The sequence below is a fragment of the Lonchura striata genome, chromosome 25 (assembly GCF_046129695.1).
Source record: "Lonchura striata isolate bLonStr1 chromosome 25, bLonStr1.mat, whole genome shotgun sequence".
Taxonomy (NCBI): Eukaryota; Metazoa; Chordata; class Aves; order Passeriformes; family Estrildidae; genus Lonchura; species Lonchura striata.
Genome location: NC_134627.1, coordinates 3344554 through 3399380, shown reverse-complemented (window position 1 = coordinate 3399380; position 54827 = coordinate 3344554). Strand labels below are relative to the sequence as shown.

The window sequence follows — 54827 nt, the reverse complement described above, 5'->3', positions numbered from 1 at the left end:
GGGGAGGAAGTTCTAAGAGGAGGGGAAGTTCTAAGAGACCATGTGGCCCCTTGAAGCCCCCTATTCAAGGGGCTTCAAGGTGGGCAGGAACAAGGCTCGGGCCAATGGGGTTAAAGGCACTTGATGTTTTAGGGGATGGATAGAGGTGCAGGGTGAACCTTACATTTTAGGGGGTGAGATGGAACAGTCCAATTGACCCCTGGGCCCATCCGTAGGCAAGGGCATTGCCTGGCTAGCAGAGAGGACTGTTCTCATCCTGGCTATATTATTTATGAATAATTCTATTTATCTATCCTTCCCAACAGTTCTCCAGCACCTTGGTCATCTCTGACACATGCAGAGGGGTTGCAGTGGCTGCTGCATTGGGATTTGACACATTCCTCAGACAGTCCTGGCTCACTGTTCAACTGGCACAAAGATGCATCTTTAGATAAAACAATGCCTTTCTGAAGAAGCAAAAGAAGGGTGTGGGAATGGCCCTCTTGGTCACGCTGTGCAGTGAACATTTCTCACTCCACGTGGAACTGTAGCCAGGCTCTTCAGTACCCACTGGAGGAGAGGTGCTCTGAGCTGCCAGGGAAGCCCAGTGTCCCAAATCCAACTCCAGCACCCCATGGTGGCCCCTGAGGCTCTGGGCATGGAGTAGGAAGCACTGTCCAACATTACTTGACCTGCTCTGTCTATGATATTGTTGTCTTTGGACATCACTCACAGTGCAGCAATGCATAAATGGAATGGATCAGAGTGTGTATTTCTGCGTGTGCATTGATGTCACTCCACTTACTTCCCCAAGGAAAGATTTCTGCAGCAACAAAGCAAGAAAGTTACTCAGAGTACCTGGCACAGCATGAATACAGTAGTCATGACAGATGATGGAACAGAAGAAGCAGGATTGGAAGTATGCCAAGGAGAAACACACAATTTTACCATTCACATTTGAATTTTCAAATTAAACGCCTGTGTCTCCATATTCCAACCGATTTGCCAAGTGATCTCACAAGTCTCCTACTTTTCTCTCATGATACAGAAGCCTCTTTTACACAAAATTCTGGGTTACACTTAGATTGAGGACAGAATCAAAATCACCCTCCCACCTTGCTGGAAGCGGCCACTGTTTGCCCTTCTCGGTGGCGTGTACAAGCGACTTCCATTTTCTGGCCACCACCTCCAAGAAAGGGTCAAACAGTTTCTGCAGGTGCCTCACTCTCTTTGACAGCATCATTTTCCATATTGCGTGGTTCAGGAAAAAGCCCACTGTGGCCACGGGATTCCCCATCCCCACAGAGCCACCAGAACACCGTCACCTCCAAGCCTCCACATGAGGCAGGAACAAGAACAGTGGGAAACAGCTGAGTGCCCCAAGGCTGCCTGGAGGTGCCATCAAAGGGATGGCCTGGGTTTGGGATTGTCCTGGAGAGATGTGGGTGCCATGGCCATCTCCAGGTTCCTGCAGAGAAGGAACTGGGCCCTGAGTGTGTGTGAGGGGCTGGCACTGCTGGGCAGGGAAGGCCCTACGGGGCGTGCAATGGCTGGGCTGAGAGCTCAGCTCAGGCCCAGCTCTGGACACACACACAGGGGCACTGACACACTGCCAGCCTGCCCAGCTGTGCTCAGAGACGAGCCCAGAGGCACAGAGCCCAGCACACGGGCACAGGCACAGGGCAGGGGGATTGCACACAAGCGCCCTGCCCTGTGTTCAACTGTCCCTGTGCCGGCCAGAGGCTCTCAGGTGTGTTCCCACCAGGGCACAAGCACAGCGATGTGCAGACACTGGCACACACCGGGGCACAGCCACGCTCCCACTCACATTATTGTGGGGGAGGACATGGGGCAGAGGCCTGAGGAAGGGATGTGCCTGAGGAGGTGCTGGGAAGCTTCCAGTCAGAGCAGATTCTGGGAACACCAAGGAGGAGAGATGCTCAGGCAGCAGTGCTACAGGAGTCTCGAGCGCTGTGAAGGCTGAGGAAGAACACAAAGATGTTTCATTCAAAGGCCAAATCACATAGAGGAGCCATTAGGTGGTGAGAAAAAGACTGGAGGGCTGAGAGCAGAGGAGGCCCTGACAGCCAGCAGGAATATAAAATATCCAAAAGAATGCCTCAGTCTGGAATCACCTGCCTCCTTGAGATCCCTTCTGCACCTAGGTCATGTCTCTTACACACACTGACACATCCTTGGCCCCAGGAAATATGGGATCTCACATACCAGCATTCTAAAAAGGGTACATGAAGGAATGGGAACGATGTGAGCCAGGAAATGCAAAGTCATTAGAGAGGGAAAAACCAACTCATGCCATATCATTCCCAGAAATCTTTCCATTCATTTAGGATCATGCAGGAATATCGTCACTTGTGCAGCACAATCTTTGGGCCCTGAGGCCCTGTGGGTCCAGGATAAAAGGCAGCTGAACTGGTGGCTCTCTCAACCACTTCTGTCACCTCCTCCTCCTTGCGAACCAGGTGAGTTGGAAGCCCCTTTCTTGTCCACCCTTGCCACGACTGCATTGATCTTTCTGTTCCTTGTTCCTGCTCCTTGTGCTTCTGGGGGTGTTCTGCAGTGGTTGTGGTGCGGGCAGAGGGAGACCGTGTGTTCTGGGCAGGGGATGAGGCTGGGCTGAGGTGCTGATTTCCATCCTGGTTAGGCAGGAGCACAGCTGGGCCTGGCTGAGCTCGGAAGGACCGTGCTGGGCTCAGGCAAAGGATGCCCAGGCTGAGCCTGCACAGGCTGGAGCTGCGCAGGCAGCAGGGGCCTTGTCCTGCTGGGGCTGCCTTCGGGGCTGTGTCTCAGGTGTGCGTGTGCTCTGCTTCCTCCCTGCCCTCTGTGCCAGGTGCAGCGCCAGCTCCAGACATGTCCTGCTCTGAGAAGTGCCAGCAGTGCCAGCCCTGCAACCCTTGCTGCCAGCCCTGCGGCCCCTGCCCACTGGGCAGCAGCTGCACTGAGTGCTGTGTCAGGCAGTGCCAGAGCTCCCACGTTGTCATTCAGCCGCCTGCTGTGCTGGTGACCCTGCCCGGCCCCATCCTCAGCTCCTACCCACAGAACACCGCTGTGGGATCCTCCACCTCTGCTGCTGTTGGCAGCATCCTCAGCTCCGAGGGAGTGCCCATCAGCTCTGGGGGCTTTGACATCTCCTGCATCACCAACTGCTATGGTGGCAGCAGATGCTGTCGTCCCTGCTAAACATGCTGATGCCAACATCCTCCTGCAAGAACCTCCAAGACCTCAGGACATGCTTCTGGAATGAAGTCAGAACTAAGACATTTATTTAGAGCTTCATACTCTTGTTTCTTTCTTCTGCTCTCATTTCCCTTTTCTTTTCCTTTCCTGTCTCCAGCCTTCAAAGTTAGCCCAGTGGGACCTGTTGGCCTCCTTCCCTTGGCAGGTCAGGATGTCACTGGTGCATCTGAGTTGCTGCCTTTGGGTGCCCTCTCTGAGCCTCTGTATTTTCTTCTTTTGACTGAATAAAGTTGTCTGTGCATTCTAACCTTGGCCATTGATTTGTCCTTCCTTCTTTGACAACTCTTCCAGTTTCCTCACTTGCAAAATGGTGGTGGAAGCCCAGCATTGCCATCCCTGCAACTTTCTTGGTGCAGTTTTTTTCAGTTCAATTTTTTCTGTTTCTTTCCTCTTGGAGCTCACAAGGATGTCCCTCTCCGTGAGGATGGTGACGCAGCGTACTAAAGTGACCAGAATGGTTTTGGATGCCCAGCATTGGAACTGAGCAAGATAAGGTTCAACCCTGCTTTGAGCAGGCTGGTTTAGTGGGTGCCCAACTGGTAAAAGCATGAGGACAGGAATAAAATTATCTTGAAGTTGCCTTCCAGCCCAGTCTACTTCTAATGAAATCTGCTTTCCCAGAGGCCTCAGCAGTGTGACAAATGTGCTCAGTGTGGGGCAGGTCTGAGTCCCCTTTGGACACAGCTGGAGCTGACTCAGTCAGACATGGCTGGAGACACTGGGCTCTTCTCACAAAGCCCATTTCTGCTGCCTTAGTTACAAAGTTTTTCCTTGAGAGTAACCACAACACGTGAGGAATCCCTGCTTTGTGGGAAATTGACAGCCATTATTTCCTGACGGAAGGAGGACATGGAATTTTTTCTTCCCAGAGTACTCGTACATGCATAACCTTTCACTTTTGCCTTAGCAAACTCCCTTCTATCATGGTTAAAATTGTTCTCGGATTGATATTATCTTCTCTGATCCCCAGAGGAAGGGGATTGATAGAGCAGTTTGTTGGGCACCATCCACCCAGCCAAGGGCCACCAATCACTGCTGCTAATCCAGCCCAGGGCAAGAATGAGCTGCAGAAGCGAGCATGCACTGCTGATCAAGGGGAGTTGTGTTAGAGGGGAAACAAGAGCATAAAGAATACCTTATGTCCCCTATCCATTCCCAAAATGGGCCAGGAAAACAGGCTGCACGTGAAAACTCATGGGTTGTCAGACAGAGATGTGGGAGAGATGGGCACCTACAGAGGAAGAATGAGAGTGATGCCCTGAGTAACTTGGCAACAATACCCACAAGAATGAAACAAGTTCAGGTCATGAGCCTGCATGGAATGCCACCAGACCATGATCCTTGAGCATTCTGCCTACTCTGACGTCTTTATATCCTCGAAATCCTTGGGCCGCTCATCCTGGCCCTAGAAGGAGTCTTCAGATAGGAACACACAGGGCAAAAGACAGGAAATGCAAAGGCAGAAATGCAGGAAACCAAGACACAGCCCCTACCATTAACTGCAATGGTGCACATTTGACATGAACTGGTCAGAAAATTATGACTTCCACTAAGGTGCCTCTGGGCCTGAGGCAGGGCAGGGCTGCTATAAAAGACAGCCAAAGCCTCTGTTCTCTCATCCACTTCTCTCACCTCCTCCTCCTCCTCAGGAACCAGGTGAGTGCGAAGCCCCTTCTCCTCCTCTTCCTCCTGCTGCTTCAAGAGTAGCTCTTGCCTGGCTGGAGGTCTCAGCTCAGAGGGGCTATTGTAGTGCAGGCCACGGAGCTGCTTCAGCTGGGAGAGGGCAGAGGAGAGAAGGTCTTGTTCAGACAGAGAGAGGCTGTAGCTTGGCTTAGTTGGCTCCTGGGCTTTGAGCTGGGCAGTGCAGTGGGGGCCAGGAGGCACCTGGGCTGCAGGGTGTTTGGGTGCAGTGCTGCTTCTCATGTGTCTTCACTTTGTGCTTCTCCCTGCACTCTGTGCCAGGTACACCTGTGATCCCAAGCCATGTCCTGCTGCCAGCCCTGCGACCCTTGCTGCCAGCCCTGCGGCCCCTGCCCGCTGGCCAGCAGCTGCACTGAGTGCTGTGTCAGGCAGTGCCAGAGCTCCAACTTTGTCATTCAGCCGCCTGCTGTGCTGGTGACCCTGCCCGGCCCCATCCTCAGCTCCTCCCCACAGAACACCGCCGTGGGATCCTCCACCTCCGCTGCTGTGGGCAACATCCTCAGCTGTGGTGGAGTGCCCATCAGCTCTGGGGGCTTTGACATCTCCTGCATCACCAACTGCTATGGTGGCAGCAGATGCTGTCCCCCCTGTTAAAGATGCTGCCAACATCCTTGGGCAAAATCATACACAACCTTGGAATGTGGAACTGCACTGAATATGGATCTTTGGAACAACGGATTTGTGCCCTTGATTTACTGCTGTTTTCCTCCACTCTCTTATCTGCATTTCCTGTCCTTTCAGCACCACCCAATGCCAGCCTAGTGGAAACTGTTTGCCTCCCTCTGTTTCTTTGCAGGCCAGGCAAATCAACACCCCCACTGCAGGCTGCTGGCAGCTCCTAATGTCTTCTTTCAGCTCCCTCCTTCTCTTCCTTAGACTCAATAAAGTTGTTTTGCATCCAACCCTGGTCCTCTGCTTTCTCCTTCTTTGTGTTGTAACTTTTTCAGTCAGCTCATGGTAAAAGTTATGGGAAGACAAGGTGTTGGCCAGTATTATGCACTTTTTCTATTGCAGCTCCCAAACAAATCCCTGGATTCCCCAAAATACTGATCATAACATGAAGATGATGTCACAGGACTGAGAATGGGGAACAGCATTCCTGGAGATTGTCAAGAACCTTCTCTCTTCAAACACCTCTCTCACATTAGATTTCTGCTCAGCTTTCAACCACATTGGCAGAGCTGAGAGGTTTCACAGGGTCAAGTAAGCATGAGGACAGAACCAAAACCATCCTCCTACCCTTGGAGTCTGCCACTTTTTCTTATTCGGGATGTTTTAGTAGAAAAATTCTCCCATCTGCTGGTCACAACATCCCAAAAGTGGTCAAAAGTTTTTCCCTACTTGACTCATTCTTTTTGACAGTATCATGTTCCCACAGCTCCTGGCTGAGGACAAAGGCCACTGTGGCCACTGGACTTCCCATCCCCACACAGCCACCAGAACTTTGTCACCTCCAAGCCTCCCCATGAGGCAGGAACAAGAACAGTGGGAAACAGCTGAGTGCCCCAAGGCTGCCTGGAGGTGCCATCAAAGGGATGGCCTAGGTTTGGGATTGTCCTTGAGAGATTTGGATGCCGTGACCCTCTCCAGGTTCCTGCAGAGAAGGAACTGGGCCCTGAGTGTGTGTGAGGGGCTGGCACTGCTGGGCAGGGAAGGCCCTACGGGGCGTGCAATGGCTGGGCTGAGAGCTCAGCTCAGGCCCAGCTGTGGACACACACACAGGGGCACTGACACACTGCCAGCCTGCCCAGCTGTGCTCAGAGATGAGCCCAGAGGCACAGAGCCCAGCACACGGGCACAGGCACAGGGCAGGGGGATTGCACACAAGCGCCCTGCCCTGTGTTCAACTGTCCCTGTGCCGGCCAGAGGCTCTCAGGGGTGTTCCCACCAGGGCACAAGCACAGGGATGTGCAGACACTGGCACACACCAGGGCACAGCCACGCTCCCACTCACATTATTGTGGGGGAGGACATGGGGCAGAGGCCTGAGGAAGGGATGTGACTGAGGAGGTGCTGGGAAGCTCCCAGTCAGAGCAGATTCTAGGAACCCCAAGGAGGAGAGAAGCTCAGTGCTACAGGAGTCTCATGCACTGTGGAGGCTGAGAAAGAAGACAAAGATGTTTCTTTCAAAGGCCAAATCACAGAGTGAAGCTATTAGGTGGTGAGCAAAAGTCTGGAGGGCTGAGAGCAGAGGAGGCCTTCCAAAAAGCGGGAGTATAAAACATCCAAAAGAATGCCTCAGGCTGGAATCACCTGCCTCCTTGAGATCCCTTCTGCACATACTTCATGTCTCTTACACACACTGATACACACATCCTTGGCCCCAGGAAATATGGGATCTCACATACCAGCATTCAAAAGAAGTGTCCATGAAGGAATGGGGATGATGTGAGCCAGGAAATGCAAAGTCATTGGAGAGGGAAAAACCAACTCATGCCATATCATTCCCAGAAATCTTTCCATTCATTTAGGATCATGCAGGAATATCGTCACTTGTGCAGCACAAACTGTGGGCCCTGAGGCCCTGTGGGGCCAGGATAAAAGGCAGCTGAACTGGTGGCTCTCTCAACCACTTCTGTCACCTCCTCCTCCTTGCGAACCAGGTGAGTTGGAAGCCCCTTTCTTGTCCACCCTCTCCACGACTGCATTGAACTTTCTGTTCCTTGTTCCTGCTCCTTGTGCTTCTGGGGGTGTTCTGCAGTGGTTGTGGTGCGGGCAGAGGGAGACCGTGTGTTCTGGGCAGAGGCTGAGGCTGGGCTGAGGTGCTGATTTCCATCCCGGTTAGGCAGGAGCACAGCTGGGCCTGGCTGAGCTCGGAAGGACCGTGCTGGGCTCAGGCAAAGGATGCCCAGGCTGAGCCTGCACAGGCTGGAGCTGCGCAGGCAGCAGGGGCCTTGTCCTGCTGGGGCTGCCTTGCGGGCTGTGTCTCAGGTGTGCGTGTGCTCTGCTTCCTCCCTGCCCTCTGTGCCAGGTGCAGCGCCAGCTCCAGACATGTCCTGCTCTGAGAAGTGCCAGCAGTGCCAGCCCTGCGACCCTTGCTGCCAGTCCTGTGGGCCCTGCCCGCTGGCCAGCAGCTGCACTGAGTGCTGTGTCAGGCAGTGCCAGAGCTCCCACGTTGTCATTCAGCCGCCTGCTGTGCTGGTGACCCTGCCCGGCCCCATCCTCAGCTCCTCCCCACAGAACACCGCTGTGGGATCCTCCACCTCCGCTGCTGTTGGCAGCATCCTCAGCTCCGAGGGAGTGCCCATCAGCTCTGGGGGCTTTGACATCTCCTGCATCACCAACTGCTATGGTGGCAGCAGATGCTGTCGTCCCTGCTAAACATGCTGATGCCAACATCCTCCAGCAAGAACCTCCAAGACCTCAGGACATGCTGCTGGAATGAAGTCAGAACTAAGATATTTATTTAGAGGTTCATACTCTTGTTTCCTTCTTCTGCTCTCATTTCCCTCTTCTTTTCCTTTCCTGTCTCCAACCTTCAAAGTTAGCCCAGTGGGACCTGTTGGCCTCCTTCCCTTGGCAGGTCAGGATGTCACTGGTGCATCTGAGTTGCTGCCTTTGGGTGCCCTATCTGAGCCTCTGTATTTTCTTCTTTTGACTAAATAAAGTTGTCTGTGCATTCTAACCTTGGCCATTGATTTGTCCTTCCTTCTTTGACAACTCTTCCAGTTTCCTCACTTGCAAAATGGTGGTGGAAGCCCAGCATTGCCATCCCTGCAACTTTCTTGGTGCAGTTTTTTTCAGTTCAATTTTTTCTGTTTCTTTCCTCTTGGAGCTCACAAGGATGTCCCTCTCCGTGAGGATGGTGACGCAGCGTACTAAAGTGACCAGAATGGTTTTGGATGCCCAGCATTGGAACTGAGCAAGATAAGGTTCAACCCTGCTTTGAGCAGGCTGGTTTAGTGGGTGCCCAACTGGTAAAAGCATGAGGACAGGAATAAAATTATCTTGAAGTTGCCTTCCAGCCCAGTCTACTTCTAATGAAATCTGCTTTCCCAAAGGCCTCAGCAGTGTGACAAATGTGCTCAGTGTGGGGCAGGTCTGAGTCCCCTTTGGACACAGCTGGAGCTGACTCAGTCAGACATGGCTGGAGACACTGGGCTCTTCTCACAAAGCCCATTTCTGCTGCCTTAGTTACAAAGTTTTTCCTTGAGAGTAACCACAACACGTGAGGAATCCCTGCTTTGTGGGAAATTGACAGCCATTATTTCCTGACGGAAGGAGGACATGGAATTTTTTCTTCCCAGAGTACTCGTACATGCATAACCTTTCACTTTTGCTTTAGCAAACTCCCTTCTATCATGGTTCAAATTGTTCTCGGATTGATATTATCTTCTCTGATCCCCAGAGGAAGGGGATTGATAGAGCAGTTTGTTGGGCACCATCCACCCAGCCAAGGGCCACCAATCACTGCTGCTAATCCAGCCCAGGGCAAGAATGAGCTGCAGAAGCGAGCATGCACTGCTGATCAAGGGGAGTTGTGTTAGAGGGGAAACAAGAGCATAAAGAATACCTTATGTCCCCTATCCATTCCCAAAATGGGCCAGGAAAACAGGCTGCACGTGAAAACTCATGGGTTGTCAGACAGAGATGTGGGAGAGATGGGCACCTACAGAGGAAGAATGAGAGTGATGCCCTGAGTAACTTGGCAACAATACCCACAAGAATGAAACAAGTTCAGGTCATGAGCCTGCATGGAATGCCACCAGACCATGATCCTTGAGCATTCTGCCTACTCTGACGTCTTTATATCCTGGAAATCCTTGGGCCGCTTATCCTGGCCCTAGAAAGAGTCTTCAGATAGGAACACACAGGGCAAAAGACAGGAAATGCAAAGGCAGAAATGCAGGAAACCAGGACACAGCCCCTACCATTAACTGCAATGGTGCACATTTGACATGAACTGGTCAGAAAATTATGACTTCCACTAAGGTGCCTCTGGGCCTGCGGCAGGGCAGGGCTGCTATAAAAGGCAGCCCAAGTCTCTGCTCTCTCATCCACTTCTCTCACCTCCTCCTCCTCCTCAGGAACCAGGTGAGTGCGAAGCCCCTTCTCCTCCTCTTCCTCCTGCTGCTTCAAGAGTAGCACTTGCCTGGCTGGAGGTCTCAGCTCAGAGGGGCTATTGTAGTGCAGGCCACAGAGCCGCTTCTGCTGGGAGAGGGCAGAGGAGAGAAGGTCTTGTTCAGACAGAGAGAGGCTGTGGCTTGGCTTAGTTGGCTCCTGGGCTTTGAGCTGGGCAGTGCAGTGGGGGCCAGGAGGTGCCTGGGCTGCAGGGTGTTTGGGTGCAGTGCTGCTTCTCATGTGTCCTCACTTTGTGCTTCTCCCTGCCCTCTGTGCCAGGTGCACCTGTGACCCCAAGCCATGTCCTGCTGCCAGCCCTGCGACCCTTGCTGCCAGCCCTGCGGCCCCTGCCCGCTGGCCAACAGCTGCACTGAGTGCTGTGTCAGGCAGTGCCAGAGCTCCAACTTTGTCATTCAGCCGCCTGCTGTGCTGGTGACCCTGCCCGGCCCCATCCTCAGCTCCTCCCCACAGAACACCGCCGTGGGATCCTCCACCTCCGCTGCTGTTGGCAACATCCTCAGCTGTGGCGGAGTGCCCATCAGCTCTGGGGGCTTTGACATCTCCTGCATCACCAACTGCTATGGCAGCAGATGCTGTCCCCCCTGCTAAAGATGCTGCCAACATCCTTGGGCAAAATCATTCACAACCTTGGAATGTGGAACTGCACTGAATATGGATCTTTGGAACAACGGATTTGTGCCCTTGATTTACTGCTGTTTTCCACCACTCTCTTATCTGCATTTCCTGTCCTTTCAGCACCACCCAATGCCAGACTAGTGGAAACTGTTTGCCTCCCTCTGTTTCTTTGCAGGCCAGGCAAATCAACACCCCCACTGCAGGCTGCTGGCTGCTCCTAATGTCTTCTTTCAGCTCCCTCCTTCTCTTCCTTAGACTCAATAAAGTTGTTTTGCATCCAACCCTGGTCCTCTGCTTTCTCCTTCCTTGTTTTGTAACTTTTTCAGTCAGCTCATGGTAAAAGTTATGGGAAGACAAGGTGTTGGCCAGTATTATGCACTTTTTCTATTGCAGCTCCCAAACAAATCCCTGGATTCCCCAAAATACTGATCATAACATGAAGATGATGTCACAGGACTGAGAATGGGGAACAGCATTCCTGGGGATTGTCAAGAACCTCCTCTCTTCAAACACCTCTCTCACATTAGATTTCTGCTCAGCTTTCAACCACATTGGCAGAGCTGAGAGGTTTCACAGGGTCAAGTAAGCATGAGGACAGAACCAAAACCATCCTCCTACCCTTGGAGTCTGCAACTTTTTCTCATTCGGGATGTTTTAGTAGAAAAATTCTCCCATCTGCTAGTTGCAACATCCCAAAAATGGTCAAAAGTTTTTCCCTACTTGACTCATTCTTTTTGACAGTATCATGTTCCCACAGCTCCTGGCTGAGGACAAAGGCCACTGTGGCCACTGGACTTCCCATCCCCACACAGCCACCAGAACTTTGTCACCTCCAAGCCTCCCCATGAGGCAGGAACAAGAACAGTGGGAAACAGCTGAGTGCCCCAAGGCTGCCTGGAGGTGCCATCAAAGGGATGGCCTAGGTTTGGGATTGTCCTTGAGAGATTTGGATGCCGTGACCCTCTCCAGGTTCCTGCAGAGAAGGAACTGGGCCCTGAGTGTGTGTGAGGGGCTGGCACTGCTGGGCAGGGAAGGCCCTACAGGGCATGCAATGGCTGGGCTGAGAGCTCAGCTCAGGCCCAGCTCTGGACACACACACAGGGGCACTGACACACTGCCAGCCTGCCCAGCTGTGCTCAGAGATGAGCCCAGAGGCACAGAGCCCAGCACACGGGCACAGGCACAGGGCAGGCGGATTGCACACAAGCGCCCTGCCCTGTGTTCAACTGTCCCTGTGTAAGCCAGAGGCTCTCAGGTGTGTTCCCACCAGGGCACAAGCACAGGGATGTGCAGACACTGGCACACACCGGGGCACAGCCACGCTCCCACTCACATTATTGTGGGGGAGGACATGGGGCAGAGGCCTGAGGAAGGGATGTGCCTGAGGAGGTGCTGGGAAGCTCCCAGTCAGAGCAGATTCTAGGAACCCCAAGGAGGAGAGAAGCTCAGTGCTACAGGAGTCTCATGCACTATGAAGGCTGAGAAAGAAGACAAAGATGTTTCATTCAAAGGCCAAATCACAGAGTGAAGCTATTAGGTGGTGAGCAAAAGTCTGGAGGGCTGAGAGCAGAGGAGGCCTTCCAAATCGCGGGAGTATAAAACATCCAAAAGAATGCCACTGGCTGGAATCACTTGCCTCCTTGAGATCCCTTCTGCACATACTTCATGTCTCTTACACACACTGATACACACATCCTTGGCCCCAGGAAATATGGGATCTCACATACCATCATTCAAAAGAAGTGTCCATGAAGGAATGGGGATGATGTGAGCCAGGAAATGCAAAGTCATTGGAGAGGGAAAAACCAACTCATGCCATATCATTCCCAGAAATCTTTCCATTCATTTAGGATCATGCAGGAATATCGTCACTTGTGCAGTACAATCTTTGGGCCCTGAGGCACTGTGGGGCCAGGATAAAAGGCAGCTGAACTGGTGGCTCTCTCAACCACTTCTGTCACCTCCTCCTCCTTGCGAACCAGGTGAGTTGGAAGCCCCTTTCTTGTCCACCCTCTCCACGACTGCATTGATCTTTCTGTTCCTTGTTCCTGCTCCTTGTGCTTCTGGGGGTGTTCTGCAGTGGTTGTGGTGCGGGCAGAGGGGAGACCATGTGTTCTGGGCAGGGGCTGAGGCTGGGCTGAGGTGCTGATTTCCATCCCGGTTAGGCAGGAGCACAGCTGGGCCCGGCTGAGCTCGGAAGGGCCATGCTGGGCTCAGGCAAAGGATGCCCAGGCTGAGCCTGCACAGGCTGGAGCTGCGCAGGCAGCAGGGGCCTTGTCCTGCTGGGGCTGCCTTGCGGGCTGTGTCTCAGGTGTGTGTGTGCTCTGCTTCCTCCCTGCCCTCTGTGCCAGGTGCAGCGCCAGCTCCAGACATGTCCTGCTCTGAGAAGTGCCAGCAGTGCCAGCCCTGCGACCCTTGCTGCCAGTCCTGTGGGCCCTGCCCGCTGGCCAGCAGCTGCACTGAGTGCTGTGTCAGGCAGTGCCAGAGCTCCCACGTTGTCATTCAGCCGCCTGCTGTGCTGGTGACCCTGCCCGGCCCCATCCTCAGCTCCTCCCCACAGAACACCGCCGTGGGATCCTCCACCTCCGCTGCTGTTGGCAGCATCCTCAGCTCCGAGGGAGTGCCCATCAGCTCTGGGGGCTTTGACATCTCCTGCATCACCAACTGCTATGGTGGCAGCAGATGCTGTCGTCCCTGCTAAACATGCTGATGCCAATATCCTCCAGCAAGAACCTCCAAGACCTCAGGACAGGCTCTAGGAATGCAGACAAAATATTTTAACATGGAATTTAGCCTCTTTTGCTATTAGTTCCTTCTTCTGCTCTCTCCTTTCCTATCACCATGTGCCAATGGCAGCCTGGTGGTTCTGTCCCCCACCCCTCCTCTCCCTGGATCCTGCAGGCTGGGCAGACGCACGCTCCTCGGCATCTTAGCGGCTGCTCCTGGTGCTGTCTTTGACCATTAGCTTGTTTGCTTCTTTAGACTCAATAAAGTTCTTTTTGCATCCACCGCTGGGCCTATTTCTTCTCCTTTACCTCTGAGAACTCATCCAGTCACCTCAGGAAATAGCAGAGAGCAGGACTCACTGCTACGGATCTTCCTTGTGCCCTTTCCATTGGAGCTGATGTGGATACCCTGACATTGAGGGTGATGCGGCACTGGAACAAGTTGCACAGAAAAGTTTCTTCTCATTTCTCTAATATTAAGGCAAGATTGCTGAGGAATTTGAGCCACTTAATTTTGTGGGTGCCATCCTGGTCCATATTTTGTCGGGTGGATGGTGTGCTGCAAATGAAAGAAAATGTTGCTTAGGTTCCCTTCCATCTCAAGATTTTGAGTTGACACAGTCAGGTGTATGGAACAACCACAAAACCAGGGTGGAAAGGCAAAGAGCAAACTTATTTCCTTGCCGCTCTACACAGAGAACACCAAGGGAACACTTAGGTGGAGATGCAAGTGTGAATGTTATTCTCCTTTGGCCCAGTCCTTGCAACCAGGGCTCCTCTTTACACCAGTGCTGTGATCTCCCTGGGCTTTTTGTGATCTCTGAGCTTTGGTCTTCTCTCTCCCAAAACAGGGAGCTTAAGCACGTCCATGAGAGGGTCTCCACGTCTCTCCCAACACTGGCACTGTCTTTACACACAGATGCTACTTCTCCAAACACTGGTTAAAGCAGTAGTAGGCATGCATTTGGTGTTTCCCACACTGAGACTCTCCAGGCCCTGGCATTGTCAGCTGCAAGGTCACTTGAGTGAACCTGCAATCATGCTCCTAATTCTTCCACATTTAAACCTTTTCCTCCCAAACCAAACCATTTCTTATGAAATATGCTTTCACAGAGGCATCACCAGTGTGACAAATGTACTCTGAGTTGGGCTCAGCAGTGCTGAGTCCCTTTTGGACACAGCCAAAGCTGACTCAGTCAGACATGGCGGGAGACACTGGACTCTTCAATGACACTGAGTCCATTCCTTCAGCCTTCTTCCCCAGCTTCCAAATCATTCAGCTCTTACAAGAGGGACAGGATCCATCACAGTGTGAAGCAAAATTTCAAGAGCAAAGTATTATGAAAGTGTTACTTTAGCCAACCGCCTTGCCCCATGCCTCAATTTTTTTTGCACCTTAATTTGACTTCCCTGTCCACTTCAGAAGTTGGAGTGATAGCATGACTGTCGAGCACTGGCCATCCAGCCAAGGTCAACTTCAGAAGAGCCAGTAATAACAACCAAGGATTATCAGTAAAGAATATATGGTGAGAAAGACCAGCATGTTGGACAAGGCAGCTTAGGGATGTCGGGCAACACTCCTCAGGGACAAGCATCCTTGCTGTGGCTCCTGTAGAGAAGCAAAACGCAACACAGCGGAAGAACAACAATGTGGGGGAGAAATGTGCACGGACTGTTGACGGAAGGCTGACCCAGTAGGGAGGAATTAAGATGCATTATGTGACCTCAAGGAATGTCACCAGACGATGATCCGAGCAGTCAGTCTGTGCGGATGAGTTTATATCCCGGAAATTCTTGGGCCCCACGTTCCGGCCCTAACACAAGCCCTCAGATAGGAACACACAGGACAAAAGTCAGGAAATGAAAAGGCAGAAATGCAGGAAACCAGGACACAGCCCCTACCATTAACTGAGATGGTGCACATTTGACATGAACTGGTCAGAAAATTATGACTTCCACGAAGGTGCCTCTGGGCCTGAGGCAGGGCAGGACTGCTATAAAAGACAGCCAAAGCCTCTGTTCTCTCATCCACTTCTCTCACCTCCTTCTCCTCCTCAGGAACCAGGTGAGTGCGAAGCCTCTTCTCCTCTGCCTCCTGCTGCTTCAAGAGCAGCCCTTGCCTGGCTGGAGGTCTCAGCTCAGAGGGGCTATTGTAGTGCAGGCCACAGAGCTGCTGCTGCTGGGAGAGGGCAGGGGAGAGAAGGTCTTGTGCTGACAGAGAGAGGCTGGGACTTGGCTGAGGTGGTTCCTGGACATTGAACTGGGTAGTGCAGTGGGGGCCAGGAGGTGCCTGGGCTGCAGGGTGTTTGGGTGCAGTGCTGCTTCTCATGTGTCTTCACTTTGTGCTTCTCCCTGCACTCTGTGCCAGGTGCACCTGTGACCCCAAGCCATGTCCTGCTGCCAGCCCTGCAACCCTTGCTGCCAGCCCTGCGGCCCCACCCCGCTGGCCAGCAGCTGCACTGAGTGCTGTGTCAGGCAGTGCCAGAGCTCCCACGTTGTCATTGAGCCGCCTGCTGTGCTGGTGACCCTGCCCGGCCCCATCCTCAGCTCCTCCCCACAGAACACCGCCGTGGGATCCTCCACCTCCGCTGCTGTTGGCAACATCCTCAGCTGTGGCGGAGTGCCCATCAGCTCTGGGGGCTTTGACATCTCCTGCATCACCAACTGCTATGGTGGCAGCAGATGCTGTCGTCCCTGCTAAAAATGCTGATGCCAACATCCTCAGGCAAGAACCTCCAATACCTCAGTGCATGGTGCTGGAATGAAGTCAGAATTTTGGGACATTGTATGTAGGACTTATGACTTTTGTTTCATTCTTACCTTCTGGTTTTTCTCTTCCATTCCTTTCCTATCTCCAGCACTCAATGCCAGCCTAGCTGGACCTCTAGGCTTTCCCCCTTCTTTCTATCTGGAGGGCAGGCAGAGGGACACCGCTAATGTCCCTCAGTGGCTGCTCCTGGTGCTCTCTGGGAACCACCTCCTTTTTCGTGCTTCGAGTCAATAAAGTCATTTTGCATCCAAGCCTTGGCTTCTGCTTCTCTTTCCATCTGTGTCAACTTTTCCAGTGAGCTCAGGGCTTGGGATGCCCTACAGTGGATTTTACTTTGTTCCTTTCCTCTAGAAGCTCACAAACACATTCCTTTGTACTCCTCTAATACTACTGGGTGAAGAAGACGGTTCCCCAGCTTGACATAAATGGGGGGTGAAAGCAGGTACAAGGGAACCAGCAATGCTTGGGGACAGCCCTCAGCTTCCTCTTTTCTGACACCTCCCCCACATTTACTGTTCTGTCCAGCTGCTGTCCAGACACACAGGACTGCGGGCCTTCATAGGTTGGGGTTGGCAGCATGCACACAGTTGGGCTGACTGGGGTTAGCTCTTCTATGGTGTCACGGTACAATGGGTTGGATTCAAACCTCTACAGGGGACCCTCAGCCAACCCTGTCCAAGCTTAGATGCAGGCACAGCACTGGCCAGACATCTGAGCAGAGAGTGATCTCAACCAGTCAGCTGTTTTAACCCGCAGTTTCAAACCCTCTACAACAAGACCTTCCATAATAAACCACTGCTGTTTGCTGATTTCTCTCAGTATGTGGTGTCATGTGTCTGTCTCCAACTCATGACCCCACCTAAAACTGTGGGGCTCCTTGCAGGTAAATGAATCATGAAGGAAGCTGTGACCCCATGAGGAGCCTGCACCCAAAAAGATTCCTGGCAGGAATGTCCACTGCAGTCGAGAAAAGGCCACAGTGGAGAAGTCTTGCTGACAGGAATTCTTCCCCTGTTGGGAAGCTACCACGGAGCACTGTGTTTTTCAACAAGTGCACCCCTGGGAAATGACTGACCCTTTCCATGGGAATGTCTGGAATGAAAGAGGCTCCATCCTTTTTGTTGGAGTCCTGGAACTGCTGGAAAACTGGATGGAGTTCTCCAAAACCTTTCACTTTCCAGAGAGAAAAGGTTCCACATCATCACTCGTAGCACAGGTTCTTTGTAACAAGGTCTGCTGCTCCAGGACTGTTTAGGTGAATGGAGACAAGAAATCTCTGAAGGCTGCCCTACGCAATTAGGTTTATTGTGGATCATAAAGGTCCTGCCTCGAACTGCCAGACGCAGCATGTGGTGAAGCTTGAGAGGATGGGGGACGGGAGAGACATAAGGATGCTCTAGGAGAGGGGGAGTTCTAAGAGGAGGGGAAGTTCCAAGAGGAGGGGAAGTTACAAGAGAGGGGAGGAAGTTCTAAGAGGAGGGGAAGTTCTAAGAGACCATGTGGCCCCTTGAAGCCCCCTATTCAAGGGGCTTCAAGGTGGGCAGGAACAAGGCTCGGGCCAATGGGGTTAAAGGCACTTGATGTTTTAGGGGATGGATAGAGGTGCAGGGTGAACCTTACATTTTAGGGGGTGAGATGGAACAGTCCAATTGACCCCTGGGCCCATCCGTAGGCAAGGGCATTGCCTGGCTAGCAGAGAGGACTGTTCTCATCCTGGCTATATTATTTATGAATAATTCTATTTATCTATCCTTCCCAACAGTTCTCCAGCACCTTGGTCATCTCTGACACATGCAGAGGGGTTGCAGTGGCTGCTGCATTGGGATTTGACACATTCCTCAGACAGTCCTGGCTCACTGTTCAACTGGCACAAAGATGCATCTTTAGATAAAACAATGCCTTTCTGAAGAAGCAAAAGAAGGGTGTGGGAATGGCCCTCTTGGTCACCCTGTGCAGTGAACATTTCTCACTCCACGTGGAACTGTAGCCAGGCTCTTCAGTACCCACTGGAGGAGAGGTGCTCTGAGCTGCCAGGGAAGCCCAGTGTCCCAAATCCAACTCCAGCACCCCATGGTGGCCCCTGAGGCTCTGGGCATGGAGTAGGAAGCACTGTCCAACATTACTTGACCTGCTCTGTCTATGATATTGTTGTCTTTGGACATCACTCACAGTGCAGCAATGCATAAATGGAATGGATCAGAGTGTGTATTTCTGCGTGTGCATTGATGTCACTCCACTTACTTCCCCAAGGAAAGATTTCTGCAGCAACAAAGCAAGAAAGTTACTCAGAGTACCTGGCACAGCATGAATACAGTAGTCATGACAGATGATGGAACAGAAGAAGCAGGATTGGAAGTATGCCAAGGAGAAACACACAATTTTACCATTCACATTTGAATTTTCAAATTAAACGCCTGTGTCTCCATATTCCAACCGATTTGCCAAGTGATCTCACAAGTCTCCTACTTTTCTCTCATGATACAGAAGCCTCTTTTACACAAAATTCTGGGTTACACTTAGATTGAGGACAGAATCAAAATCACCCTCCCACCTTGCTGGAAGCGGCCACTGTTTGCCCTTCTCGGTGGCGTGTACAAGCGACTTCCATTTTCTGGCCACCACCTCCAAGAAAGGGTCAAACAGTTTCTGCAGGTGCCTCACTCTCTTTGACAGCATCATTTTCCATATTGCGTGGTTCAGGAAAAAGCCCACTGTGGCCACGGGATTCCCCATCCCCACAGAGCCACCAGAACACCGTCACCTCCAAGCCTCCCCATGAGGCAGGAACAAGGACAGTGGGAAACAGCTGAGTGCCCCAAGGCTGCCTGGAGGTGCCATCAAAGGGATGGCCTGGGTTTGGGATTGTCCTGGAGAGATGTGGGTGCCATGGCCATCTCCAGGTTCCTGCAGAGAAGGAACTGGGCCCTGAGTGTGTGTGAGGGGCTGGCACTGCTGGGCAGGGAAGGCCCTACGGGGCGTGCAATGGCTGGGCTGAGAGCTCAGCTCAGGCCCAGCTCTGGACACACACACAGGGGCACTGACACACTGCCAGCCTGCCCAGCTGTGCTCAGAGATGAGCCCAGAGGCACAGAGCCCAGCACACGGGCACAGGCACAGGGCAGGGGGATTGCACACAAGCGCCCTGCCCTGTGTTCAACTGTCCCTGTGACGGCCAGAGGCTCTCAGGGGTGTTCCCACCAGGGCACAAGCACAGGGATGTGCAGACACTGGCACACACCAGGGCACAGCCACGCTCCCACTCACATTATTGTGGGGGAGGACATGGGGCAGAGGCCTGAGGAAGGGATGTGCCTGAGGAGGTGCTGGGAAGCTTCCAGTCACAGCAGATTCTGGGAACACCAAGGAGGAGAGATGCTCAGGCAGCAGTGCTACAGGAGTCTCAAGCGCTGTGAAGGCTGAGGAAGAAGACAAAGATGTTTCATTCAAAGGCCAAATCACATAGAGGAGCCATTAGGTGGTGAGAAAAAGACTGGAGGGCTGAGAGCAGAGGAGGCCCTGACAGCCAGCAGGAATATAAAATATCCAAAAGAATGCCTCAGTCTGGAATCACCTGCCTCCTTGAGATCCCTTCTGCACCTAGGTCATGTCTCTTACACACACTGACACATCCATTGGCCCCAGGAAATATGGGATCTCACATAGCAGCATTCTAAAAAGGGTACATGAAGGAATGGGAATGATGTGAGCCAGGAAATGCAAAGTCATTGGAGAGGGAAAAACCAACTCATGCCATATCATTCCCAGAAATCTTTCCATTCATTTAGGATCATGCAGGAATATCGTCACTTGTGCAGCACAAACTGTGGGCCCTGAGGCACTGTGGGGCCAGGATAAAAGGCAGCTGAACTGGTGGCTCTCTCAACCACTTCTGTCACCTCCTCCTCCTTGCGAACCAGGTGAGTTGGAAGCCCCTTTCTTGTCCACCCTTGCCACGACTGCATTGATCTTTCTGTTCCTTGTTCCTGATCCTTGTGTTTCTGGGGGTGTCCTGCAGTGGTTGTGGTGCGGGCAGAGGGAGACCGTGTGTTCTGGGCAGGGGCTGAGGCTGGGCTGAGGTGCTGATTTCCATCCTGGTTAGGCAGGAGCACAGCTGGGCCTGGCTGAGCTCGGAAGGACCGTGCTGGGCTCAGGCAAAGGATGCCCAGGCTGAGCCTGCACAGGCTGGAGCTGCGCAGGCAGCAGGGGCCTTGTCCTGCTGGGGCTGCCTTCGGGGCTGTGTCTCAGGTGTGCGTGTGCTCTGCTTCCTCCCTGCCCTCTGTGCCAGGTGCAGCGCCAGCTCCAGACATGTCCTGCTCTGAGAAGTGCCAGCAGTGCCAGCCCTGCAACCCTTGCTGCCAGTCCTGTGGGCCCTGCCCGCTGGCCAGCAGCTGCACTGAGTGCTGTGTCAGGCAGTGCCAGAGCTCCCACGTTGTCATTCAGCCGCCTGCTGTGCTGGTGACCCTGCCCGGCCCCATCCTCAGCTCCTCCCCACAGAACACCGCCGTGGGATCCTCCACCTCTGCTGCTGTTGGCAGCATCCTCAGCTCCGAGGGAGTGCCCATCAGCTCTGGGGGCTTTGACATCTCCTGCATCACCAACTGCTATGGTGGCAGCAGATGCTGTCGTCCCTGCTAAACATGCTGATGCCAACATCCTCCTGCAAGAACCTCCAAGACCTCAGGACATGCTTCTGGAATGAAGTCAGAACTAAGACATTTATTTAGAGCTTCATACTCTTGTTTCTTTCTTCTGCTCTCATTTCCCTTTTCTTTTCCTTTCCTGTCTCCAGCCTTCAAAGTTAGCCCAGTGGGACCTGTTGGCCTCCTTCCCTTGGCAGGTCAGGATGTCACTGGTGCATCTGAGTTGCTGCCTTTGGGTGCCCTCTCTGAGCCTCTGTATTTTCTTCTTTTGACTAAATAAAGTTGTTTGTGTATTCTAACCTTGGCCATTGATTTGTCCTTCCTTCTTTGACAACTCTTCCAGTTTCCTCACTTGCAAAATGGTGGTGGAAGCCCAGCATTGCCATCCCTGCAACTTTCTTGGTGCAGTTTTTTTCAGTTCAATTTTTTCTGTTTCTTTCCTCTTGGAGCTCACAAGGATGTCTCTCTCCGTGAGGATGGTGACGCAGCGTACTAAAGTGACCAGAATGGTTTTGGATGCCCAGCATTGGAACTGAGCAAGATAAGGTTCAACCCTGCTTTGAGCAGGCTGGTTTAGTGGGTGCCCAACTGGTAAAAGCATGAGGACAGGAATAAAATTATCTTGAAGTTGCCTTCCAGCCCAGTCTACTTCTAATGAAATCTGCTTTCCCAAAGGCCTCAGCAGTGTGACAAATGTGCTCAGTGTGGGGCAGGTCTGAGTCCCCTTTGGACACAGCTGGAGCTGACTCAGTCAGACATGGCTGGAGACACTGGGCTCTTCTCACAAAGCCCATTTCTGCTGCCTTAGTTACAAAGTTTTTCCTTGAGAGTAACCACAACACGTGAGGAATCCCTGCTTTGTGGGAAATTGACAGCCATTATTTCCTGACGGAAGGAGGACATGGAATTTTTTCTTCCCAGAGTACTCGTACATGCATAACCTCTCACTTTTGCTTTAGCAAACTCCCTTCTATCATGGTTCAAATTGTTCTCAGATTGATATTATCTTCTCTGATCCCCGGAGGAAGGGGATTGATAGAGCAGTTTGTTGGGCACCATCCACCCAGCCAAGGGCCACCAATCACTGCTGCTAATCCAGCCCAGGGCAAGAATGAGCTGCAGAAGCGAGCATGCACTGCTGATCAAGGGGAGTTGTGTTAGAGGGGAAACAAGAGCATAAAGAATACCTTATGTCCCCTATCCATTCCCAAAATGGGCCAGGAAAACAGGCTGCACGTGAAAACTCATGGGTTGTCAGACAGAGATGTGGGAGAGATGGGCACCTACAGAGGAAGAATGAGAGTGATGCCCTGAGTAACTTGGCAACAATACCCACAAGAATGAAACAAGTTCAGGTCATGAGCCTGCATGGAATGCCACCAGACCATGATCCTTGAGCATTCTGCCTACTCTGACGTCTTTATATCCTCGAAATCCTTGGGCCACTCATCCTGGCCCTAGAAGGAGTCTTCAGAGAGGAACGCAAAGGGCAAAAGACAGGAAATGCAAAGGCAGAAATGCAGGAAACCAAGACACAGCCCCTACCATTAACTGCAATGGTGCACATTTAACATCAACTGGTCAGAAAATTATGACTTGCACTAAGGTGCCTCTGGGCCTGAGGCAGGGCAGGGCTGCTATAAAAGACAGCCAAAGCCTCTGCTCTCTCATCCACTTCTCTCACCTCCTCCTCCTCCTCAGGAACCAGGTGAGTGCGAAGCCCCTTCTCCTCCTCTTCCTCCTGCTGCTTCAAGAGTAGCACTTGCCTGGCTGGAGGTCTCAGCTCAGAGGGGCTATTGTAGTGCAGGCCACAAAGCTGCTTCTGCTGGGAGAGGGCAGAGGAGAGAAGGTCTTGTTCAGACAGAGAGAGGCTGTGGCTTGGCTTAGTTGGCTCCTGGGCTTTGAGCTGGGCAGTGCAGTGGGGGCCAGGAGGTGCCTGGGCTGCAGGGTGTTTGGGTGCAGTGCTGCTTCTCATGTGTCCTCACGCGGTGCTTCTCCCTGCCCTCTCTGCCAGGTGCACCTGTGACCCCGAGCCATGTCCTGCTGCCAGCCCTGCGACCCTTGCTGCCAGCCCTGCGGCCCCTGCCCGCTGGGCAGCAGCTGCACTGAGTGCTGTGTCAGGCAGTGCCAGAGCTCCAACTTTGTCATTCAGCCGCCTGCTGTGCTGGTGACCCTGCCCGGCCCCATCCTCAGCTCCTCCCCACAGAACACCGCCGTGGGATCCTCCACCTCCGCTGCTGTGGGCAACATCCTCAGCTGTGGTGGAGTGCCCATCAGCTCTGGGGGCTTTGACATCTCCTGCATCACCAACTGCTATGGTGGCAGCAGATGCTGTCCCCCCTGCTAAAGATGCTGCCAACATCCTTGGCAAAATCATACACAACCTTAGAATGTGGAACTGCATTGAATATGGATCTTTGGAACAACGGATTTGTGCCCTTGATTTACTGCTGTTTTCCTCCACTCTCTTATCTGCATTTCCTGTCCTTTCAGCACCACCCAATGCCAGCCTAGTGGAAACTGTTTGCCTCCCTCTGTTTCTTTGCAGGCCAGGCAAATCAACACCCCCACTGCAGGCTGCTGGCTGCTCCTAATGTCTTCTTTCAGCTCCCTCCTTCTCTTCCTTAGACTCAATAAAGTTGTTTTGCATCCAACCCTGGTCCTCTGCTTTCTCCTTCCTTGTGTTGTAACTTTTTCAGTCAGCTCATGGTAAAAGTTATGGGAAGACAAGGTGTTGGCCAGTATTATGCACTTTTTCTATTGCAGCTCCCAAACAAATCCCTGGATTCCCCAAAATACTGATCATAACATGAAGATGATGTCACAGGACTGAGAATGGGGAACAGCATTCCTGAGGATTGTCAAGAACCTCCTCTCTTCAAACACCTCTCTCACATTAGCTTTCTGCTCAGCTTTCAACCACATTGGCAGAGCTGAGAGGTTTCACAGGGTCAAGTAAGCATGAGGACAGAACCAAAACCATCCTCCTACCCTTGGAGTCTGCCACTTTTTCTTATTCGGGATGTTTTAGTAGAAAAATTCTCCCATCTGCTGGTCACAACATCCCAAAAGTGGTCAAAAGTTTTTCCCTACTTGACTCATTCTTTTTGACAGTATCATGTTCCCACAGCTCCTGGCTGAGGACGAAGGCCACTGTGGCCACTGGACTTCCCATCCCCACACAGCCACCAGAACTTTGTCACCTCCAAGCCTCCACATGAGGCAGGAACCAGGACAGTGGGAAACAGCTGAGTGCCCCAAGGCTGCCTGGAGGTGCCATCAAAGGGATGGCCTAGGTTTGGGATTGTCCTGGAGAGATGTGGGTGCCATGGCCATCTCCAGGTTCCTGCAGAGAAGGAACTGGGCCCTGAGTGTGTGTGAGGGGCTGGCACTGCTGGGCAGGGAAGGCCCTACGGGGCGTGCAATGGCTGGGCTGAGAGCTCAGCTCAGGCCCAGCTCTGGACACACACACAGGGGCACTGACACACTGCCAGCCTGCCCAGCTGTGCTCAGAGATGAGCCCAGAGGCACAGAGCCCAGCACACGGGCACAGGCACAGGGCAGGGGGATTGCACACAAGCGCCCTGCCCTGTGTTCAACTGTCCCTGTGCCGGCCAGAGGCTCTCAGGGGTGTTCCCACCAGGGCACAAGCACAGGGATGTGCAGACACTGGCACACACCGGGGCACAGCCACGCTCCCACTCACATTATTGTGGGGGAGGACATGGGGCAGAGGCCTGAGGAAGGGATGTGCCTGAGGAGGTGCTGGGAAGCTCCCAGTCAGAGCAGATTCTGGGAACCCCAAGGAGGAGAGAAGCTCAGTGCTACAGGAGTCTCATGCACTGTGGAGGCTGAGAAAGAAGACAAAGATGTTTCTTTCAAAGGCCAAATCACAGAGTGAAGCTATTAGGTGGTGAGCAAAAGTCTGGAGGGCTGAGAGCAGAGGAGGCCTTCCAAATCGCGGGAGTATAAAACATCCAAAAGAATGCCTCAGGCTGGAATCACCTGCCTCCTTGAGATCCCTTCTGCACATACTTCATGTCTCTTACACACACTGATACACACATCCTTGGCCCCAGGAAATATGGGATCTCACATACCAGCATTCAAAAGAAGTGTCCATGAAGGAATGGGAATGATGTGAGCCAGGAAATGCAAAGTCATTGGAGAGGGAAAAACCAACTCATGCCATATCATTCCCAGAAATCTTTCCATTCATTTAGGATCATGCAGGAATATCGTCACTTGTGCAGCACAAACTGTGGGCCCTGAGGCACTGTGGGGCCAGGATAAAAGGCAGCTGAACTGGTGGCTCTCTCAACCACTTCTGTCACCTCCTCCTCCTTGCGAACCAGGTGAGTTGGAAGCCCCTTTCTTGTCCACCCTCTCCACGACTGCATTGATCTTTCTGTTCCTTGTTCCTGCTCCTTGTGCTTCTGGGGGTGTTCTGCAGTGGTGGTGGTGCGGGCAGAGGGAGACCGTGTGTTCTGGGCAGGGGCTGAGGCTGGGCTGAGGTGCTGATTTCAATCCTGGTTAGGCAGGAGCACAGCTGGGCCTGGCTGAGCTCGGAAGGACCGTGCTGGGCTCAGGCAAAGGATGCCCAGGCTGAGCCTGCACAGGCTGGAGCTGCGCAGGCAGCAGGGGCCTTGTCCTGCTGGGGCTGCCTTCGGGGCTGTGTCTCAGGTGTGCGTGTGCTCTGCTTCCTCCCTGCCCTCTGTGCCAGGTGCAGCGCCAGCTCCAGACATGTCCTGCTCTGAGAAGTGCCAGCAGTGCCAGCCCTGCAACCCTTGCTGCCAGTCCTGTGGGCCCTGCCCGCTGGCCAGCAGCTGCACTGAGTGCTGTGTCAGGCAGTGCCAGAGCTCCCACGTTGTCATTCAGCCGCCTGCTGTGCTGGTGACCCTGCCCGGCCCCATCCTCAGCTCCTCCCCACAGAACACCGCCGCCACCTCTGCTGCTGTTGGCAGCATCCTCAGCTCCGAGGGAGTGCCCATCAGCTCTGGGGGCTTTGACATCTCCTGCATCACCAACTGCTATGGTGGCAGCAGATGCTGTCGTCCCTGCTAAACATGCTGATGCCAACATCCTCCAGGAAGAATCTCCAAGACCTCAGGACATGCTGCTGGAATGAAGTCAGAACTCAAGATGTTGCATGTAGAGCTTCAGACTGTTGTTTCCTTCTTCTTGCCCTGCTCATATTTTTCTCTTCCCTTCTTTTCCAACACTCAAAACTCAGCCTAGTGGGACCTCTTGGCCTCCTTCCCTTGGCAGGCCAGGATATCACCTTTCACTGGAGCATCTGAGTTTCTGCCCTCGGGTGCCCTCTCTGAGCCTCCATATTTTCTTCTTTTGACTCAATAAAATTGTTTGTGCATTCTAACCTTGGATAATAATTTATCCTTCCTTCTGTGACAACACTTCCAGTTTGCTCACTTGAAAAAGGGTGGTAGAAGCCCAGCATTGCCATCTCTGCAACTTTCTTGGTGCAGTTTTTTTCAGTTCAGTTTGATCTATTCTGTTTCCCCCTGGAGCTCACAAAGATGGCCCTCTCTGTGAGAACAGTGCGGCATTTCACTAAATTCCACAGAGAGATTTTTGGATGCTCAACACTGGAAGTGTGCAAGATTAGTTTCAACCCTGCTTTGAGAAGGCTGGTTTAGTGGGTGCCCAACTGTTAAGGGCAGGAGGACAGGAATGAAATGGTCTTAAATTTGCCTTCCAGCCCAAACCATTTCTAATGAAACCTCCTTTCCCAGAGGCCTCAGCAGTGTGACAAATGTGCTCAGTGTGGGGCAGGTCTAAGTCCCCTTTGGACACAGCTGGAGCTGACTCAGTCAGACATGGCTGGAGACACTGGGCTCTTCTTACGAAGCCCATTTCTGCTGCCTTAGTTACAAAGGTTTTCCTTGTGAGCAACCACAACACATGAGGAATCCCTGCTTCATGGGAAATAGACGGCTATCATGTCCTGACAGAAGGAGGACATGAAAATTTTTTTCCCAGTGTACTTATGCATGCATAAACATACACTTTTGCTTTAGCAAACTCCCTTCTATCAAGGTTCAAATAGTTGTCCGATTTATATTGTCTTCTCTGATCCCCGGGGGAAGGGTATTGATAGAGCAGCTTGCTGGACACCATCCATCCAGCCAAGGGCCACCAAGCACTGCTGCTAATCCAGCCCAGGGCAAGAATGAGCTGCAGAAGCGAGAATGCACTCCTGAGCAAAGGGAATTGTATTAGAAGGGAGGCAAGAGCATAAAGAATACCTTATGTCCCCTATCTATTCCCAAAATGGGCCAGGAAAACAGGCTGCACGTGAAAATTCATGGGGTGTCAGACAGAGATGTGGGAGAGTTGGGCACATACAGAGGAAGAATGAGAGTGATGCCCTGAGTAGTTTGGCAAAACATACCCACAAGAATGAAACAAGTTCAGGTCATGAGCCTGCATGGAATGCCACCAGACCATGATCCTTGAGCATTCTGCCTACTCTGACGTCTTTATATCCTGGAAATCCTTGGGCCGCTTATCCTGGCCCTAGAAGGAGTCTTCAGATAGGAACACACAGGGCAAAAGACAGGAAATGCAAAGGCAGAAATGCAGGAAACCAGGACACAGCCCCTACCATTAACTGTAATGGTGCACATTTGACATCAACTGGTCAGAAAATTATGACTTCCACGAAGGTGCCTCTGGACCTGAGGCAGGGCAGGACTGCTATAAAAGGCAGCCCAAGTCTCTGCTCTCTCATCCACTTCTCTCACCTCCTCCTCCTCCTCAGGAACCAGGTGAGTGCGAAGCCCCTTCTCCTCTTCTTCCTCCTGATGCTTCAAGAGTAGCTTTTGCCTGGCTGGAGGTCTCAGCTCAGAGGGGCTTCTGTAGTGCAGGCCACAGAACTGCTTCTATTGGGAGAGAGCAGAGGAGAGAAGGTCTTGTGCAGAGAGAGAGAGGATGGGGCTTGGCTGAGGTAGCTCCTGGGCTTTGAGCTGGGCAGTGCAGTGGGGGCCAGGAGGTGCCTGGGCTGTAGGGTGTTTGGGTGCAGTGCTGCTTCTCATGTGTCCTCACTTTGTGCTTCTCCCTGCACTCTGTGCCAGGTGCACCTGTGACCCCGAGCCATGTCCTGCTGCCAGCCCTGCAACCCTTGCTGCCAGCCCTGCGGCCCCTGCCCACTGGCCAGCAGCTGCACTGAGTGCTGTGTCAGGCAGTGCCAGAGCTCCAACTTTGTCATTCAGCCGCCTGCTGTGCTGGTGACCCTGCCCGGCCCCATCCTCAGCTCCTCCCCACAGAACACGGCCGTGGGATCCTCCACCTCCGCTGCTGTGGGCAACATCCTCAGCTGTGGCGGAGTGCCCATCAGCTCTGGGGGCTTTGACATCTCCTGCATCACCAACTGCTATGGCAGCAGATGCTGTCCCCCCTGCTAAAGATGCTGCCGACATCCTTGGGCAAAATCATCCACAACTTTAGAATATGGAACTGCACTGAACATGGATCTTTGGAACAATGTATTTGTGCCCTTGGTTTACTGCTGTTTTCCTCCATTCTCTTCTTTTCCCTTCCCTTCCTTTCAGCACCACCCAATGCCAGCCTAGTGGAAACTGCCTCCCTTTGTTTCTCTGCAGGCCAGGAAAATTAACACCCCCACTGCAGGCTGCTGGCTGCTCCTAATGTCTTCTTTCAGCTCCCTCCTTCTCTTCCTTAGACTCAATAAAGTTGTTTTGCATCCAAACCTGGTCCTCTGCTTTCTCCTTCCTTGTGTTGCAACTCTTCTAGTCAGCTCAGGGCAAAAGGTGCAGGAAGACAAGGTGTTGGCCAGTATTATGTGCTTTTTCTATTGCAGCTCCCAAACAAATCCCTGGATTCCCCAAAATTCTGATCATCACATGAAGATGATGTCACAGGATTGGGAATGGGAAACAGTGCTGCCTGGGGTTAGTCCAGAATTTCTGCTCTTCAAACACCTCTCTCACATTAGCTTTCTGCTCAGCTTTCAACCACATTGGCAGAGCTGAGAGGTATCACAGGGGCAAGTAGGCATGAAGACATAAACAAAAGCACCCTCCGGCACTGTTGGAGTCTGCCACTTTTTCTTATTCTGGATGTGTTAGTAGAAAAATTCTTCCATCTTCTGGCCTCCACCTCCCAGACATGGTCTGATGTTTTACTCCACTTGACACATTATCTTTGACAGTATAATGTTTCCACAGCTCCTGGCTGAGGACAAAGGCCACTGTGGCCACTGGACTTCCCATCCCCACAGAGCCACCAGAACACCGTCACCTCCAAGCCTCCCCATGAGGCAGGAACAAGGACAGTGGGAAACAGCTGAGTGCCCCAAGGCTGCCTGGAGGTGCCATCAAAGGGATGGCCTGGGTTTGGGATTGTCCTTGAGAGATTTGGATGCCGTGACCCTCTCCAGGTTCCTGCAGAGAAGGAACTGGGCCCTGAGTGTGTGTGAGGGGCTGGCACTGCTGGGCAGGGAAGGCCCTACGGGGCGTGCAATGGCTGGGCTGAGAGCTCAGCTCAGGCCCAGCTCTGGACACACACACAGGGGCACTGACACACTGCCAGCCTGCCCAGCTGTGCTCAGAAATGAGCCCAGAGGCACAGAGCCCAGCACACGGGCACAGGCACAGGGCAGGGGGATTGCACACAAGCGCCCTGCCCTGTGTTCAACTGTCCCTGTGCAGGCCAGAGGCTCTCAGGGGTGTTCCCACCAGGGCACAAGCACAGGGATGTGCAGACACTGGCACACACCAGGGCACAGCCACGCTCCCACTCACATTATTGTGGGGGAGGACATGGGGCAGAGGCCTGAGGAAGGGATGTGCCTGAGGAGGTGCTGGGAAGCTCCCAGTCAGAGCAGATTCTGGGAACACCAAGCAGGACAGAAGCTCAGACAGCTCAGGTAGTGCTACAGGAGTGTCAAGGATTTTGCAGGATGAGGAGAAATATGTTTCTTTAAGAAGTCAAGTCATGTAGTGGCAACATTTGGTTTATGAGCAAAAGACTGGAGGGCTGGGAGGAGATGAGGCCCTTCCAGTCAGCAGGGCTTTCAATAATCTGGCAGCATTATAAATCTCCACCAGAGTTCCCTGGGCTGGTTTCACCTGCCTGTCAGAGTCCAGAACATCCCTATAGCTGGGCTAGCTGTCTCGAGATCCTAGGAGGGGTCTCAGAGACCCTAGCAAAAAGGAAAAAAACATCTGTAGCTTTAATTTTACCCATAGAAAGCTCCCAAGTCTAAATGAAGGTTTACAAGTCACAAAGGTTTTAGTAGTGTGATATTTTAAACTAACACAGGGTGGAAAAGTAGAATTTTGAGTTTTTTAGAATGTAATTCAGGGGTATAAGGTGGAGGAACATGGGCATGTCTTAGCCTTCTTTCCTTTCTTCTTGTCCTCCATGTCTTGCTGTGATAATGACACTTTTCTAGTGGTTTAAGGTAGGGACACACTGTCCAACATAAATGTTGGGTATTGGTAAAATTGTAAATATAGTATACGTAACTTTTGATATAAAAGGTAAACACCACCCGAGAGGGCACGCAGAATGTTATGGCCTCCTGGCTAGTCAGAGCTCAGCAGGTCAGAGAGAAAATATTTTAGATAAGAGAAGAAATAACCTTGAAAAAGCAGAGTCAGAAGCATTCCAAGACTCCTTTTCAGCTGCGTTCGGGTTTGGGAAGCAAAAACTCTTTACGATCTCTCTGGGGGTCACGCGAACTTCAGGAACCCTGAAGGAGAGAAATCCACACCTGCCATCCTTTGGATCTACTGTGCACTTAGTTCCTGTCTTATGACTACACTGACACATCCTTGCCCCGGGACACCTAGAATCTCACATACAAGCACTCAGAAGAAATAACTGTGAGGTGATGGCAATGATGTAAGGCAGGAAATGCAAAGTCATTAGAGAGGAAAAATCCAAATCATTCTATAGCATTGAAAAAAATCTCTCTGTTCATTTGGATCATGCCGAAAATTTCTCACCTATTTGTCGCAGTATGAACTGTGGGCCCTGAGGCACTGTGGGACCAGGATAAAAGGCAGCTGAACTGGTGGCTCTCTCAACCACTTCTGTCACCTCCTCCTCCTTGCGAACCAGGTGAGTTGGAAGCCCCTTTCTTGTCCACCCTTGCCACGACATTATTGATCATTCTGTTCCTTGTTCCTGCTCCTTGTGCTTCTGGGGGTATTCTGCAGTGGTGGTGGTGCGGGCAGAGGGAGACCGTGTGTTCTGGGCAGAGGCTGAGGCTGGGCTGAGGTGCTGATTTCCATCCCGGTTAGGCAGGAGCACAGCTGGGCCTGGCTGAGCTCGGAAGGACCGTGCTGGGCTCAGGCAAAGGATGCCCAGGCTGAGCCTGCACAGGCTGGAGCTGCGCAGGCAGCAGGGGCCTTGTCCTGCTGGGGCTGCCTTGCGGGCTGTGTCTCAGGTGTGCGTGTGCTCTGCTTCCTCCCTGCCCTCTGTGCCAGGTGCAGCGCCAGCTCCAGACATGTCCTGCTCTGAGAAGTGCCAGCAGTGCCAGCCCTGCAACCCTTGCTGCCAGTCCTGTGGGCCCTGCCCGCTGGCCAGCAGCTGCACTGAGTGCTGTGTCAGGCAGTGCCAGAGCTCCCACGTTGTCATTCAGCCGCCTGCTGTGCTGGTGACCCTGCCCGGCCCCATCCTCAGCTCCTCCCCACAGAACACCGCCGTGGGATCCTCCACCTCTGCTGCTGTTGGCAGCATCCTCAGCTCCGAGGGAGTGCCCATCAGCTCTGGGGGCTTTGACATCTCCTGCATCACCAACTGCTATGGTGGCAGCAGATGCTGTCGTCCCTGCTAAACATGCTGATGCCAACATCCTCCTGCAAGAACCTCCAAGAACTCGGAATATGGTGCTGGAATGACAACAGAATTTTGGGACATCGGATTTAGATAATTTGTCCATTAGTTCCTTCTCTTCCTCTCATTTCTCTCTTTCCTTACATTTCTGTCACCCCCACTCAATGCCACCTTAGTGGGACCTGTTGCACCCATTCCCTTCTTCCTTTTTTGCAGGCCACGCAGATGGACATCCCCACTGCATCTTAATGGTTTATCCTAATGCTCTCTCTGTGAACTATCTCCTTTTCTTCTTTATACTCAATAAAGTTCTTTTTGCATTGCAACCTGGGCCTCTGATTTCTCCATCATTCTGTGACAACTCTTCCAGTCTCCTCATCAGAAAGGCAGAAATGCAGAGTTGGACTCACTGGTATGGGTTTTCCTTGGAGCTGACAAAGACATCCCTGACAGTGAGAGTGATAAGGCACTGGGACAGAGATATAATTTGTCATTCCTGGAAGTCTTTAATCAACATTACTCAGGACTTTGAACCACTTGGTTTGTTGGGGCAATTCTTGCCCATGGTTTGTGGGGTGGGTGGAGTTTTGCAAACAAAACAATGTTTCAGTTCCCTTCCATCCCAAGTGTTTCAGCCAACACAGTCAGGCACCTGGAACAACCACAAAAACATAGTGGAAAGACAAAGCGTAAATTTACTGCTTTACCTCACTCCACAGAAGAGGTTGAATAAACACTCAGGCAGGCATGCACATTGTCCTGCTTTAGATCAGTCCCACAGCGGTGCACAGGCAGGAATTTCATCAGCCTAAGGTACAGTCCTTTCTGGCAGGGCTCCTCTTTGCACCAGTCCTGTGATCACCCTGGGCTTTTTGTGATCTCTGAGCTTTGATCTTCCCTCTCCCTAAACAGGAAGCTGAGGAATTTCCATGAGAGGGCCTCCAAGTCTCGCCAAACACCTGCCTTGTCTCTTCACAGAGATTCTACCTCTCCAAAAATACAGAGAATAAACAGCAGATGCAAACTAAAATTATATCTGCACAGGGTGGCCAAGTGGGGCCATTCACATACCCTTCTTTTGCTTCTTCAGAAAGACATTGTTTTATCTAAAGATGCATCTTTATGCCAGTTGAACAGTGAGCCAGGACTGTCTGAGGAATGTGTCCAATCTCAATGCAGCAGCCACTGCAACCCCTCTGCATGTGTCAGAGATGACCAAGGTGCTGGAGAACCTGTGCCATGAGCGATGATGTGGAGCCTTTTCTCTCTGGAAAGTAAAAGGTTTTGGAGAACTCCATCCAGTTTTCCAGCAGTTTCAGGACTCCAACAAAGAGGATGGAGCCTCTTTCATTCCAGACATTCCCATGGAAAGGGTCAGTCATTTCCCAGGGGTGCAATTGTTGAAAAACACAGTGCTCCGTGGTAGCTTCCCAACAGGGGAAGAATTCCTGTCAGCAAGACTTCTCCACTGTGGCCTTCTCTCGACTGCAGTGGACAGTCCTGCCAGGAATCTTTTTGGGTGCAGGCTCCTCATGGGGTCAGAGCTTCCTTCATGATTCATTTACCTGCAAGGAGCCCCATAGTTTTACGTGGGGTCATGAGTTGGAGACAGACACATGACACCACATACTGAGAGAAATCAGCAAACAGCAGCGGTTTATTATGGAAGGTCTTGTTATAGAGGGTTTAAAACTCTGGGTTAAAACAGCTGACTGGTTGAGATCACTCTCTGCTCAGATGTCTGGCCAGTGCTGTGCCTGCATCTAAGCTTGGACAGGGTTGGCTGAGGGTCCCCTGTAGAGGTTTGAATCCAACCCATTGTACCGTGACACCATAGAAGAGCTAACCCCAGTCAGCCCAACTGTGTGCGTGCTGCCAACCCCAACCTATGAAAGCCCGCAGTCCTGTGTGTCTGGACAGCATCTGGACAGAACAGTAAATGTGGGGGAGGTGTCAGAAAAGAGGAAGCTGAGGGCTGTCCCCTAGCATTGCTGGTTCCCTTGTACCTGCTTTCACCCCCCATTTATGTCAAGCTGGGGAACCGTCTTCTTCACCCAGTAGTATTAGAGGAGTATAAAGGAATGTGTTTGTGAGCTTCTAGAGTAAAGGAACAAAGTAAAATCCACTGTAGGGCATCCCAAGCCCTGAGCTCATTGGAAAAGTTGACACAGATGGAAAGAGAAGCAGAGGCCAAGGCTTGGATGCAAAATGACTTTATTGACTCGAAGCATGAAAAAGGAGGTGGTTCCCAGAGAGCACCAGGAGCAGCCACTGAGGGACATTAGCGGTGTCCCTCTGCCTGCCCTCCAGATAGAAAGAAGGAGGAAAGCCTAGAGGTCCAGCTAGGCTGGCATTGAGTGCTGGAGATAGGAAAGGAATGGAAGAGAAAAACCAGAAAATAAGAATGAAACAAAAGTCATAAGTCCTACATACAATGTCCCAAAATTCTGACTTCATTCCAGCACCATGCACTGAGGTCTTGGAGGTTCTTGCCTGAGGATGTTGGCATCAGCATGTTTAGCAGGGACGACAACATCTGCTGCCACCATAGCAGTTGGTGATGCAGGAGATGTCAAAGCCCCCAGAGCTGATGGGCACTCCCTGAGAGCTGAGGATGCTGCCAACAGCAGCGGAGGTGGAGGATCCCACAGCGGTGTTCTGTGGGGAGGAGCTGAGGATGGGGCCGGGCAGGGTCACCACCACAGCAGGCGGCTGAATGACAACGTGGGAGCTCTGGCACTGCCTGACACAGCACTCAGTGCAGCTGTTGGCCAGCGGGCAGGGGCCACAGGGCTGGCAGCAAGGATCGCAGGGCTGGCAGCAGGACATGGCTCGGGGTCACAGGTGCACCTGGCACAGAGGGCAGGGAGAAGCACAAAGTGAGGACACATGAGAAGTAGCACTGCACCCAAACACCCTGCAGCCCAGGCACCTCCTGGCCCCCACTGCACTGCCCAGGTCAAGGCCCAAGAGGTACCTTAGCAAAGTCCCCAGCCTCTCTCTCCCTTCTCTTCCTGCCCTCTCCCAGCAGAAGCAGCTCCCAGCCTTGGGCTCTTATAGCTCCTCTCAGCTGAGACCTCCAGCCAGGCAAGTGCTGCTCTTGAAGTAGCAGCAGGAGGAGGAGGAGGAGGAGGAGAAGGGGCTTCCCACTCACCTGGTTCCTGAGGAGGAGGAGGTGAGAGAAGTGGATGAGAGAACAGACTTGGGCTGTCTTTTATAGCAGTCCTGCCCTGCCTCAGGCCCAGAGGCACCTCCATGGAAGTCATAATTTTCTGACCAGTTCATGTCAAATGTGCACCATCGCAGTTAATGGTAGGGGCTGTATCTTGGTTTTCTGCATTGCTGCCTTTTAATTTCCTGTCTAATTCTATCTGAATTCCTATTTGAAGACTTTGGTAAGTGCTGGCATGAGAAGCCCAAATATTTCCAGGATATAGATGTGTCAGCTCAGGCAGAAGGCTCAGATGGTGGCATTCCATACGGTCAGTTGATTCGAACCTGTGTCAGAAGCCCTGTGTGTGTTTTTGTACTAGAATTGCCAGGAATGTACATTGCTCTCATTCCTGCATGCACAGGACTGCCATGTGAGGGGACATTATGCATTCTCTTCCTTTTTCTCCCTGACTCTCTCTGACAGTGTCATTGCTGCCCTGACAATTTTCTTATATACTTTTTATTTACATTAGTTAGATGCATGATCATGGGATTATACATGTTCAAACATTCGTGTGAGTTCTTTTACATATTCTGGGAATTCTTTAGCTTTTTTCGCCCCTTGACCCATGATGCAATAGTGTAGATTTGATTTTTGAGAGTCATGGGTGTGATTTCCTCACAATGTATATGCCATTTCCTCACAACGACAACCGGGGAATTATTGATAGCTGCAGGGTCAGTGGCAGGAGTCTTTTTCGCACACTTTCTTTCAATGCTATTTATGTGGTTCCTTCAATGTTATCTGATCATAGACAGCTTTAGCTATTTCCTCAAACCTGGGTTTTCTCACAATTGTCAGCTAGCTACAAAGATAAAAACGTTCTGCAGAAGTTAATATTACATAGTCTCTATTTTATATTTTGCAAAAGCCAAAACTATAATGTATTTATCACACTAATATATATAAACTACACATGGCCAGAGCATTGGCCACAAAACCTGACAAATTATACTATATCCAAAACCAGTTTAAAATTATAACAAATTGTACTACATCAAAAATGTTGTGACTAATAATAATCTGCAAAAGCTAATACATAACAGCAAAAGTCAACAACTATCCAGTTATTTATAATACATCTAATTCTCCAAGACTACATTGTTCCATTAATTTGGCAATAGTAAAATACTGTTCTGTTCTACTGTTCTCACCAGGCATTCAAATATTTGGCCTTGATTTCAGGACCTCATGGCCTCAGGGAGTAGAGGGGAACTCCAGCATCAGCTGGCATCACCACACAGGTAACCCACCCACTGTCTCTCCTCTTGAAGGGTTTGCATTAAAAACAAGCTTCCTGGCAAAGTGGTTTGGCCTTTGGCAGGTGCAGCCTTTTCTCTGCAGAAGCTGCAGCTGCCTGCTCTGACTACTGCCAAGTTCAGCTGCTTGCTATTAGTGTTTCCAGGCAACCTGCAGCCTTCCTTTCCCCAGAAGCTTACATTCCTGGAAAGGCCACCATCTGCATCTGAATCCAGTCCCTAAGCCAGTTCCTTCACTCCTTTTAACCTTGAGCATTTAAGAATCCTAAGTCTTTCCCTCTCCTTAAGTTAAGTTAACAATAAGCTAAAGTGCTACTCCACAGTCTGCTCAACTTTACTGGCAGATGCCGATGCCACCTTCTGCATCACCTCAGCCCTGCATGTCTGGACAGCAGCTGGGTCCTGCCAGGTGCTGAAGCACTCTGTGATGTAACTGTCTCATCTGCCTTTGACCATATGTGCTGCTCATGGACCTTAGACTGGGTAATTCAGGGGAGGAGAAGGAAGACATGAGGCTGTGGGCTGGTCCCAGACATTGTTGTTTCCCTTCCCCATTCATGCCACCATTTGGAGCCATCTTTTCCCTGTTTGCCATTGGCTGTGGAGTAGCCAGGGATGTTTGTCATCAATCTCAAAGGAAAAGGCAGAAAGGAAAATCCACTACAGGGACTCCCACACTCTGCCATCCACCTTTTACTCTGAGCACAGTGGAAGAGTTTCCATGGGAAAAAAGGAAGATATGGAGACAAGGCTTGGATGCAAAACAACTTTATTGAGTGTAAAGTGGAAAAGGAGGTGGCTCACAGAGGCCAAGAGGAGCAGCCACTAAGATGCAGTACAACTCGGGCAGGGTGTGCATCTGCCTGCCCTGCAGAGGGAGGGAGGGAAACATGTCCACACTAGACTGGCCTGGGAAGACACAGACAGTGAATAAAAGAGAGGGGAGAGTAGAAGAAGGAAAGAGAAGCCCGCAGCTCTAAATACCATGTCCCAAAGCTCTATCTCTGCCCAGAATCGGGTTCAGAAGTCAGGAGAGGTGCCCAAGGATGCCACCAGGATATTTAGCAGGGCGGCATCTGCTGCCACCATAGCAGTTGGTGATGCAGGAGATGTCAAAGCCCCCAGAGCTGATGGGCACTCCGCCACAGCTGAGGATGTTGCCAACAGCAGCAGAGGTAGAAGATCCCACGGCGGTGTTCTGTGGGTAGGAGCTGAGGATGGGGCCGGGCAGGGTCACCAGCACAGCAGGTGGCTCAATGACAACGTGGGAGCTCTGGCACTGCCTGACACAGCACTCAGTGCAGCTGCTGCCCAGCGGGCAGGGGCCACAGGGCTGGCAGCAAGGGTTGCAGGGCTGGCAGCAGGACATGGCCTGGGGTCACAGGTGCACCTGGCACAGAGGGCAGGGAGAAGCACAAAGTGAGGACACATGAGAAGCAGCACTGCACCCAAACACCCTGCAGCCCAGGTGCCTCCTGGCCCCCACTGCACTGCCCAGGTCAAAGCCCAGGAGCTACCTCAGCCAAGTCCTAACCTCTCTCTGTCTGCACAAGACCTTCTCTCCCCTGCCCTCTCCCAGCAGAAGCAGCTCCCAGCCCTGGGCTACAACAGCTCCTCTCAGCTGAGACCTCCAGGGCTGATCTTGAAGCAGCAGGAGGAGGAGAAGAAGAGGCTTCCCACTCACCTGGTTACTGAGGAGGAGGAGGTGAGAGAAGTGGATGAGAGAACAGAGGCTTTGGCTGTCTTTTATAGCAGTCCTGCCCTGCCTCAGGCCCAGAGGCACCTTCGTGGAAGTCATAATTTTCTGACCAGCTCCTGTCAAATGTGCACCATCGCAGTTAATGGTAGGGGCTGTGTCCTTGTTTTCTGCCTTTCTGCCTTTTCACTTCCTGGCACACGCCATATTCTTTACCCCTTGAGGGCTTTTGTAATAGCTGGGAGGACAAGCCCATACTTCCGGGACATAAATATATCAGCACCTGCAGTATGCTCAGATCAAGGGCTGTTGGCATTCCATGTGGTCAGCTGATGTCAACCTGTCTCATTCTTGTGGGTTTGTTTGTGTCAGAGTTGCTAGGAAATGGGCACCACTTTTGTGCTTTTTGCCCAAGGAATGCCATGTGATGGGACATGCTGTGTCAACAGAGACTCCAGGTGCTGACTTCTTCCTATCCTCCTATGAGCGCACATATTTTTGAGTTGTTCCAGGCAGACTACTGAATTGAAGTCCCTGAATGGATCCTCTTATGCTGGAGTGTTGCTGGTGAGTGGGATGCCACACACGTTCCTCCTCTCCAGACCAATGCTACATGCACTTGTAGAGCTCATCTCCCTGGTGCTGAGTGAGGAAGTGCTTGCATCTCACAGAAATGGGTGTTGAACTGAATGGACTGTGACCTGTGTTGTGCTCTGTTGTGAGATGTAGAACAGACTGTCTTGTGTGGTACAGGGGAAGTCAAACATCTTTGAGTCAAACTCCTTCCATGTTCAAGGACCTGGACCTGATAAAAATTGCATGTCTAGCAACTGTGTCTGGAAAGGTAGGAAAGTGTGATATTTTTTTAGGCTAAATGCCGAAATCCTGCTGCTTTTTCATGATTGGTTCTGTTGAAGTTGATCTTTGCCCAAAAAATAACTGTTGTGTTCTGACTGCAACCCCTTATTCTCTATCCTGCTGTGCTGCTTAAACATGGAGGAAATAGAAGAGAACCAGGGATGAGGAAGAGCAATTGCATCACTGAAAAAGAGTTGGAGATGGAGTGAAGTTATTTTAGTGAGTTTTTTGCATAGTCTTGCTTTGTTTTGTTTGTAAAGTGTACAATGAATGTTCCCCAAATCAAGCCTTGTTTTTTCTGTTGGTAGTTGGTAAGAAATCCCTCTGTCTTTATCTCAACACACAGCATTTTCTCCTTACTTTTTTTCTGAGAGGGAAATACCTCTTTCTCTCAGAGAAGACAGATACTGCTCTTCCAGCATGGCCTTGCAGTGCCCCATGCAGCCCCAGATTTTAATTGCACACATTTTCAGGACTAAGGCATCTTGCAAACAGCACATTCCCAACTCTCATCACACAGAGCACCTCTGGAAGAATAGTTATTCACACGGGCTGGCAAGATGACATGGACAAACCACCATCTGTACCTGCCATGGTCCTGGAAAGAGAACAGCAATCAGAACAACCCTTGCTCCCTCACTGCAATTGCAATCCCATCCTGGGACAGTTCCATGGCAGAAGCTCTTTCCTGCACCATTTCCACTTCCCTGAGGCAATAATCTCTGCCCCTCACAGCAAGAGGATCTTTTGCCCATCTCTGGGTGCATGGGGAAAATTGGGATGCCAGAGGAGAACTGAGGCCCCTTCCTGCAGAGCTCAGCCTTGCACCAAAGGGTGCAAGGTCCTCCTGCCTGGAGAATTCTGCTTTGCATCTATCCCTCTCTCCCACCTCTCCTGAAGTGTGGAGCTCACAGGGAACACCCTTTAGTGCTCAAGCCTCAGAAATGTGGGACTACAAAGACAGTTGAGATCTTCTGAAAGGCCTGTCTGGGAAACATACAGAGTGGACTGGCCAGAAGAGAGGCTCAGTGAGGGATAGATGGCTGGGAGAAGAAAAAAAATAGAGTTAAGTTGGGGAACATTTGTTTAAGACACTGACAATGAAAAAATAAAACAGGATATTGAGAAACAGCAGAAAAGAAAAAGAAAACACAACCCCTCTCCTCCCAAAACAAATCTCAAATTAACTTCAGTGTCCTTGCCCATGGCAGGGAGGGTTTGGACTAGAAGATGGTTAAGGTCCCTTCCCACCCTTAACGTTCTATGATTCTATGATTCAGTTCATCCACACTGCTTTCTTAAATATTCAACTTCCATCCTTCATTAATGAATCTTCTATTTCCTCCAGTCCTCCATGGCACTGTGGGCTGTGGAATGGGGGAGTTTTGGTCAGTGTACAACTGTTCTTTTCTGCCTCCTTACATTTTTCTCTGTTCCAGGATGAGCCTTTCCTATAGGCTGCAGTCCTTCAAGGTTGGCATGGATACCAATACAGGAGAACTCTACTTTGCCACTATGGCTATGCCACATTTTTGTATGAACAAAACCATAGAAATTACACAGCTTTACATTACGTGCCTGCATGGGATGATACTAGCCCTGGACATGAGCATTCTGCCTGTTTTTATGATTCCATAAATTCCTGGGCCTGTCATCTCAGAACTTACAGAAGAATTCATATAGGAAAGCAAGTGGTATGTGCCAGGAAATGAATGGAGGCATTGTAGGAAACTAGGACACATCCGCTACCATTAGATGGGATGGTTCATATTTGACATAAGCTGGTCAGAAAATTATGACTTCCACAAAGGAGCCTCTGGGCATGAGACAGGACAGCATGGCTATAAAAGGCAGCCCAAGTCTCTGCTCTCTCATCCACTTCTCTCACGTTCTCCTCCTCCTCAGGAACCAGGTGAGTGCGAAGCCTCTTCTTCTCCTCCTCCTGCTGCTACTTCAAGAGCAGCTCTTGCCTGGCTGGAAATCTCAGCTGAGAGGAGCTGTTGTAGCCCAGGCCACAGAGCTGCTTCTGCTGGGAGAGGGCAGGGGAGAGAAGGCAGTAAGAGGCTGGGATTTAGCTGAGGTAGCTCCTGGACTTTGAGCTGGGCAGTGCAGTGGGGGCCAGGAGGTGCCTGGGCTGCAGGGTGTTTGGATGCAGTGCTGCTTCTCATGTGTCCTCACTTTGTGCTTCTCCCTGCCCTCTGTGCCAGGTGCACCTGTGACAACAAGCCATGTCCTGCTGCCAGCCCTGCAACCCTTGCTGCCAGCCCTGCGGCCCCTGCCCGCTGGGCAGCAGCTGCACTGAGTGCTGTGTCAGGCAGTGCCAGAGCTCCCATGTTGTCATTGAGCCACCTGCTGTGCTGGTGACCCTGCCCGGCCCCATCCTCAGCTCCTACCCACAAAACACCGCCGTGGGATCTTCTACCTCTGCCGCTGTTGGCAACATCCTCAGCTGTGGTGGAGTGCCCATCAGCTCTGGGGGCTTTGACATCTCCTGCATCACCAACTGCTATGGTGGCAGCAGATGCCGTCCCTGCTAAATCTGCTGGCAAAGTCCTTGGGCATGAACCTCCAAGACCTGAGAACATAGTTCTGGGCAGAAGATAGAGCTTTGGGACATTGTATTTACATCTTCAAGCCATTATTCCCTTCTACTTTCTTCTCTGTTTGCTTTCCATGTCTCCCCAGACCAGTCTAGTGGAGACATGTTGCCCCGCTGTCCTCTGCCGGGTGGGCAGATGCTCACTCTGCATGAGCTCCACTGCATCTTAGTGGCTGCTGGTGGTGCTCTCTGTGAACCCCCTTTTCTTCTTTCAACTCAATAAAATTGTTTTGCATCCAAACCTTGTCCTCCTAGTTCTCATTCTTTCCATGGGAACTCTTCCAGACTGCTCAGGATACAAGTTGGAGAAGCAGAGGGTGGAAGTCCCTGCAGTGAATTTTACTTTGTTCCCTTTTGCCTTGGAGCTGAAAAAAACATACCTGGGTACTGCACAGTCAATGGCCATCAGGAACAGCAAGGCTCTAAAGGGCAGCAGCAGTGGGTTGGTGTGTGAATTGATACATCCAAGTCACCAAACCACAGCTGAAATGCAAGGAGAATATTTATTTAATTAACTCAAGAGTCCCAAGGCATTGCCAGGCTGCAGAGACACATAAGAGAAGAACAGTGGCACTATTAAGGTCAGTCCAATCCTGGTGGGTCACTGACTGTCACAATAGCTCAAGGGGCCTCATGCACATGCAGTTTATCACAATGCTGTGCTTTTATGACCTTTGAGTTTTTTGATCTCTCACTCTCTCACCAGGGGGCTCAAGATTGTCTGTGAGAGATACCTCTTGTGAAAAATGCATATTAAATGATTGGCTCTTCACAAATATTAAATTGAATACTGTATGTGTTATGTTGGAAAGTTACATTGTATTGATTTCTTTGTAATAATACTGTACTAATCTTTTTTAAGTAGTATGGTAGATATAGTTTTAGGTTATAACATAATGTTAGAATAGAAACTATACAATGTAAGATATTTTTTAACTAGCTCAAGAAACAGAATGGATAATCAAGAAATTGTTTGCACAGAGCTAACAGCAGCAAGACATCTAAATCCCCAAGAAAAGAGTTACTGCCTCCTAACCAGAAAAGAGAAATATCCTTCCACGTCCTCTCCAACTTTAATGAGCCACCAGGATTAAGGGGAAGAAGTTGACAATAACCAAAGAACACCCTTTGTTTGAAAAGAATTTATGCATCATGCATGAGATATATGAATATGCAACAGGTTACTGCTTTTAAGGGTTAATCCTTTGTTAGTGTGGGTGGTTTCAGGGCTACATTGCCCTAGGAAGGCACCCAGACAGTCCATATTTCTTTGTTTTTTTTATTGTCCTTTATTGTCCAAACTCTGATTGTTCAAATTCTTATTACTCTATTTTTATAACCATTTTATTACTATTAAACTTTTAAAATTTTAAAACAGATGATTGGTGTTTTTCACACCTCTTAAGGTTCTGATAGCTTTTATATTATCTCTCAGAAGAGAGACAGGATAATCAGCAGTAAATATGTGAAGTTTCCCATGTGGATGTTCTCAGCCTTCTGTTATGGTTTGACACTGGCACAATGCCAGTGCCCCCATGAAAATGCAATCTCTCAATTGAATGCTGTGAAATGCAATCAAGAACAGAGTAAAGCAGGCCTAAGCTTAATAACAGGAAAAAACTTTATTAAGCTACTACTATAAAAGAAAAAAAGAAAGGGGAAAAAAACACACATAAAGATCAAAATGAAAACCTTGCAAAGCATTCCTACTCCCACCACCCAGCTCCAACAAACTACAACGAGACACAACCTGGACCCCAATCAGGTTTCCACCCTCCAGACAATCGATACTCAGTCCATCGAGGGAACAGAGGAGTCCCTCCTGTGCCACAGACCCCCGCAAGAAACACAGCTGCCACATCCTGTGTTTCCATGTCACACATGGCACTGCCCAGAGAAAAAATTTGCCTTGGTGACCCTTCCCCTTTCTATGCACAATGCTCTCACCACCAATGCATGGATGGACAGACTGCTTTTAGGATTTTTCTTTTCAAGGATGCCGTGCCAAGAGGGGAAAAAACAACAGTTCAGTTTTTCATTTTTTGGGACTACAGTACCCCCCCATTTTCCCCCTGGGGCCGAGAGTCTAAGAACAGAGATCTTCTTTTCTCTTTCTTTGAGGACAGGGGGCACCACCACAAATCTCCCTAACTTTTTTCTGTTCACTCCACTTCTGTCTTTTCCCAGCTGAAGCAGGCCTCTTGGCTCACCAGCATCCTCCTAAAATACAGTCTCTCTTGGAGGAGAAAAATTGGTTCAGTTTGTGGCCAAAAAGGAAAAAGTCTAGCCAAAAAGCCACTCCTCATCTCCTCCCACCTAGAATTTCTCCTTATAACATCCCAGGGTCTAAGCTGTCTCTCTTCCTCTCTTTCAAACTGAGGAGGGGAAAAATTTCACAAAGCTTTCATTTCTCAGGAAGGGTTAAAAGTCCCGACTCCCTGGCTGGCTCTCTGCCCGGATTTTCTGTCTCCTACAGGCAGCTGTGCACTTTGCAGCCCCCCTTGCTCTTCTCCTTCCCCGCGGTGAACTGCTGACAAACTGCTGCTATGTCTTGAGAGAGAGAGAGAGAGAGAGAGAGAGAGAGAGAGACTCTGGGCGGAGAATTGAGACATCCCAGATTTCTCCACCTTTCCATCTGCAGGGGGTTCCAGTCCCTCCACCCTTGGGCCTACCTCAGTGAGGCTGTGGGCCTTCCCCTCCCCCACCCAGCCATGGGCCGGGCAGGGGAGAGCACAGCACTGCACCCTGACCGGAACCAAAGAGAGCGAGTTCTCCTGGGAATTCTATTTTTAACCCCTCTGTGTTCTCAGAGGCGTGTCCACCTTTAATTGGTCAATATCCAAATTGACCTCTTCCTTCCGAGAAAATTCTTTTTCCATGTCAAACCATGGCACCTTCCCACCTACAAGGTCACTTTATGCAAATGTATCATCCTCCTCTCCAAGTCTTTTAGTTTCAACCTTTTCTTCCCAACAGCTGGGAAACAGCAATGTATGGAAACACCCCACAGCCTCATCCCTACCTTCTCCTCCCCTCTATTACCCAGTCTAGGGTCCACAGCCTGCAGACAGCAGCACAGGCAGATGAGACACACATCTCATGGGGGCCCTCAGCTCATGCAGTGCCCATCTCTATACTAAGATGAAATGCTGAGATATTTCTGAAGTTAGAATTGGTAACAGCCATACTCAGGATATTAAGTAAATTATTTTAAAAAATTATTTTAGGTGAGTTTGTGCAGAAGACTTAAGGCTTCACTATTAATCACATTTCTGCCCTGTATGGATAGATGTAATCTGTCCATCAGTGCCTTCCCAACTGAAGCCTTTGACCAAACCTGTGCCCAAGGGGCACTGCAAGACAAAGGAAGATGGACCCTGGTGAAGACAGGGTCTGCCATGGACCAACCACAGATCACAGAGTCATTGAAGGGTTTAGGTTAGAAAATTTTGTCCCACCCTGCTGCCATGGGCAGGGACACACCTTCCACCCACTGTCATCAAAAACCAGGAAATAAACTCTCCAACCAATTTCCTGTGTCAGAAAGCTGACGTTACTTTATTAGCAGAGCTGGATGCACGAGGATGTTTCCTCTAAGCATGCCCACTAACCTAGCAAACCAGGTTATAGTCCAAAAACTAATATATATTCATCACTTTTTGGAATACATTTGCATATGGTAATTATGTCCATGGACTTGTTTGGATATGGTCACAGATCTTCTGACGAATCTTTTCTTTTTGAGAGTATCCCAAATATGTGGTCAGGTCATAATGAACTTCTCTCATCATTCTTCACTCTGACAAATAATCCTTGTTCTTATGTTGGGGTTTAGGATTTTTCCTTTTGTTTCTATCTCTCATGGGATTTTCTCATATCTGTTGCCAAGAAACTATAACAACAGATACTTATGATAGAGAAAAGAAATGCCATAGGAAGGGTGTGGTCAGCTACTCTCTCAACTGGGGCATTTTTCTTGGAAGGGCAGAGATACTGCCAGATTTTGGCTGGGTTAAAGGGAGCTGGGTGCAGCTTCTAGCTTTCTTGCTCTCTCGGCATTTGGAGGAAAGTAGGCTGCGGTCACTGTGGGGGGAGTTCACCAGAACTGTGAGGCTCCATCTCCTGCTGACTTCTCCTACCAAGACTGAAGCTCTGCTTGTGGGGGTGGCCATTGCACTGGGACCTTATTAACACTCCATCTCACTAGAGTGGGACTTTTCCCACCATCGGCTCACATGCCTCAGACAAAACTTCAGGACCCTGGGCCCTTTCCTTCTTCAGGAAAGCCTCCCATGGCCCAGTTTAGGCTGCTGCTGATGAATTTCTGCTGCTTCTTGCTTGCTGCCCAGGGTGAGCCCTCCCTGCCATTCCAGCTGCTGTTCCAATGTTCCTGCTGCAGCCCATTTTGCCATCCAGCCCATCCGCCATTGTCGTGTGACAAAGGAGGCCACGCCACGCCACAGCGCCCCCTGCAGCCCCGGGGCAATCATCGCACCCACCATGACCAGCCATGAGCCAGCAGCGCCCCTGCTGGCTGTGTCCGGAACTGCACCCAAGGGGAAAGTGCCTGCGGCCGCGAGAGGCCAGGACTGGGTGTCTGCTTCTGTTCGCTGCTGCTGCTGCTGCTGTTTGCCTCGTTATACACACACATACTGGCAAAGGACTGTTATTCCTTTCCCATACCTTTGCCTGAAAGCCACTTAATTTCAAAGTTAATGTAATTCGGAGAGAAGGGGGTCATATTCTCCATTCCAAGGGAGGTTCCCATATTCCTTAGCAGACACCTATCTTCCAAACTAAGACATCACAAAACTAAGATACTGGTTAGTACATATTAATCACTGATATATGTAAGTAAGGAAGCATTAACTGACAAAAGACTTATTAGTCACAGATGTAGGGAGTTAACAGAAGGTCACATTAATCTCTGGTATGTATACTAGGCAAATACCTGCTTCTACAAAACTAAGCATTAACCATGAATATAGAGATCATACACTATGTGCTGAAGTCAAAAGAATTTTCCAGCATCTTCCCCCACAGATGTGAAGACTTGAAGAAATAGAACATGTTCAGTAACAAATCCCCCCTTTGAGACTTTAATATAATTTCTTTAAAGTGTCATATGCAGTTATTTTATTGACCAAGTCTGCACAGCAGTAAGCACTGAATTAAAGTGATTACAGTCATGAGTACCACATCACATTATGATAAGCGCAAGAGATTGTTTTAACCATCCTAAGTTTCAGGAGTGTTGCCATGAAGCCAGCCAAGAGAAATCTATTTTTTTTCTGTCTCTGTAGCACTTGTGGCTGGTTTCTTTAGTTGTTTCTTTCTTTTCTATTAGTCAGGAGTTATTGGAAAGGTTGAACCAACACATGCCTTTAAATTCTTCACATCCCTGATTATATCTCAACACCAAATAGTCAATTGCTGCTCAATTTTCAAGGACAATTTCTCTGACTTGTGTCATTTCTGTACTTAGGGCTGTTAATGCTTGTGAAGTGTAATTTATATCTTTAACTAAAGCACACATGGTTCTCTTCATGGTGTGCTAGTTCACAGCTGCCTCTACTCCAGGTGTTCAAAAGGCAGCACCAACAAGTTCACTCTCACTATATAGGGTAACTTGGGAATCACAAGGTCTCCTCTGTCAACTGATAAGCTGAACAGTTTTCTCTTTTGTGCTTCACATACTCTTGGTGAAAGAGTAGAGAAGTTAATCTACCAATGGCACTGGGTATTGGCCAGAACATATGAGTAGGCCAGTCAGCCACACAGAAAAACCATCCTATAGGTAACTTTTTGTGCTCCCAGGCGTAAGGAATTTGTTCTGTGCTATTACATTTTAAGGGAAGTTGTAGCTCTGTTAGATGTTAACACTTAGAGGAGCAATTAAAAAATGTTACACATTGCTTTTCTCTGCACAGCCTGATCGTGGCAAGCACTGATCCCATCTTGTGAATCACCTCAAGGCCTGCACATCTGGACAGCAGCTGGGTCCTGCCAGTACTGAAGGATTACACAAATGTCGTAAGGGTGTCATGTCTTTTACCACATGTGCTGCTCATGGACCAGGTAATGGAGAGAAGAAGGAAGGGATGAGGTTGTGGGCTGTTACCCCCAAAATTATTGTTTCTCATATTCACTGCTGCCATTCTTTGCATCCAGGATCTCCCCGATGACCATTGGCTGCAGAGTAGCTGGGGATGTCTTCATCATCTGCAAGGGATCAAAAAGCCAGATCTGCTACAGGGACTCCCACTTACAGCTTCTCCACCTTTTTTCCTGAGCAGAATGAAAGTGTTGCCACAGAACGAAGGATTAAAAAGAGTCCCAGGCAGGGATGCGCAAAAAATCTGGTGAGTCTAAGGAAGAAAAAGAGGTGGCTCACAGAAGGAACCAGGAGCAGACACTAAGATGCAGTGGAGGTCCTGTGGGGTATCCATCTGCGTCTCAGGCTGAGGGAGAGAGGGCAACCTATCCCCTCTAGACTGGCCTGGAGAGACACAGACAGCACGTGGAAAGAAGGAGATGAGTGGAAGAAGGAAACAACACTCCAAACCTGTGTCATGTCCCCTCACGTTGCAGTTCTTGTGCATGTGACCAAGAAGAACCGGACCAGAGTCCTTTTCCTGACAACTTTGCCACAAACAAACCACTCAGAAATTACACAAGAGAACATCACCTGCCCACAAAGGATGCTGCTGGCACTTCATCAGAGACTTCTGCCTGTGCTGACGTCATTCTGCCCCTGAAATCCTTGAGCTTATCCTGCCGGCACTTACAGAAGTAGCCTTTCATATAGGAAAACAAGCAAAATTACCAGGAAATGAAAAGGACACAGTGCAGGAAACCAGGACACATCCCCTACCATTAACTGGGATGGTACATATTTTACCTGAGCTGGTCACAAAATTATTTCTTCCACAAAGGAGACTCTGGGCCTGAGGCAGGGCAGGACTGCTATAAAAGACAGCCCAAGTCTCTGTTCTCCCATCCACTTCTCTCACCTCCTCCTCCTCAGGAACCAGGTGAGTGGGAAGCCTCTTCTCCTCCTCCTCCTGCTGCTCCAAGAGCAGCCCTTGCCTGGCTGGAGGTCTCAGCTCAGAGGGGCTGTCTTAGCACAGGGCTGGGAGCTGTTTCTGCTGGGAGAGGGCAGGGGAGAGAAGGTCTTGTGCAGATCAAGTAAGGCTGGGACTTAGCTGAGGCGGCTCCTGGGCTTTGAGCTGGGCAGCGCAATGGGGGCCAGGAGGTGCCTGGGCTGCAGGGTGTTTGGGTGCAGTGCTACTTCTCATGTGTCCTCACTTTGTGCTTCTGCCTGCCCTCTGTGCCAGGTGCACCTGTGATCCCAAGCCATGTCCTGCTGCCAGCCCTGCGACCCTTGCTGCCAGCCCTGCGGCCCCTGCCCGCTGGCCAACAGCTGCAATGAGTGCTGTGTCAGGCAGTGCCAGAGCTCCCACGTTGTCATTGAGCCTCCTGCTGTGCTGGTGACCCTGCCCGGCCCCATCCTCAGCTCCTACCCACAGAACACCGCCGTGGGATCTTCTACCTCTGCTGCTGTTGGCAACATCCTCAGCTGTGGCGGAGTGCCCATCAGCTCTGGGGGCTTTGACATCTCCTGCATCACCAACTGCTATGGTGGCAGCAGATGCCGTCCCTGCTAAATCTGCTGGCAATGTCTTCAGGCAACAGCATCCAAGCCTTCAGAACCTTGTTCTGAGCAGAGATAGAGCTTTGGGACATTGTAGTTGGAGCTGTGGACTGTTGCATCCTTGTTCTAGTCTCCTTTCCTTTTCTGTCCCTCTCTCCCCAAGGCTAATATGGACTTCTTGTCTTCCCTTCCTCTGTGGAGCAGTGCCAAGAACAGCACATGGGAACTCCATCTTACTACCTGCTCCTGGTGCTCTCTGTGAGCTTTCTCCATTTCTCCTTTAAACTTATTAAAATTCTGTTGCATTCAAGCCTTGACATCTGAGTCTTCTATTGTTCTGGGTCAAATCCTCCAGTCTGCTCAGGAAAAAGGTGGAGACAACAAAGTGTGGGGCTCATTGCAGCGGACTTTACTTTGCGCCATTTTCCCTTGGAGCTGATGAAGAACATCCCTGGCTACTCAGCAGCCAAAGGCCATCATGGAGACTTTGGCTCCAAAGGAGTGGCAATGGGAAACAACAACTGGGGACAGCCCACAACTCATCTCCTCCTATCCTTCCTTCATTGCCTGGCCTAGGGTCTGTGGCCAGCACACCTGGGAACAAGGAGATGAGATCCAAACCTCACACAGGCCCTCAGCACTTGGCATGGCCCAGCTGCTGCCCAGACCCGCAGGGCTGAGGGGATTCACAAGTAAGAATTGGTAACACACTCAGTCTCGGCAGTGGAGTCTCCATTGCTGTGATCCCAACCCCTCCAAAAGGATCTAGTGTTTTGTTCCAGGTGTCCATCTTCCTTTTGTAAATGACTTGTGGTTTCACTCCTTATGCCAACATGTAGGAATGTTTTCACATGTACTTGAAATTTCTGGTTAATCTTTGGCCTTTGGCCACAGGTCAATGCACCAACTATCTTTCCCTGGGTATCCATGTTCTCTTGGGTGCAAAAAATGAACTTCTGAAGGCATTGCTGGGCTCCAAATACCAGCTCATGTTCACAGGTCTCTCTGATGCATGCAACATTCCACATGTGCTCCTCCTGCCTGGATATCAAGGCAGTGACAGAGCCTTTGTCCATGTCACAGGATGCCAACACACCTTGCTCTGTCCCAAAGCCAAGGCTTCATCTGCTCCTCATGAGACCTCCTGCCCAAGCATTAGTCTCAGTTGCCAGAACCAACCCATCTCCAGTTCCACTTCACTGTGTCTTTGACCCACACCAGCAACCCCTTCACATGGCTCCATTACAAAACCTTCTGCCCTCTCAAATAATCCTTACAGCCAAACTGGGGAGATACAAGCTGAAGAAGTGGAGTTTAAGGTGGCTGAAAATTCCACTAAATGTCCTGGCTCAGAGGATTCTTACCAGAGCTAAATACTGAATCTCCCACTTTGATCCACTAAATCTGCGTTACCAGAATATCTTGAGTTTTCCAGAAACAAAGGACAAAATTCAGACAAAAGAATACAAAAGGAAATGCCACTGTCTTGAGAGCTGATTAGAATCTTCCTGTTTACCATCTCCTGTGCCAGTAAAAATAAACAAAGCAACAAAACTAGAAAAGCTCCCTAATTAACCACATGGGAAGGATTTGCCTTCCAATTCCTAATGAGTGGTGAGAAACATTCCACACTTCATTAGGGGCAGGGCCATGTGATGCCTTTAGGGGGATCACATGTTTTAAAGTCATTGCAAATAACCCAGGCAGCCAGAGCTCTGAGTCTGATGCTACTGTACAAAACCTGTTCCTCTGGGAACTCTAGATGGACCCATCTGTGCCAAGGGGATCCATTTCTGTATAATATCTCCTCAGGAGTGCAGTGAACAGCACAGATTGAATACCAGTATGATACCCAAGTGAAAGATGAATAAAGAGTTGGGTAAAGAATGCTGTTGATCTCTTATGAGATTTAATGATTATTTGCATGACTTTGTCAGATATTTCCTGTCCTTGCTCAGTACCCTTCATTCATCACAGATGTTTCTCTGTCAATCAAAACCAAATCTCCACCTGCAAAATAAGGCCTGCAATCAGTTTTTCACCCACAGAATGAATTCTTTTCTACTCAGTCTTTTCCAGCTTGGGCCCTCACACCCTTACTTCATCCCAGAGCTCTTTAGTCACTCTAGAAACACTTTTGGACATTATCCCTGGAGCCCACATCAAAGAGCAGCAAATGGCATTGCTCCAAAGGCAGGGCAAGATCAGCAGCCTTCTTCTGCAACAAGAAACCTCTCCAGACATCAGGTCAGGTTAGGAGACTGCTGCTTAAGATTCCTAAGAGAGGGAGTCTCCGGAAGATGTCACAGGTATTTTCTCCTTCAAGGAGGAAAAATTGTTTTAGCACAGGTCCCTCTGAAAAATTCCCAAAGGTCTTTTTGTCCTCACCACTTTGCAGGTGATGGAAGCTGCTCTGAAGTTAAAGTCCAGAGGGGAGCAGAAGCCTTTTTCCTATTGTCAAAACTCACCAGCTTACAGCCTTCCTCCCCCTGACCTGTTTGGCCCTGGTCCCCATCTGCCCTGCCTTCCTTGCTCTGTGCAGCTGAAACTCTTGACTCCATGAGACAGGCACCCACCACACAGCACTGGAAGCAGATCCACTCAGGGTTTCCATGCTGGGAAACCACAAGCTGGGCAGGATTTCTTGGCATTTCTCCTAATGCTCTTTTAAGCTTTTTAACATGGAGAATGCAAGAGGTAACCCAGCCTGCAGGGCCAGGGTGTGGGGATGGCCATCACATCCTGTTGATGAGTACCAGAAATGTACAAACTCATTTGAGCTCATTTGCACAGCATTACATGCAAATTTGTCCATGCCATGCATTCAAAGGAATTTATCATCCACCTAAGTGCATCCATCAAGCAAAAATGCCCTTATGTGACCACTATGGGTTCAACAGGCACAACCCTGGCTGGGCTGGAGCATGCCAAGGTACCTCATGGCCCAAACACGGATTGGCTGAGGATCCCCAGTCATGGCCTAAAGAGTGGAGGAAGCCAAGCAGCCTGGGAAAGCTCTTCCAAGGCTGGGGAATGAAGGAGAAATATTGGAGCTCAGCAGTGTAGTTCAGCTGCCTGGAAGAGAAAGAAATGGTGTGTCTTCACAAATGGGATCCATTTGCTGTCTTGACAAGGATTGCAGGGCTGAGAGGAGCTTGGCCTTTTGTCAGTGTGGTTGAAAACACCATCCCAGGACTGCCCCAGGCCACTGGTTCTGGTCTGTAGAGGACTCTTCCAGCAATTGGTCTGAGTGTTCTGCCCACAATTACATGCTCCCATCCCAGAAATTTTAGGAAATCTCATGTTAACCTCAAAACAAACATCCATGAGGGAAATATCATAGTGTAAACAAGGAAGTGAAAAGCACCAGGAACCTGAAACACAGCAATCATCTGGGATGCCTTACATTTCAGAAGAGCATCTCTGTCTGCTTGGGCAACCTCCTGAGCCTGGGGCAGTATAAAAGCCAATGTGGGTCCTTGGTCTCTCATCCACTTCACTCTCATTTTTCTCCTTAAAAATTAGGTGAGTGTGCAGTCCCTTTTCCTTCTGCTACTCCTAGAGGATGAAGTCATTACTCAGTGGACAGGTGTTGTGGTTTAACCTCACCCAGCAACTGAGCATGACAGAGCTGATCACTCACACTGCCCCAGCAGGATGGGAAAGAAATTCAGAACAGTAAAGGTGAGGAAATCCATGAGTTGACATAAAAACAGTTTAACAGGTACAAGAGAACCCAGCACACAAGAAAAGCAGACCAAGGATTCATTCACCATTTCCCAAGGCAGGTGGGCGTTTAGCCAACCCTAGGAAGGTAAGGCTACAACATGTGGAACCCTGACTTGGGAAGACAAACACCATAACTCCAAACGTCCCCCTCATCCTTCTTTTTCCACATATTAATATGCAAAGCATGACACCATATGGTCTGGAATATCTCTTTGGTCAGTTGGGGTCAGCTGTCTCAGCTGTGTCCCCTCCCAACTCCTTGTCCACCCCCAGCAGGTGGAGATGAAGAGTGGAGAAAGCCTTGACTGTGTAAACATCAGTCAACAACTAAATCATCCCTGTATATTCAAATCTGTTTCCACCACAAATCAAAGCATGATGAAGATGGTATGGAATAACGGGTAGAGAATATACTGGTTTGGGCTTGGATAGAGTTAAATTTCTTTAGGGTGGCTGATATGGGGCTGAGTTTTGTATTTGTTCTGAAAACTCTGCTGATAATACACCTGAGATCCTGGGGCAAAGGAAGCTGAACTTCATGTGGTGTTTAGCAATGTGGTGAATGGGTTCCTCTCCTTGGAGCCAGCTGCTGCCTGATATGACAACATCCTCTCCTCTCCTCTACTGGTACCAGATCATAGTGTAAATATTAGTGCTCTGATACGTGTGAGTGGTCTGGAAGGTGACTCTGTCACACCATAACTTGGCCCTTTTTCTGAGTCATGATGTCTGGAAAAATGTGCGAAACAGTAAAAGTGCAAGAAAAGGCTCCAGGAAGCAAGCCTAGATGTCTGATGTAAGTTCTTATGGAAGAATTTTCCCCGTTCCTTGTTTATCAGCAAGAACTCAAGAGCTAGGGACAGCAAAATAGTGAGGGAAAGAGCTCTCAGTTCTCAGCTCAGTGTGGTTCCACAATGCAGTAAGGACTCTCACCTCACATAAGGTTGTCCTACAGGACAACTGAATGTGGCCCCACTCCCAGATTCCTGCTCTCTTGTTCCACAAAATTCCCAGGGAACTGTCTGTTGTGTCACCGTGGTTCTGGGATCTATAGAGAAACTGGGATAGTTACATCCTTCCTCCAATTTCCTGTTATCTGAGGTCCAAATAACCACAAACCAAAGCCAGAATGAAGGAAAGCAGGATCTTTGGCAGTTTTGACACAGAAGAAGAAATCAGTAGCCACAGCTGTACGTACCAGACAGAAGAGAGAGTAGGGATGCCTGCTAGTGTCAATGGGCACAGCTGCATCCTCGAAATACAGAATCCATGTTTAGAAGGCAGAAAATTCAAACAGCAGTAGAGAGCTTCCTCAGAGGCACAAGTGAGAAACCATGACCTGGATGAATTAGAAGGTGAGGTAGAGATGAATGGAGGCAGAGAGGGAGCAAGGAAGGGAAGAACAGCGTAAGAAAATCAGTGGTTAGTGTGCAATAACTTAGGCCCCACAGCCATGTCCTGGGCAGTGCTTGCTGCTGCTCTTACAGCTCTGCCAGAAGGGCCCAGATACAACCAGACTGAGCCAGGCCAGAGAGATTCCATTCTATTCAGGGATACTTGAGACAGGCATCAGGTACCAACCCTGGCAACAGAGCACTGGGGACAGGTGGGGACCTCTCAGGAACTGGCAGACTCATACCGCAGTAGAGAATCCCTGTATCCCTTCAGCCTCAGGGCAAGTCTTAGATTAATTCCCTGATGCATCTTTTTGCCCTTACTGGAACAAGGTGAGAGCACCTTTTCTGAAAGAGCAGTCCCACAGGTGAGCTGTGCCTGTCCTCACACACAGGAATCCTTGGCTCTCTGGTCAAGGATTCTCAGGGGTCTGGTGGTCGAGGTGACCCCGAGAATGCAAAGGTCCTTGCTTTCCAGCCCGCACAGCCAAAGAAGAAGTCAGAATGTGTAGGGTTGGCTTCTCAAGGTTGTTTATTTTCTCTTATCTATAACATGCTTTCTCAAGGAGCTGAGGTCTGTCTAGTAGGTCAGTCTGTGACAGACTCCAACCCCTTGAGTTGGTGTTATTATTTTATACTAAAAACTACCTGCACTATGTTTACAATAACATGCCAATATCTATCATTTATGTTGGACAATGTGTCTTTACCTTAAACCAATAGAAAAATGTCACCATCACAGCACGACATGGAGGGCAAGAAGAAGGAGAAGAAGGTCAGGACACACCCAAATCTCTCTACCTCATCCCCTTGAACCCCTTATTTTAAAACC

General features: G+C 50.4%; 3 pseudogenes; all 3 read left to right on the top strand.

Moving 5' to 3' along the window:
- Positions 1–15287: 15287 nt before the first annotated feature.
- On the top strand, positions 15288–16059 carry LOC144247497 (feather keratin Cos2-2-like; annotated as a pseudogene).
- Positions 16060–37050: 20991 nt separating this feature from the next.
- LOC144247460 (uncharacterized) lies at positions 37051–41156 on the top strand (annotated as a pseudogene).
- Positions 41157–47564: 6408 nt separating this feature from the next.
- LOC144247459 (feather keratin Cos1-2 pseudogene) lies at positions 47565–48885 on the top strand (annotated as a pseudogene).
- The last annotated feature ends 5942 nt before the right edge of the window (positions 48886–54827 follow it).